Genomic DNA, 60,948 nt, shown 5'->3' on the forward strand with positions numbered 1-60,948 from the left:
AAATGATTATGTGATGATAATGCATGGCATGTAATGCATGATTTGGAAAGCATAGGTCAAAAGAAGAATGATGCAAAAAGAACCACTTAATTTGGACTTTTGGTTTGAAAGTTATGCCCACTTGAAGTTCAAACCACACTTGGCCAAGATTGATCCATATCTCTTCAACCACACATGAGAAATTCATGATCTTGGACCTTTTGGAAATGGGAGAGAAAGATATTCAACTTTCATGTTGGACAAAATTTCATTTGAAGCTTTCTTGATGATGTAATCTTGGGTTGAAAACCTTTCCATTTTTGGCAAATTCAAATTACAGGTCACCTGCTATTTTTGGAAAGTTTTGATCTGACTTCAAATCCTTTAATTTTGGTGTTTGAAATGTCAAATGAGACTTGTTGGCACATGAATGAGGCATCTCTAACCATCTCCCACCTCCAAATCCACAGTTGAACTGACAGTTGACTTCTGTTGACTTTTTAGGGTTTCAAATGATTTGCACATTGACTGATGATCTCTGAGCTTTCAACACTTGGCCACATCACTTCAAAATGATCCTTGAACCATATGAGCTCATTGTACCAACCCTAGGGTTTTGATCTCATGGAGAATGCACTTGTTGCCTTGTACAGTTGAATCTCCTGACCTGCCTGACTGATGACATGCAATGAACTATGTAATGAACAATGCAATGTTAATGACCTAAAAATGAAAATGTATATACAAATGGGAGGTGCAAATTTGAGGTGCTACAGCTGCCCCTATTCAATCAACTGGAACCCGAACGGATGAGAGCAACGGCTATCAGACCTTCAGGGTAAACAGGGATTGAATACCAAAGAACCGTAGAAATTTGCACTCTGCGGGGATCCAAGAAAAGAAAGGTCACCAATGGCAACTTCTACCGGGATTTTGATTTTTGTCACTGAACCAGACAAGATGTCTACCCACGACTCCACTGGGGGATTTTGACTTTTTTTCAGAAAAGGAACCACGACCCGTCATCGAAGGATGATGGATGGGAACAAAGGAATCACAACTAGACGCCAACGGACGACTAGGAAAAACTCAACGTTTACCGAAATCAATGGAGAGGTGACCAGACATTAACGGATGAATGGGAGAAAGGGACACAACCATACGTCAACGGACGAATGGGAAAAACTCAACGTTTATCGAAACCAACGGAGAGGTGACCAGACATCGACGGATGAACTGGGAAAAGAAATGTACAACCAGACGTCAACGGACGAATGGGAAAAACTCAACGTTTACCGACACCAACGGAGAGGTGACCAGACATCAACGGATGACCTGGGAAGAACTCGACCAGACGTCAACGGGCGAATGGGAGAAGCTCGACGTTTATCGACACCAACGGAGAGGGTGACCAGACATCAACGGATGAATGGGAAGACTCGACCAAACGTCAACGGACGAACGGGAGAAGCTCGACGTTTATCGACACCAACGGAGAAGGTGACCAGACATCAACGGATGACCTGGGAAGACTCGACCAGACGTCAACGGACGAACGGGAGAAGCTCGACGTTTATCGACACCAACGGAGAAGGTGACCCTACTGGGGAAAAGCTAATCACACCCAAACGTCAACGGACGATTAAGAAAAACTCAACGTTTATCGAAACCAACGGAGAGGTGACACAGACATCAACGGATGACCTGTGGGAAGGATATCAATATACGTCAACGGACGAATAGGTAAAACTCAACGTTTACCGACACCAACGGAGAGGTGACACAGACATCAACGGATGACCTGTGGAGAGGATACCACTATACGTCAACGGACGAATAAGAAAAACTCAACGTTTACCGACACCAACGGAGAGGTGACACAGACATCAACGGATGACCTGTGGAGAGGATACCACTATACGTCAACGGACAACTAGGAAAAACTCGACGTTTATCGAAACCAACGGAGAGGTGACTCACTGGGGATCAAGGTCACGACAGGGAGCAGACAGGAAGGAACACCAAGGATACCGGGTTGTAGGCATAAAACAGGTGGCCGACCAAAGCGTGAATTGGTTTGTGTTCCAAAACACTCATCATCCTGAAGAGAGCGAAAGCAAACTTGTTAAAGGATGGACATTCGATTCCACAAGGAATACGAATCTTACTCAGTTGGGGAAACAAACAAAGGGTTCAACCAAAGAGCGCATGAGATATATTATCTATAGCCGTCAAAACGTAGATAATACACTCGCATGGAAGATTATCCATAACCGGGTTGTAGGTTGTTAAAGGATAAATCGACCGAAAAGAAAGGCATCGGGATACCAGGACTAGGTATGTAAAGGACAACCAATCAAAAAGGGAAACAACAAACATCACCGGCAAACGGTGAATGAAAGAGGACCCACTGAGGATAAAATGGCTTACTTGGAGCAATTACCCAAAAGGAAGGGGAAGACCCGCTGGGGGATAAGATTGCTTAATCAAAGCAATTATCCAAGAGAAACAAGACTATCAATACTGAAAGCTGGATAATGATAACCGCGAAGAGGGGATTACATCTACCGGTTCGTAGGTAAAAAACCACAGAAAAGTAACCGTCATCGACTAGGATGAGCATAAGGGTTGACTCCACAAAGGGGAGAAAAGAGGGTTCACATCTACCGGTTTGTAGGTAGAAGACCACAAAGATAGGACTTACAACTACCGGTTAATAGGTAGCAGCCAACAAATTCCGCTGAGGATAAGATGAATGAGTGCCGGTTAGTGAGCAACTATTCATTTATACCACAGGGAAGCACAAGAGACAGCCACAAGGAAGCCTGTTTAGGATCGATCCAAAAAGGCAGACTGAATCAAGACTCATCCTAATGAGGACAGAACTCAATAGGGAAAACCCATCCCATTATGTGTATAGGGAGGGAACGGAAACAACCGTCATCCACGAGGATATAACTCAGTGGGGAGTGCAGAAGGAAATGACAGACACTTTCTGCCTAAGGGGTCGACTCTATATGGAGAGATCAGACACACCCATATCTGCTTGTGGAATCGATCCAAGCTTGCAAGATGCTACAAATTTTGTGGGGAGTAACATTGCTGGGGATACCCACTCAACTAAGGAGTCACTTGTTGGGAAAACACCAACCTCTCAACCATGCTGGGGAACCCAATTCTGAAATCAATCCAATGGCGCGATGCTAAACTCTTTCCGACAACCCATTCTCTGATGGTCACCACGGCCTAGGGCTAATGGATATGTTTGCAATGCTGATGCATGAGTTTTTTTTAGCGCAATGCTCCATGATCATGGAAATGCTACGCACTAATGATGCAATATGCTATGCTTATCTAAATGATGAATGCATAAAAACACATCTCCTCCAGAGACAACACCGAGGAGCTCAACGAACTATGCTGAGGATTTCATTACCACGTCGATTTCCACCCTGCTGGGGAAAGACAACCCTTACTGGGGATGACCTCCATCGAACCCGAACTACTTGGGGACTACCCTGCTAAGGGGAGCAAACAATGCTTATCTCTACTGGGGATAATTTCACCAGACCCGATCCGCTTGGGGACCTTGCTGGGGGAAAACCATCAACACAACCTCTACTGGGAAGACAGTAACCTTCAGACTTGCTGAGGAAACACCGATCTCGAATCTTCCAGGGAGATAACACTCTCAAACCCATTGGGGAAATACAGCCTATTGGACACGGACCGCCCGTCGACTCGTCAAATACTGGTGTTCACCATCCCACCACAGTGTTGACTTTCCACTTTTGAGAACTCCCAGACTCATCTGGACTTTTCTGATTCATCACCTTGTATTCCCGACTTCTCCGTACTCCACGGAGATCGAACTCCTGGGATTCATACAAACTTTCCAGTCCTCAGACTTTGAAGAGTCTTCTTGATTACCCTCTAGGATCGTCGTCCTTCTTTCTCCGTCTTTTCACCGTTCTTCTTTCCCTTGCCCCTGATCGGACTCTGCAGGGATCTTTTGTCAAAAGGTTATCCATCACAAACTTCAAGTGAATGAAGATATCTAACAGCACCTGCACAAGAGATCGTTAGATAAAAGCGTGCCCCAAGCGTGCCAACATTTCAACACCTAGGTCACTCAAACTTCCGAATAAGATTTCCAGATTTCAATCTTATAAGCATGCATCGGAAGGGACCTCTATGTTTCAAAATGCAAATATTCTTATCAAAATAAACGGATGTTTTTGCAATCAAAGCGGTAATGAAGACAAAAACAAAATTAGTTGACTGAACACGCATTTTATTAACTGAAAAAAGGTGGCTCAAAACCGAGCAACACACAGGAAGCAATCCCTGAAAAGAGGTGATCGTGCACAAAAGGAAAAATCTATCCTAATGGCAATGTGAAACCGTGATCTCATCGGGTTTCAACTCGGTTACACCCCATATGTCCTCAAGACTTTCCGCACTTTCTGTCTTCTGAATAAGACGCTTCCGATCGATCTCTGTCGGAGATTATCCAAGTCATATCCCAAGCACAAACGATCATGTTGGACGCAGTTGTTCGTTTCAGTCCCTCTTTTGCCTGGACCGCCCTTTCGGGTTTTCGATCCACCGGGATACCCTTTTTTGCCCAAGCCGCCCTTGTGGGGTTTTCGACTTGCCGGGTGTACAGTTTTTTTTCTTTTTTATCCCTAACTTTTTCCCGAACCTTTTTCATTCATTTTTTTTTGGTTCGCCGGGATGCCCTTTTTTGCCTGGACTCTTTTATTCTTTTCGTCCAGCGGGTCTCTTTTTTTTTTTACGAAGTATCTTCTAACTGCGTCCGCATTCACAGGGGATGGAAAATCCTCACCATCCATGGTCGTCGACAACAAGACTATGTCAGAGAAAACCATTTTAACCACGAATGAGATCCATAACTGTATATCCATTGGCCCCACGATCGTCTTGAGGAGGAAGGATCCTTTTTAACAACACGTCTCCCACATGATATGCATGAGGTCGCCCTTTTCGGTCAACAACACGCTTCATTCACTGGGTACAACTGCTCCATGACAAGTAACTGCCAGCCTCTTTTCCTCAGTCGGGCTCGACGTGTCATACCGAGTCCTTATCCACTCAGCCTTCTCTAATTTCTCATCCATCAGGACTCTCCATAATGGGATCTAGTCTTCAATAGGTAATACCACTTCTATCCCATACATGAGCGAGCGCGGCGTTGCCCCAGTAGATGCACGCACTGAGGTTCGATACCCAGGATGCAAGCTTCGTACTCAGCCACCATTGTTGGTGCAACCAAATGCTAACCAGGCAACGAAGGGAATGTGGGATCTTTTCGGCATAACCAAAGCGCCATATTCACCTCCCCCTATCAGACATCAGAATCCGTTCGGATTCAGGGTCAGGCCCCTCCTCCGGGATCGGTTCCTCACAATCTTTCGATTTGAGGACCTCGAGATGTCCTCATCAGGGAACTCAAACTTCCTTGGTTGATAATCCTCAATGGGTTGCGGGGCAATGTAATCGGACAATACACTCCCCTCGATTGCTTTCTGAGAGGTGTACCGTATATCACAAATCAGTCAAACTCACTTTTTTACCATCTCGCAACCCGTCCGGTCCATGCTGACTTCCCAAACATATACTTGATCAGATCCATCTTGGAAATCCACGAAGTGGTATGAACCAGCATATACTGTCTCAGTCGGCGAGCAGCCTATGCCAAAGTACGACAAGTTTTCTCGAGCAGTGAGTGTATTGTTTCACATTCGATAAACTTTTTGCTTAGGTAAATTGCATGCTCTTTTCGACAAGACTCGTCATGCTGACCTAGTACACACCTCATAGACCCCTCGAGGGCTGTCAAGTACCAGATTAAGAGTTGTTCCTTCCACGGGAGGCATCAGAATCAGAGGTTCCTGCAACTTTTTCTTTTATCTTTCAATGCCCCTTGGCAATCATTATCCACCTGACCGTTTGATCTCTCTTTTTTTTCAACAGCTTGGGTGGGTTCACACGTGGCTATTAGATGAGATGTGAACCGTGAAATGCTATTCAATCTATCTAAGAGACCACGAACCTTTTTTTCTCTGTTCTCGGTTCAGGCATTTCTTGCATTGCTTTTTCCTTCTTTTTTCTTTTTCTTTTTTTTTTTGCAGGATCGACCTCGATTCCTCTTATCCGCTCACAATAAACCTCAGCAGTTTACCGGACAGCCCTCCACAAATGCACTGATTCGGACTCAACCTCAGTCTGAGTTGTCTCAACCGGTCAAACAACTTGACCAAATCCACCAGATGCCCCTCTTCTGCTTGAGACTTTGCTATCATGTCATCAACATAGCATTTGATTCCACGATGAATCATATCATGAAACAAAGTCACTCTGATACGTGGCACCGGCGTTCTGCTTCTCTAGAGGACAGTCTTCTCTCCATGGTAGCTCGTGCACAACGACATCGGTATCCGACCCTGGCATATCCTAACACGACCAGGCGAAGCTATCAACCTGTTCTTTCAACAGGGTTACCATCCTGCTCTCGACTCGCCTCTGAAGCGGCCCCAATTTTCACTTCCCTTTTTGACCTCGGCGGTGCCCGGAATATCAATCTTGAATCGCTCCTCGTACGGTTGAATCACCCTCTCCTCTTGTCTTAACAACCTGGCTAATTCCAGCAGATCACAATCTTCTTCGCCTTATTCTTCGGCATGATAGATCGGATTGTCGAAGTCATACAAAGGTGTAACCGAATTGTTATCAATGAGATCAGGAGGATAATCACTTTTGAGGTCGGAACAAGACGAATCAAAAGGAAAGAAAAATGGAAATAAACATTGCCATTTTTATTTTTTTAACTGCAAAAATAAATGAAAAATAGGGAACACCGCTATTAATCACAAAAATATCCATTTATTAATGATGCAAAATGTTGCACAATGAAACACATGAGATGGCCCTTACAATGGACCATTACGCTTCGGGCAAAACGTATGGCTTTCATGCAAACAAATTTGAAAAACAGAAATACTACACTTCAGGATGAGTGACAGTGATGATCTTTGAGGCCTTCCAGTTCCCTGGTACGCACGACTTTATCCACGACTCAAGCTCGCGATCACTGTCGATCTCTTCACCCACTGTACAGGCGTGACCTGGATCCAGCATTCCTGCACTAATGAAGGTGTATGGTGGACGACGTCCTCTGTTTTGCCTAGACGACTCTTGATCTGGCTGATAGCCAATCCCGAACATATCTGCTTTCGCCATAATGTCTATGATCTTTCCCCAGCCTAGGGCTTCTCCGTTCTTCACCACTTCTATGGCCTGTTTGTAAGAAGAAATGGACAGCTTCTTCTCTTTCTCATCAAGAATGGCATTCTCCACCTTGACGGTTTCAACTGCCTAACCTAGTGTTTCAAATTTTCCACCGTCCATTTCTACTTCCATCATTCTCTGGATCGTTTCCCTCATCACTACACACCCATTTGTGGCGACAGCCGCACAACAGTTATCAACACTAGGGAATGCTCCACTCTTCATCGGATGATTTGGGACCACAGACATTGGAATTTTTAACTGATCTCCATCAGTCACCTTTATTCCTCTCTTGTCCTTTGACATCATTTCCACCCCCACAGGACCCTGCATCGGTACGGGGTTAGTATTAACATTCAGTGTTGGTGTCAAACTGATAGCCTTAGAATCCACCATATCCTGGACGACGTGCTTGAAAGCTCTACAACCCTCAATGCTATGTCCTGGTGCCCCAGAATGGAACTCGCACCTGGCATTCTCATCGTAGTTTGGAGGCCTCTGTCGTAGTTCTACAGGAACCAATATCCTTGGCCGAACTAACCCAAGATCCCTCAACCTCTTGAACAGAAGAGCATAACACTTGGCTCTTAGCTTTCTGTGCTTTCTGTTGAGGTAGTGGTTGTTGCTGTGGTATCGATGGACTACCAACAGGAGTGGTTGCAATGGCAGCATAAGGGTGGTAACGATCCTTGCCGCGTTCTTTTTTTGCCTGCACACCACTTGACTCAACCTCCTTCTTGAGCTGACCACTGCCAGAGGACTTCTTTACTATGGATGACGGAGCCTTTCCCTGAACTTTCTCCTTTATCATCCAGCTCTCAATCCTATCCAACCTCTCAGCAATTGCTTTCTGCCCCAAGGCGAGCCCTTGCACGACTTTGAACAACTCCCTCATCATCTCTTTCAATTCGAGAATGTCGGCGTTGGGTGGATCCATCAGTTAGGATATCTGAACGGAAGAGCTATGCGCACCGGTTAGATACTGACACCTACAAAACAGCAAACAAGGTTAATATGACTCACACATGCAATGTCTATCCGTATGAGGCATTGTCCTTTGATTCTAGCTTCATTGAGACGGGTAATATTTCATCAATAACATTCTGACCTCCGGATATCTCTCGACCAGAATCTCAATCAAAAATGGACCCTGAGTACGGATAGACATGGTTTAAATGCAAATGAATGCGAAATGGGACTGATGCAAATGCATGAATGCAGGTCACTGTGCCATCTCCAAGTCGTCTGAAGACCCATTAAGTCTCTGAACCAGTCACAGTCATCTGAGGACCCATGTAACCATAAGTCCAACTTGGAAAGTTCCAAAATAAACGGAACAGGGGATATATCACCCTCATCACAGGACAATCTCTGGACAGGTAGTCACAAGATCCTCTGAACAAGTGCCCTTAAATTCAGCCTAGGGATCCGAAATAAACGGAACCCTCTGATAGATATCACGGATAGAACTCCAACGTGTCAGAGATAGATATCCATAAGTCCATCTGAACCATAGTCACCATCAGTACCTGCAAATGATTCAACCCCTCCCCACTCACGGGTGTCATCTAGGCCAGGGTAAGGTCAAGAGAAACGCAGGATAAACAACCCTTTCATAGAATATCATCATGTACACACCCGAAGTATGTAACGATGATACCCCATCAGAGTCTGAACTGCTCGTGATATCAAGTTCTACTAAGTGGCGCAATATCACCCGCTTCTCATGAATCACTCTACTCCTAGGTGTCCTAGAGTTCACTCGTAGCCTGGGTATTGGGCCTTTTACCTCATGTAACTCCCACCCCAACGGAGAGATAACACAGCACAACCAGATGAACAGATGAATGCAAACATAAATGCAAACAAAAAATACAACCAATAAATAAATGAATGCAATAAATGAAACAGAAAAAGCAACCAAACCCTATCCTAGAGAGCGCTAGGAGAGACTCGCTTAGGGAAGATGGACCAGCAGGAGGTCAACTTCTCTTATATCCCCAGCGGAGTCGCCAGCTGTCGCATTACGCGAAAAACCGGCGGGAAAACGAAACAACAGAGCCGCCACCGTGCGTTATTTATCCCAAAAGAGGGAAAGGAAACGCTCGAAGTAAACCTGGAAAAGACATGGCCTCGCGACCAAAGAGAGATGGGATCGGGAGTCGGTTATACGAAGGGAAGGTATTAGCACCCCTACACATCCGTCGTACTCGACGGGATCCACGCACAAAAGAAAGGATAAGGTTGCTAAAAACTGATCACAAACTGCACACAAGGCTGGAAGGAAACACAGAAAGACAAGAGAAACTAACTCGGCAGGATATCGCATCCTGGGCCTACGTAGTCTGTCAGGCACAGACATCAGAGTCGACGTAGTTCGGGACAGGGGAAAACGTGCTCGCTAGGATGTTGCATCCTATGCATACGTATCTTCTCTAACCAGAGAAGAATCAGAGCACTCGTAGCTCGGCTAACGCACGCCAAACAGAACACAAACACAGGAAACCGACTGCCAATCGTTGGACTTACGTCAGACTCCACACAAACAAGCAAACAAGACACAGGAAACCAACTGCCAATCGTTGGACTTACGTCAGACTCCAAACGCACACAAAAGGGGTTGAAAAAGCAAAAGGGCGCCCGGAGAGATCAGCTCATCTCCTGCCTACGTACCTCATCTGGTATGAGGATCAGGGCGACGTAGTTCCCCTACACAGGGAAAGAACTTCTAACCTAACCAGAGACTGGGAAATGACAAACTAGAAGGGAGTCTGACTCGAGCCTAATAGTTATCATGTAAATTCACCATGGTCCTAGGTTAAGGTTTCTATCTAACTTGCACAGGGAGCAAGCTATCCTAAACAGCACAGGCAAATACATACAAGCACACAAAGCAAGCACACACACTATATGCACACAATTGGGCTCATACAAGGTTAGGCTGTGAAACACAAGCCAATTGGAATCGAGTGTAGTTAGCTCTTAACCCTAACATTGAGAGTTAGGGTGAAGCAGATGAAATGGGAAGTGAGGGTAAGACCTCACAGCTCTTATCCCTGGCCTGGGAGAGCTTCAGACAAATGAAAGTGTAGGAGTTCAGAAAGTAGGAACTCTTCTCCACATATGACTGACACAACATGGATCTTGGGTTAATATCCACAATGCATCAACACATGGTGTGTGAGCAAAGTGGATGACACACTGACTAGCAGGAGATGGATTGCACATCTCTTTTATCTGCCAATTGCCTCATAGAGGTCTTTTCCTGCTTGGCACAAAGATAAACAAACACAAGCATTGCCTCTTAAGGAGGGCTTCAGACAGGTGCCTGCCCAAGTAACAGGACAGGTCTTCCAGACTACATGAAGTCAGAGAGTTATACCTTAGTGGTTAAGCAACCAAGCAAAGCAAAAAGCAAGTTCAAAAGAACTCAAAGCAACTTATGTACCTGAAAAAATCTAACCCAATCAGTATACAATTCAAACAATCAAACAGACAGTCAATCACACAATCAGACAGATAAGCAAGCAATGTGCAAGGCACAAGCCAATGGGCACAACACAAGTAACTTGGCATCAACCTACAAAACAACTCAAAGTTAGTCAATATTAACCACTTAATCAACTCAAGAGAGTGAGCAACTCCAATCATGGCAATGTGCTTCTTAACCTGAAATCCACAACCCAAATGATAAGTCCAAACCACTAGGTCCAAGCCTAGGGTCAAAAGTTGATCAAACATTCAAAACAGAACATGAAATTTAACATGGATCAACTTCATTCAATCAAGAACACAATCCAACAAGTCCCATATCAATATCATCAACCAAATTCATTTCATGAACCAAATATGGCAAGGTATGCAAGTTGTAACCACATTGTGACATCAGAATGAACAAATGCACATTAATTCAAAAATGATTCAAATAATCTCAACAAAATTCATGAGCAAACAGAACATATAACATGATCATCACACAAAAAATTAGAGGCATTGGACCATATTAGGCATGGTAATCAAATCACATAAGTCAAGGCAAGCACAACAAGCTCATATGTGACACAACTTGGCACACCAACTTAGCACAAGCATAAAACAGAGATGAAACATGGTGAAAACCTCAAACCAAAGCCAAAACAACATTCAACCTGTCTAGAATTAGTGTGCAAAGTTTCACATTCATAGGATAAAGAACAAGCATTTCATGATCAAATGAAAATCAAGGCAATTCAAAAGCTCACATATGACCATCCAGAAAGAAAAATCTCAATCAAATCAGAAATCAATCCAAAAATTCCACCAAAAATCATGAGTAAGCAGAACATCTATAACATGCATCATACAGAAAATCAAGGCAATTGGAGATCATTTGGCATAGTAACCATATCAATCAAGTTGAACATCACAAGGTGTGACACAAATTGTCACACCTACCTTAACATGATCATAAAACAGCAATGACACATGATAAAAATACCAAATCAACACCATAATTTTAAGCAAATTGTCTAGTTTCAACATGTAAAATTTCAGATTCATTGGATAAAAGCTCAGCATTTCACAAATGATATGGCAAGGCAAGGTACAAAATGCATACATGTTTACAAACCCTAGCACAAAATAATTTCTAGCCAAGCACAATTTATGGAAAAATGTTCATAAAATACTAGACAGAAAATGGAATGCAATGCAAAAAACCTCATATTTTTTGGAGCATTATTTAATTATTTATGAATTTTGGAAGTTGGAGAAAAATTAAAAAAATGATGAAGCATAGCATATGAATGAATGGAGGGAAATGAAATAATGTGGCATGGCATTTGAATTTTTGACACAAGCCAGAATCGAAGGGGAACACGATTTGAATTATGGCGCCAGGCTGCATGAAACGCAGCCGTTTCATTTATGTGCTGTCCAGGTCAACACAAGTCAACACGCATGGACCAATCACAAACCAGCATGGCAATTACATGCACCAATCAGAATCAAGCTCTGGAAAAACACATGCAAGCGCAGAAAAAAAAAGCTTCTAAAGATCAAACACGGCCTGGAAATGAAATTCATCAATCTTCATCGTGTTCATCATGAACAGTGCCAGGCTCAAGAACAATTTTCTCAGATTTCAACAATAAGCACATCAATAGGTAGATCTTCCAACAAGGAGCACGAATCAATGCATAGCTAAGGTTAAATCAACACATACAAGGAGAATCGAAGCAATCTATTTTCATGCATGAATCTTTAACTTGACCTAACTCACTCAATTCTGCATGGATTTCAATGATCTAAAGCTCAGATTAACCAGCATCAAAAGATGAACAACAATAGCATAATGAAATTGAGAAATAAGAGGATCGATTTGGAACCTATTTGAAATGCAGAACTGAAATTCGATGGATCCAAGGCCTTGTGATGCTTCAATGCTCCTCCAGTATGCTTGTATGATTGATTGGATGAAGAATTGAGGATTAATTGCACGCGATCTCTCAAAAATCTGAATCCACCATTGTTGAGTTCAAGCTTCAAGCTGCTTCAAAACTGCACGAATTCCTTTGGATCTTCCTTCAAACTTGCTCCATAATGCCTCCAGATGATGAATTGCTCAAGAGAAATGGATCTTGTTTGGAAAAAAATTGAAGAAAAATTTGAGAGAAAACTTTGTGATTTTGATCTAGATCTGTGAATTGTGACTGCGGTTAGCTGAAAACAGTTATGCTTAGTGTTATATACCTCTCCCTAATCACTCTCCTAATCATGTTTAAGCCATGGTAATTGGAATTATCAAGAAATGAGGTGCATATGCCAATTTGATATTTCACCTTATGCATGAAAGTTATGGATGAACAGTACACGGGTTTGGGTTCAAATTCACTTAAAAAACCATTTTGGAGCCAATGGTCATGATAGAATGTGTGAACAATGCACCAATTTCAAACTTTAATTTTCCCTCCAAATATCAAGTGAATTTCCAAATGATTATGCGATGATAATGCATGGCATGTAATGCATGATTTGGAAAGCATAGGTCAAAAGAAGAATGATGCAAAAAGAACCACTTAATTTGGACTTTTGGTTTGAAAGTTATGCCCACTTGAAGTTCAAACCACACTTGGCCAAGATTGATCCATATCTCTTCAACCACACATGAGAAATTTATGATCTTGGGCTTTTTGGAAATGGGAGAGAAAGATCTTCAACTTTCATGTTGGACAAAATTTCATTTGAAGCTTTCTTGATGATATAATCTTGGGTTGAAAACCTTTCCATTTTTGGCAAATTCAAATTACAGGTCACCTGTTATTTTTGGAAAGTTTTGATCTGACTTCAAATCCTTCAATGTTGGTGTTTGAAATGTCAAATGAGACTTGTTGTCATATGAATGAGGCATCTCTAACCATCTCCCACCTCCAAATCCACAGTTGAACTGACAGTTGACTTCTGTTGACTTTTTAGGGTTTCAAATTATTTGCACATTGACTGATGATCTCTGAGCTTTCAACACTTGGCCACATCACTTCAAAATGATCCTTGAACCATATGAGCTCATTGTACCAACCCTAGGGTTTTGATCTCATGGAGAATGCACTTGTTGCCTTGTACAGTTTAATCTCCTGACCTGCCTGACTGATGACATGCAATGAACTATGTAATGAACAATGAAATGTTAATGACCTAAAAATGAAAATGTATATACAAATGGGAGGTGCAAATTTGAGGTGCTACACATACCACACACAAAAAATATGCAAAAGGTGTGGCCTAATCTCATCCATACTCATGTCAATTTGTCAATCAACTAGCATTAGGACTTTGAGATGTCATAGGCCAAATGGAAATGAATGAATGAAGAAGAGGAATGAGATGGATTGGGAAGGGGATGAATGAAATCACAAATTGGTCAAAGGAGGACTCTTACCAAATTAATATCATTCATTCATTTTGGGAGATGGAATGTACATTCCATCAATCCCCTAAATTCAATGATATTAACTTGACAAAATCAAATCATCCTTAACCAAGGCCCAACAATAATAAGCAAACTCAACCAAGTTAATACAATTGGTCAACACAATTAAAATGACACTTATTCAATTAAAAATAGTAAAATAATGCATTAAATTTAAATATGTTTTGACCAAATCCTAAAATCTCATCAAAACACCAAATAAATGGCCATGAGATTTATCATAGGTCAAACAAGGTCAAAGGACCTTGGAGAAAAAATTTCATAATTTTTGGACACTTAAAAATATTTTTAACCAATTAAAAACAAATGGAACAATTAATTCATGAAAAATATTAATAATGATCCAAAAAATAATTTTAATTCAGAATATGAAAGAGAAAAATATTTGAAATTTTTTGGTGAAAGTCCCATATTTTTTGGATCAATATTAAATTTATTATGAATTATTGAATAAAATGGAATTAAAATGAAATTCAGAAATTGCTAAAATACGTGGACCATCAGATCTCCCTCATTAATTGAGGTGGCAGATCTAATGATCCAAAACACGCGTTCCACCAATGTCCTAGTCAACCGCGTGGAAAATGAAGTAATCAACATCAACACTCCAGATTATAACGTGGGACTTGGATCAAGTGGTTCAGAGGTGAGACACCTCATCGCCGGAGCCAGAGCTCCGGTCATCTTCCCCGGTGAGCTCCACCGGACTGGTCAAGATGAACCACCACCAAAATAATAAACAGGGATATGATCTTAAAGAAAAAACATAATTGAGCACGAATATCACCTCCAATTCATCCAATTCCAACTATATTGAGAGATATGTGGAATTGAAAAATGAGGTTCATGATCTAAGTTGCTTCGATTTGGCCTCAAAGCAACTCAATCTTCCCTGCCTACATTGGTAGGACTTCAGAAAACTCAAGAATCAATATAATTGAGCAACAACTTAAGAGAATCGAAGAGTTTAAAATTTCTGCAAATTACCTTCAATGGAGGTCTGAACTTGCTAGATCTTTATCTGAATTGTGCTTGGCTTCACTTCACTTGCTTGCAGGAGAGGAATGGAAAGGTTTAGAAGCAATAGACTCCTGGAGAATTGAATTCCAAAACAGTGGAGATTCAAGCTCAAATTCAAATGAATTTATCAGGGTTATCTTCTTAGAGTGAAGGGTTTTCAATGGAGATTTAAAGCTGGCGCAATGTGTGTGTGATTTCTGAGCAAATGCAATTGTATATATAGCCAAATCCATGTGATATTTACACACTCTTTTCAACCTTCCAAATTTGGCAAATGATGATAGCATGGTGCATGGGCGCGCATAGGCCCATGAAATGATGGTTTGAAGTCCAAAATGAATGATCATATATGTTGAAGCAAGCTTGGAATGCAAGGGAATTGAACATTGTTACTTGAAGTTGGATCCATGCCAAATGATATCAGCCTGTTTAAGCCATGCGCAGCCTATGCATTTCTTACCCAAAATGAATGAATTTGAGCACTTTGGAAAGGTGAGATCAAGAGGAACAAGTTTTATGTTGAACACTTTTTCATTTGGAGTTTGGAACTTGGAGAAATTTGAGGTGGAAGTTTGGAAAAATTTGACATATCAAAATTTTTCTAAGTGTCAAGCCATATGTCTCAATATTCCACCTTGCTTAACTTTTTATGGGAGCTTCAAATGAGAAAAGTGTCTACATAAAAGTTGTATATCTCTCAAAGAAATTCAAAATGGTCACCAATTTCATGTCATTTGGATTTGAAATGATAGAGTTATACATTTTTGAAGTTTGGAAAAATCACTTGATCAATGGTATAGGTCAAAAGTGACCTATAATGTAGCCTCATATCACATGTTCAAAGAAGTTGAATTATCTCCCACTCCAAACATCAAAGTTGAATTAGACACATTTAATTTGATTGTTAAAATTGTAAATCTTTCATCTTATATAAATTGAGCAAGTTATGTACTTGGGAAGTTGACTTTCAAATTAGGGTTTAGACAAAATGACCTATAATGTTTCAACATAGAAAATGATTTTCCAAGCAAACCTAGCTCTAGGTCTCAACATGAAAGTTGTTTATAATGTCATTTAGAGTAAGTTTTCTCTTGGAATCATTTTCATATAGTAAAAATTGTAGGAGATGGGGTCTAGGGAGACCCAGTTTTGATCAGATGAATTCATCTGGCCAACCACCATCAACCATCTTGCTAATTTCCAATTCTCTTGAGTTTCTTGGCTCATGGTAGATCATATATTCATAAGATAATGAAATTTGGAGTGTCCCTTGAGAAATTTGATCAATTGGTGAGATAGCTTGTTGGAGAAGTTACTCAAGACACCCAGTCAAACTAGGGTTTCCAAGCTAAATCACCCTCAAACTCTTGAAGCAAACTTGATCAATATAACATGTAGAGAACATTGGGACTCATAAATGATGTTTATAACCATTCTTTAATAAATTCTTGGTTGTACTCTTTGTTCATGAGGGTCTTAAACCCTAGATGTGATCTTGATGAATCAATGAGATCATGCCCTACCTACAAAAGAGTTAGATAGAGACAAAGACATATTTTTGGTATTTTGGTTAGTAAAATGATAATATACAAGTATGATATAATCACAAAGTGCTTGGTGATCTCTCCCAAAACAAACCCAATGAAAAGGGGTAAGGATGATGCCAAGGTATGATCTCAATGCTTATGCTTATGATGGAATTACATGAGGGATTTTAGGGTAAAAATTGGGGTCTTACATGTTGCTTCTTACTGTGCCAAGAAACTAACCAACTTCCGAACAACTGACAATTACCACTAGTGCTTTTCTTGTGCGACATACATCCTGCAAACTTAGAATCGTAAAAACCTACTAAGCTACAGTTGCTACCTTTGGGAAATCAAAGATCGTGATGTGAGGTTCCATTAAGATACCTAAAATTATTTATAAAATCTTAAAGTGAGATTCTCTAGATGACGCCTGAAATTGAGCACACATGCACATACTAAACATAATATCTGGCTTGCTCGTAGTTAAATAGAGTAAATATCCTATTATACCTTTGTAATTGGTAATGTCGATCTCTACGCTTGTTCATCTTTATCTATCAACCCATTTAAAGCCATGAGAGTTGATGTGTTTTTTGAATTCTGCATATCAAATTTCTTTAAAAGCTTCAAGCAATACTTTGTTTGGCTTATGAACTTGCCAACTTTAGTATGTTTTATCTACAATCCAAAGAAGTAGGTAAGGTCTTCCATTAGAGACATTTCAAACTCCCTATGCATCAAACTCACAAATTCCTTGCAAAGAGAATACAAGAATATGAGAATGAGACGATCTAGAGAGGGTGAATAGACCTCCAAAGTAAAATTGACATATTTGAAAAATAGTTTTGAAAAGTTTATCAGAGTTTAAAACAAAAATTGTTTGCACGGAGGAAGCAATGTGTGTATAAATTTATTATGCTTATCAAACTGGATATACACGTAACACCTTAATCGGTACACAATATGATAGATCAAATGGAACAACTAGCAAAAAACAATCAAACGAAGTATTAGATTAAATATTAAGTTTACACGTGGTGTGTAAATGAACAAAGTCGATAGATACGTTATGGATTCTAACACCCGAATTTTCATCCTTAATCAACAATAAAAAAGCTTTGAAGTGTCGATTCAACAAAACCTCCACTTAATCGATAAATCGCTTTCGAGACAAAACCTAACAGCATATAATTATAAGAAAATGATAAAAATAACCTAAATATGAAATTATGAAAAATCAAAATAGACAGTATATGTGTGTGTGAGAGAGAGAGAGAGAGAATTGTATGCCAGATTTATTGTGGTTCGACTATCATCCTTGTCAAGCCTACTTTACTCTCAATTGGTTTCTCATCAAAAAAAATTGTCTTCTAATATAGGTTGTGATAAATTACACGATGTTTATTACAATCGCATGATGTTTATTACAATCACAATATCCAAATAATGCTAAAAATATAAAAATCATATATCTGGATTTCTTGACTTGTACACAATATCCAAACTAAATTCTCACGAAATTTTTACTCGAAATTATATTGAATCTTCCAGTCCAAATGTTTTTTCTCCAATGATTGTGTTCAGTAGTGATGTTTCCTCGATCCTATCGGTATCTTGAGTGTTGATATAACCAAAGATTGAGAAGAACTCACACTTTGTCTGTAGGCTTCCACATAACACTTCGAAAGTAATTGTAGAGAGAAGAACATCTCTCTTTTATGTTGGACTTGTCAAAACCAGTCACAACATCACACACCTTACAAACCTATGAAATCTCAAGAAAATTTTCAAAGAAACGTTAAACACAATAACAAAATATCATTAACAATTACAAATATTCAACAATGTGATTTAGATCCATACAAAAAGTAATACTTATCCCCTTGATATCATACATTTCCCAACCCATTGTTTTCTATTGTATATTCAAAACATGTTAGGTTGCACAATTAAGAATATGATTTTGAAGTTCTTGAGTGATTCAGTTATAAATTCAAATGTGATAGAGAATTGTTTGAATGAAAACAATCCATAAGGGAGTGAATCAGACTCCCATAAAATATAAAACAAAGAGAAAAAGACTTGGAGTGACTCTTGAATGTTCATATATAGGAACACTATTAGGAAGACTTGGATGAACGCCTAACAGTTAGAGTATAACTGCAATGACACTACTCTTAAGTACTACAAAATTTGTTTCTTAAACTTCAAAAATGGGAGACAGACTCTTATTTCCCGAGAAACTATGTCATACATTTGAAAGGAATGATGTGGGGTATTTAGAGAAATTCCAATCAAAAGGAGAAGAAGCTTTGGCAAATCAGTCCCAAGAAGGTATGCCCATGTTTGTGGCCTTCTCATAAGATCTTGATTCTTATGGGCCAGAGTATACAGAAGATGTCCCCAAATAAGCGTTATATATCCATGTATATCTTTAAAGCAAAGTTTGTTCCTCCACTAGCCCTAAAGTGTGATATTTTATTGTTCTATCATTTACACATATTCACATAAAGAGAAAGAATCGGATTGAGAAAAAGTATCTCATTGACCCACCAGTTCACTTAGAGAGAAAATGTTGAACATTATGATTTTCCGACCTTTTATATTCCTTCTAAAGCAACGTCTACACTAGCTTCCCTTTGATAGATTAATAAAGGAAAAAAAGGGAGTAAAATAACTTAGAAAACTAATTTCTCCAGTAAAATAGAGCCACCACCAGAGAAACTATAATCTTGTCACCGCAAGTCAAGAAAGAAGTAAAAGAACAAAAATAAATATCAGAGAAAATAAGAAGAGCATACCAAATAAGAAAGATCATTAATGTATGTTAGGAGAAAGAAGAGAATTTTTTTTCAAAATAACCAATATTTTAAAAATTAATTCCAAAATAACAAGTTTTTCAAAAAAAAATCTGAAATAACCATATTTAAAAGAATATGCGTCACTTGAACTGGCGCATCCATAATGTGCCAAGAGGAGGCGCCGAAGGCTTCAACGCCTACATTGGAAGCCTCGTGAGGAGGCGCCAATGTCCATGGCACCTGCATTGGGCCTCATGAGGAGGCGTCAATGCCCATGGCGCCTAGTTAATGCATGTGGTGTATGCGCCAATTCATCTGGCGCATACACCCTCGTATGTTTTTCTAATTTTTAATTTTTTTTTCTTTTAATTTTAATTTATTTATGAAATAATAAAAAATAATGTAAAAAAAATTTATTCATGCTACAATAAATGTTACATGGGATTGAGAAAAATTTAATGATCGGCCTGATCGAAACGTCCCCCTTTTCCACATCTAGGTGCGTTAGTTTGTCTCTGAGGTCTCCCACGTTTTTCCTGAGGTGTTTGGGGTCTTTATGTGTTGACCTGATCGAGTGATGGCTGGTGTGAAGGTCCAGCGGAAGTCCCAGCGGTATTTGACAGATGTGTTTATTCTCAATATGTGGAGGGGCTCTGGCCAACTGCGCTTCCATAATGGAGTTCGGTTCCCATGTCATCGTAGTTAGGTCGATGGGGTTGGGTGGATTGTGGATGGTATAGTTGCCCAAATTGGGACATTGAATCATTTTGGAAACGAAGCAATGGTTCCTGGGGCGTACTATAGTTAAACAATGGTTATGTGTTTTGGTGTTGAATTGTTTGAGTGGTCATTGGCGGGGGGCTACGATGAAGTGACCCATATGAACTATCTAGGCTATAGACGGTTATGGTTGAATCGTATGGTTGTTGGTGGGTATGGTTTGATTCTTAGTTTTGTGGTTGGATGGGTGGCATGAATGGATTGTGACGTTGGGTGTTTGGTTGTTGGATGAATGACATGAATGGGTTGTGGAGTTGGGTGTTTGGTTGTTGGGTGTATGTGGTAGGTTGATGTTGTGAGGTTGGTTGTTGGGTTTGTGTGGTTTGACATTGGTGTTGGACGGGGACTTGTTGTTGGGCGTACGATGAAAAAGTTGCTAGTTGACGTGGATCCATCAAACACCGCGGCTCAAGCACAAATTGTTGAGTTGTTACCGACCTAAACCATGCCATATATTGTTGAGTTGGTCTTGCACCATGGATGACTGGTTCGTTTAAGATGTGTTGTCGTCGATTCCTCCATTGACGAACTTCTCTTTTGCAAAGTCTCTCCAGTCGGAATAATCCCATTGGGCATCAACTCTTTTTTGATGCCAATTCCCCAAACACGTCGGAGGTTCTGAAATTTGTTGTTGCATGCCGAACTGCAATTTGACCCGGTCACTCTGGTGCATTTCCATAGCAATGAACCGGGTAATTGGTGTCTTTGATGTCCAAACTGCAGCACCGTCATGGTTCACATCATGATCAAGACCCAGATATGACCTCTAGATAAACTGTAAAACAATACGAAACGATTAGATGATAAATAATTTGATAACTATTTTTAAATTAAAATATAGTTGTGTAGAAGTATTACATTGTCTGGTCCAATGTGGTCCAATAGATTGCAATAGACTACTATAGCGTGTTTCAGACACCTATTGTAATTCATCCCCCTTACTGACCACCTTAGATAAAAAAAAATTGAAAAATATTATTTACAGTTAATTATAATATAAAATATATTTAATTAAGTGGTAAAGTGTTACACTTTGTTGCAAACAGGAACATGAATGAGTTTTCGTTTATCGGGGCGAGTGACGACATTCTTGACCAACCCCATGCTTGTAGCAAATACGCACATGAAAAAAAAACGTACAAGTATTCTTTTTTTCATTTTTACACATTGCACTATATAGATGAGTCAACACAGCTGAATCCCAACTATATGTGTTTACCTTATTAATGTTGCGTAACAACGGTAAATACATAATATTGATTGAATTACCTGTACTTTCTAGAAATAAAAAATTACCAAATAAAATCATAATATAATACCGAGCTTTAATTATTTTTTCGTACTCGGTTGATTCTTCGGACAATATTATACTCTCATAATATTGTTTAAGGTATTTTGAATTTATACCTTGCCCCCTTGCTTGACTGGATGACTCTCCCTCAGTTTTGTCGTCACACAAAGGGGCACCCAATAATTCGTTGCAGATAGAGTTGTCCTGGTTTACTCTACCATTCACGACCTTACCATCTATACGGAGACCCAACAACATGTATACGTCCTCAAGTGTGATGGTACACTCACCTAAAGGAAGGTGAAGTCTGTGGATCTCGGCTCTCCATCTCTCCAACAAAGCAAGAATGAACTTGTAGTCCACTGAGTACGAGACAATATTGAGGAGATTTTCAAATCCACATCCTCTAATATATGGTTCTATCAAAGGATTGTGGGGTACATATTCATGTACACGGTATCAAAAACGCTTTGGATCCTAATAGCATATAAGTAAGAAATACAATAAGAAACAATAATATATAATACAAACATAGATAACAAAGGTATACGAATTAAATATGGAATAAGTAAAAAGAGAGTGATAACATACAAATGTCGAGATAAGTAAAAATAGAAGTAATATATAATACAAACATAGATAACAAAGGTATATACATTATCAGAACCTTCTTTCAAACACTACCGCGAAAAAATAAGATTGTCAAACGAAGATGCAATATGGTGGATCGATAGTATTCCATTGGAGAACTGGACTAGGGCATACGACAACGGTCAACGGGGCCACATGACAACAAATCTTGTTGAATCAATGAACTCTGTCTTCAAAGGCATTTGTAACCTACCTATAACTGCTTTGATGCAGACAACATATTTCAAGCTAGGGGCGATGTTTGAAACTAGACGCTCCAAATGGAGTTCAGTGTTGCAATCTGGGCAGTTGTTCAATGATGATTCAATGAAATTCATTAGACATGAAGCTACCAAAGTAAACACACATGGGGTTACGGTGTTTGACTGCACTAAAGGTTGGTATAGTGTTGCCCAGTCCATGGATCACAATGAGGGCATGCCGATGGGACAATACAGAGTCGAACTAGATAGAGGTTGGTGTGACTGCGAAAAATTCCAAGCCTTTCGTACGCCCTGCTCCCATGTCATTGCAGCATGCTCAAAGGTTCGAAGGGGTCCATCTTACTTGCTATCTGAAGTTTACAAAGTCACCAGCCTATCAAATGTTAATAAAATTAGTTTTTCCGTAGTGGGAAAAGAGGATTATTGGCCAGAATATCAAGGGAACATCGTCTGGCACAACGGAGTTATGCGAAGGAAGAAAAAGGGTCCCCCGAACAGCACCCGGATTCGAACCGAAATGGATACAGAGAACAAAATGGTTAGATTATGTAGTTCATGCCGTCAGCCAGATCACAATCGTACTAATTGTCCTAGTGTTGGAATGAGCACAACCAGATAAATTCAAATGTACCTCTGTTGCAATATATGAAAAACTAAATTTATTTCATATTATAAGTTTGTGAGCAAATATCATTACATAAACAACAACACAAACAATTAAAACAACTACAATACAATAACTAGGCGATTATAACCATCAAAACAATTTTGAACATGTAATGCATCATCCTATGAACTTCTTGGTCAGTCTTAATATCTATCCATTCACGCACTTCTCCATTTTGGTTGAACGTGGACACAAGTCATTGGATTCTTCTAATCCTTTCACCATCCTCAATTTCTCCATTTAACCAACTGTTCAACGTCCGATTAAGACGTTCAAACGAATCTATATTCCAGAGTCAAATCTTTATCGGAGACGCAACGACGGAAAATATTAAATCGGCATTTCGCTTATGAATGTATTCAGACATGATTAAAACACAAAAACTTGAAGGAGAGTGGGGTTGAATGAAAGAAAATATGGTAGTAAGGAATGATTTTGTGTGAAAAATATTGCATCCAAGGTGAGGTATTTATACAAAGGAGAGATAAAATGCATGTGCCAAGAGGCTAGACGCCTAAACATGTCAAGACATGCAGGCGCCATAGCCATTGGCGCCTCCTCATGAGGTACAATGCAGGCGCCATGGGCATTGGTGTCTTCTCATGAGGCCTCCAATGCAGGCGCCAAAGCCTTAGGCGCCTCCTCTTTGCCCATTATGGATGTGTCAGTTCAAGTGACGCATCTTCTTTTAAATGTGGTTATTTCGAGAGAAAAAAAATTAAAAAATTGTTATTTTAAAATTATTTTTGAAAATATTGGTTATTTTGAAAAAAAAATCTAATGAAGAGATTTTCAAGATCATATGTTAATTTTTGTAATTATATTTATTTAAGATATTCTCTCAAACTAAAATAATAATTGCAAAATAATTCTCTTAAATTAAACTATATTTTGTATAATTTTTTTTTAAATAACTAGTATATATAAGTTTTAATATAAAAAAAATTAGTTATATTTTTCATTAATAAACTAACATTATTTTTTATATAATACTTTTTCATTAATAAACTAACATTACTTTCAATATAATACTTTTTCATTAATAGACTAACATTTTTTCAATAATTTCTATTTATTTATAATAACTATAAATCAATATATGATGATAAGAGTGTTTTAATATAAATATTATTATTTTTCATTTATATATTTATTAATTTAAGTAAATTAGTCAACTTTAAAAGAGCAAGTAAAATGTAGAATAAATACTTTTTATGTTTAAATATTGGGATATTTTTAAAAAAAGTTACGTAAGAGAAGAAAGTTGAGATGTGAAAAATGTAGGATTATCATATTCATTATCCTAAATATTTAATTAGGTATAGAGTTAAACTTCATTAATAAGATAGTTAAATATTATATTCGTTTTTAAAAATAGTTTTAGATTTTTCACACGTATTAAAAAATAAATAATAAAATTAATAATGAATATATGAAAATAAAAAATTAGAAATATTTTTATAAAATTACCTTTTATTAATAAGATGGAAAAAACAAATTTATATAATTAAAAAAATATAATTATAAATTTATAAAAAAATAATAAACAAATAGTATTAATTATTCATTATAAAATAATTTATATTATAATACAATTTTTTTAAAAAATAATTTATAATAAAAAATTGGAGGGAGTAGTGTTTCGTCCGTGTTTTTCAAAAGAAAAATTAAGGACGTATATATTATTCCTTTTCGTTGACTCAATTCAGATGTTAGTTTTCTAGAAACATCTTTTACAGAAAAGCAAAAGCCTTATTTTCTGTGCGTCAACTTTTATCATTTTTCAATAATTTAAAGGGATTATTTTGCTGGAACTTTAAGATTTCTTTTTTGTTTTTTAAGTATTTGTGAGATTTAAAACTCTACAAAATAGTCTCCCTAAATAATTTGAACAAAAAATTTAATGTCTGACATCTCACATTATGAGAGACCTATCAAATTGACGTATAAGAGACAACACCAATAGCAATTTGGATTTAGAATATCTCAGTCATTCATTTTTGAAAACTAAAATTTAATTTTATATATATATATATATATATATATATATATATGGAGTTGACTGAGTCAAAAAAATTAAACTTACCGTTTTGACCCTAAAAGAGTTGGTCTGGGCAATCTGTCTATCAATTATGGCTGTGTTTGTTTTTTTTCTAGAAATTTGGAAAATGATGCATCAACAACAACAATAAAACAAAAAGATAACTTAACATGGCCAAATTGAATTTCTTAATGCTGTAAAAGTAAATAAAACAAAAAAAAGAAACTTCATACATATTTCAATTAATTAAACTCTAGGAGTAGTAAACTTCAATTAAAAATTAATCATTTAAATGATCTTAATAAAAATATTTTTGGCCAAATTATCTTATGACCGCCGACTCAGAATTATCACGGTCACATTTTCCCTAAAAATTAAAGAGTTAAGTTATTTTTTAAAAGACAATAATAAAAAATAGTTTAATTAATTTAACTTAGAGTATTTAATAAAATTAACTGTTAGTTAACTTATCAATATAAATTAACATTAAAATATGTAATATTTATTTTGATTTATTTTAGAAAAAAAATCAAATAATAAAAAAAAATCATTTGAAATACCTCATTCTTCCGATTCTGAAGCTAATCGAACAAATGAGAAGTAATTTTAGACAATTCTTCGCATTTTTTAAATTAAATAAAAATATACAAAAAATAAGATGAGAGATAGTTAGGTGAGAGAAAGACATCGGACAATTGTGAATATTTTTTTTAAATAATCATTATTTTCAAAAATAATTTTAAAATAATTAATATTTCAAAAAAAAATCAAAATAATAACCATCTTTCAAAACAGATGCGTCAGATGAACTGGCGCATCCATTTTGAAACAAGAGGAGGCATCAGCACCACTGGCGCATGCTTTAGAAGCATTGCATGGTGGCGCCAAGGGAGCTGGCACATATGCTTGGCATTTGGCGCATACACCTTTGTATTATTATTTTTTTTAATTTTTTTTAATAAATAATAAAATATAATATTAAAATAAATATATTTATAATATAATAAAAATTACATGGGATTGACAAAAACTTTAATGATCGGTCCAATCGAAATGTCCCCCTATTCCACATCCAGGTGCCTTAGTTTGTCTTCGAGGTCTCCCACGATTTTCCTGAGGTGTTTGGGGTCTTTGCGTGCTGACCTGATCCAACAATGGCTGATGTGAAGGTTCAGCGGAAGTTCCAGCGATATTTGATAGATGTGTCATCATTTGTTCCTAATAGTCGGGGGGCTCTGGCCAACGGCGCTTCCGCAATGTAGTTCGGCGTCCATGTTGTGGTAGTTGGGTCGATGTGGTTGGGTGAATTATGGATGATATAGTTGTCCGAAATTGAGACATTGAATCGTTTTGGAAACAAAGCAATGGTTCCTGGGGTGTACTATTGTTAAACAATGGTTGGGTGTTTTGGTGATGAGATGTTTGAGTGGTCATTGGTGGGGGGGCTACGTGAAGTAACCCATATGAATCATCTGGGCTATAGACGGTTGTGGTTGATGCGTATGGTTGTTGGTGGGTAGGGTTTGATTCTTGGTTTTGTGGTTGGGTGGGTGGCATGAATGGATTGCGAGGTTGGGTGTTTGGTTGTTGGGTGGGTGTCATGAATGGGTTGCGAAGTTGGGTGTTTGGTTGTTGGGTGTATGTGGTAGGTTGATTGTTGGATTTTGGTGGTTTAACATTGGTGTTGGACGGGGACTTGTTGTTGGGCGTATGATGACGAAGCTAGTTGGCGTGGATCAATCAAATACTGGGGCTCAGACACAAATTGTTGCATTGTAACCGACCTAAACCATGCCATATATTGTTGAGTTGGTCTAGCATTATGTATGTCTGGTTCGTTTAAGATGTGTTGTCGTCGATTCCTCTAATGACGACACATCTCTTTTGCGAAGTCTCTCCAGTCGGAATAATCCCATTGTGCATCGACTCTTTTTTTATGCCAATCTCCCGAACACGTCGGAGCTTCTGGAATCTGTTGCTGCATGCCGAACTGCAGTTTTACCCGGTCACTCTGGTGCATCTCCACAGTAGTGAACCGGATAATTGATGTCTTTACTGTCCAAACTGCATCATCATCATGGTTAACCTGATGATCAAGACCCAGATATGACCTCCAGATAAACTATACAACAATACGACATGATTAGATGATAAATAATTTGATAAGTATCTTTAAATTAAAATAGAGTTGTGTAGGAGTATTACATCGTCTGGTCCAATGTGATCCAATAAATTGCGATAGACTACTATAGCGCCTTTCAGACACCTATTGTAGTTTATCCCTCTAACTGACCACCTAGATCATAAACAATTGATAAATATTATGTATAGTTAATAGTAATATAAAGTCTAATTAATTATATGGTAAAGTTTTAAACTTTCTTTGTTGCAAACAGGAATATGAATGACTTCTCATTTACCGGAGCGAGTGACGACATTCTTGACCAACCCCATGCTTGTAGCAAATATGCACATAAATAAAAAGTACACATATTTTTTTTGGCATTTTTACCCACTGCACTATATAGATAGACCAACACAGCTGAACATCAACTATATGTGTTTACCTTATTAATGTTGCGTAACAACGGTAAATACATAATATTTATTGTATTACCACTACTTTCTGAAAATAAAAAATTACCAAATAAAATCATAATATAACACCGAGCTTTAATTATTTTTTCGTACTCGGTTGATTCTTCGGACAATATTATACTCACATAATATTGCTTAAGATATTTTAAATTTATACCTTGCCCCCTAGCTTGCCCGGATGACTCTCCCTCAGTTTGATCGTCACACAAAGGGGCACCCAATAATTTACTGCAGATAAAGTTGTCCTGGTTAACTCTACCATTCACAACCTTACCATTTATACGTAGACCCAACAACATATATATGTCCTTAAGTGTGACGGTACACTAACCGAAAGGAAGGTGAAATGTGTGGGTCTCGGGTCTCCATCTCTCCAACAAAGCAAGAATAAATTTGTAGTCCATCGAGTACGAGACTATGTTGAGGAGATTTCCAAAACCATGTCCTCTAATATATGGTTCTATCAAAGGATCATGGGGTACATATTCATGTACACGACATCAAAATTGCTTTGGATCCTAATAAAACATAAGTAAGAAATAAAATAAAAATAAGTAATATATAATAAAAACATAGATAAGAAAGATATACAAAATAAATACAAAATAAGTAAAAAGAGATTAATAACATACAAATGTCGAGATATTGTCGAGTATTCCTCTGTGTTCATCACCCATAGTCAACAAAGATATAATGTTGCAGAGGTTGAGTGTTGCAGAGGTTGAATGTCGTAAAGATAGAGTGTTGCAGAGGTTGAATGTTAGTGTTGCAGATGATGAGATGTTGTGAATTGATGCCCTATTTATAGATGAAGAAGTCTTTACTAGATTTGCAACCTACGCAACATGTGATTGGATGCATGCATGGCATAATAGAGGAGACGCCATAGCCTTAGGTGCATGCATGTAGGAGGCACCATAACCTTAGGTGCATGCATGCAATATTCCAATATTCACATGCAAGGTCACATACGCCCACAATAACAAGTGTCTCAGTTCATTGATCAGTCACAAGTGTTTTGTAAAATTGATGACGATGAGCAAGCTGAGGTGAATGTTGTAGATGACGAAGAAGAAGAATCCAAGATTTTGGTTGATTCAATGGTGAACGCTGATGAAGAAATGGAGCCATTACCAGCTAGTCATGTATACTGTCCACCTTAACACATGACAAGGTTGAATTTGGGTTCTAATGAACCTTCATCAGATATATGGTACAATCCTTATCTACAAATGCAAGGATCTTTGAAATAAGGAGACACATTTCGCACAAAAGAAGATTGTGTAAAAGCCATTAAAAAGTTTCACAAGGAACTATCAGTTGATTTTAGAGTTGATAGAACTAATGCATTGAGGTACAAAATTTATTGTCCGAATAAGCACTGCCTTTTCAGGTTGTTAGCTTCGTACCGGAAGAGGAGCGATTCTTGGGAGATTAGATCCATGGGTCCAATTCACACATGCATGTTCACAAACCCAATGCAAGACCATCAGAAACTTAGCTCTCAGCTAATATGCGATGAAATATTGTCTGTCATTGGCAACAATTCATCGTTAAAGGTGAGTACAATAATCTCGCATATTGTAGCACAATACCACTACACTCCATCATATAGGAAGTCTTGGATAGCTAGGACAAAGGCTGTTGAAAAAGTGTATGGAAATTAAGAGGAGTCTTACAAACAACTTTCAAAATACTTGTTGACTCTAAAACAGTATGCTCCAGGGACTATTGTCAAGTTGGAAACGTTGCCCGCGTATACACCAGACGAGATGCGTGCTATTGGAAATGGAATATTCCATCGTCTCTTCTGGGCGTATCAACCATGCATCATAAGTTTTTATTTCTGTAAACCTATTATACAAATTGATGGTACATGGTTGTACGGAAAATACAAAGGAACGTTACTGATGGCAGTGGCACAAGATGGCAACAACAACATTTTTCCAATCACATTTGCCCTTGTTGAAGGGGAAACTGCTGAGGGATGGAGTTTTTTCCTAAAAAATCTCTGATTGCACGTTGCACCTCAACCTAACTTATGTTTGATCTCCGACAGACACCCTTCAATCATCAATGCATATAATAACATTGATAATGAATGACAAGATCCTCCTTCGATACATGTCTTTTATATTAGACATAGTGCTCATAATTTTATGCGGAAGATCAAAGACAAAACGTTGGGGAAGAAGGTTGTCAACGCTCATTATCAGAACCTTCTTTCAAACACTATCGCAAATAAATAAGATTGTCAAACGCATATGCAGTACGGTGGATCGACAATATTCCATTGGAGAAGTGGACTAGGGCATACGACAACGGTCAACGTTAGGGCCACATGACAACAAATCTTGTGGAATCAATGAACTCTGTCTTCAAAGGCATCTGTAACCTACCTATAACCACTTTGGTGCAGGCAACATATTTGAGGCTAGGGGCGTTGTTTTAGACCAGACGTTCCAAATGGAGTTCAATGTTGCAATCTAGGTAGTTGTTCAGTGATGCTTCAATGAAATTCATTAGACATGAAGCTGCCAAAGCAAACACACACGTGGTCACGGTGTTTGACCGTACTAAAGATTGGTATAGTGTTGTCGAGTCCATGGATCACAATAAGGGCATGCCGATGGGACAATATATAGTGGAACTAGATAGAGGTTGGTGCGACTGCGGAAAGTTCCAAGCCTTTTGTACGCCCTGCTCCCATGTCATTGTGGCATGTTCAAAGGTTCGAAGGGATTCATCCTACTTATTATCTGATGTTTACAAAGTCACCAGCCTATCAAATGTTTACAAAATTAGTTTTTCTGTAGTGGCAAAAGAGGATTATTGGCTAGAATATCAAGGGGACATCGTCTGACACAACGAAGTTATGCGAAGGAAGAAAAAGGGTCGCCCAAATAGCACCCGTATTCGAACCAAAATGGATACGGCGAACAAAATGGTTAGATTATGTAGTTCATGTCGTCAGCCAGGTCACAATCGTACTAACTGTCCTAGTGTTGGAACGAGCACAACCAGATAAATTCACATGTACCTCTGTTGTAATGTATGAAAAACTAAATTTATTTCATATTATAAGTTTGTGAGGAAATACCATTACATAAACAACAACACAAACAACTAAAATAATTAAAATGCAATAACTAAGCGATTACAACCATCAAAACAATTTTGAACATATAATGCATCATCCTATGAACGTCTCTGTCATTCTTAATATCCACTCATTCACACACTTCTCCATTTTGGTTGAACATGGACATAAGTCATTGGATTCTTCTAATCCTTTCATCAACTTCAATTTCTCCATCTAACCAATTGTTCAACGTCTGATTAAGACGTTCAAACGAATCTATATTCCAAAGTCGAATCTTTATTAGAGACACAACGGCGGAAAAGATTAAATCGGCATTTCGCTTGTGAATGTATTCAGACATGGTTAAAACTCAAAAACTTGAAGGAGAGTGAAGTTGAATGAAAGAAAATATGGTTGTAGGGTAAAAGTTGTGTGAAAAATATGGCTGAAGGGCGAGGTATTTATAGAAGGAGTAAGAAAATGTATTCACCAGAGGACTAGGCGCCACACATATCAACACATGTAGGCGCCAGAAGCATTAGCGCAAGCACATGCAACTACATGCATGCGCCAGCTTCCTTGGCGCCACCATGCAATGCTTCTAAAGCATGCGTCGGTGGTGCTAACGTCTCCTCTTGTTTCAAAATGCGCATCTGTATTGAAATATTATTATTTTGAAGGGAAAAATTTGAAATATTAGTTATTTTAGATTTTTTTTAAATTGTGGTTATTTTAGAAAAAAATCGACAATTGATTGATTTAAAAATACTACTACTTTCTTTATAAATTTTAAAAAGTTTTGAGCATTTCACATAAATTATAAAACTTAATTATTACTTTATAGAAAAAGATAAAATTATGTGAGACTTTGCAGTAATATCCCTCATAAAAAAAATATTTAACGTTATATTAAATAAGAATAAAATTATAAATATTGTATTGGAATTGAATTTTTCTTTTAAATTACAAATCATTTTATAATTTGAAACAGTGTAAATTCTTACCCAAAATATATTGTTACACTTTTTTGGTTAAGCAAAGTTAGAATTATCCGATTACAAAAGAAACACCGACAGAAATTCAGGAATGGAAAAATTCCACATCAATTTCTATTATTCTTATTTTACTCATCTAAATTTATAGTACCTTATAAGCTATTAATTATAAAATAGCTTTTGTATAAAAAAAATACCACAATATTTAACAAAACTCCCTGTTTTCGGGCTGGCAAAAATATTGAATTAATATGCCAACATGTTATGAATTAAATGATGGACGGGGTAGTTGTATCAACTAACCTCTCTCCTCCAACTTTCACCCTTTAAAATCACTTTTCTCATCTTCCAAATTTTTCACAACTCAATGATCTTTTCCTTCTCTTCTTTCTTTTCTCATCATCTTTTCCAAACTCCATTTTTTTACCTTCAACTTTTCCCATATTAACTTTTTATTTCTTTCATGGAAGAACAACAGAATCATTCTTCTAGAACCTTTTCTTTCGAAAGAAGAAAACTTCCCAACTTTTTAATATCTGTGAAGCTTAAATATGTGAAACTTGGTTACCACTATTTAATTTCCAATGCTATGTACTTAATTTTAATACCTCTCTTAGGAGTAACTTCAGCTCATTTATCAACTATTTCGATCAAAGATTTAATCCAACTCTATGAAACTCTCAAGTTCAACTTTCTTTCAATGACACTATGTTCAAGTTTAGTAGTATTTCTCGCAACGCTTTACTTCATGTCACGTCCAAGAGGCGTATACTTGGTTGATTTTGCATGTTATAAACCGCAACAAGATTTAACTTGCACACGAGAAGTTTTTGTCGAGAAATCGAATTTAACAAAAGCTTTTACAGAAGAGAATCTTTTGTTTCAGAAGAAGATACTTGAGAGATCAGGTTTAGGGCAAAAGACATATTTGCCAAAAGCAATATTGAGGGTCCCACCAAATCCTTGTATGGCTGAAGCAAGGAAAGAAGCTGAAGAGGTTATGTTTGGTGCTATTGATGAAGTGCTTGAGAAAACTGGTGTGAAGGCTAAGGATATCGGAATTTTGGTTGTGAATTGTAGCTTGTTTAATCCAACACCTTCTTTGTCTGCTATGATTGTGAATCATTATAATTTGAGAGGGAATGTTCTAAGCTATAATCTCGGTGGTATGGGCTGTAGTGCCGGACTTATCTCTATCGATCTTGCCAAACAACTTCTTCAGGTTCGCAGACTAATTTAAAAAGTAAATTTTTTCTTATAAATATGATCAGAGAAAGTCTAAATTTTTACAGAGAAAATTTTTATTTTTATTTTTGCAAATAATTAAATGAGAGTAAATTGATAGTACGTGCATGTGAATTTGAAGGTAGCTTACATGGGTGGATATAGTTTATTTATGCCATTAAATGGCTAAAAGTCAATTTTTTAGTAAAATCTTTTATTGCATACTATTAGAAATTTAATTGGACAAGTGATCCAATTCATACTACATGTTGTAAAGTTGTTGGCAGTTTTTTGTTGGCTCTGCCAACCTAATTAATACCCTCTTAACTTGCATGAACCCAAATACCCCATAGTTTTGGACCCTTTAATGATGTTGTCCCAATATATATATATATAATATATATATATATATATATATATATATATATATATATATATATATATATATATATATATATATATATATATATATATATATATATATATATATATATATATATATATATATATATATATATATATATATATATATATATATATATATATATATATATATATATATATATATATATATATATATATATATATATATATATATATATATATATATATATATATATATATATATATATATATATGATTTCATTACCTTAAAATTCAATTACTAACTATATGATAAATAACTATATAGGTACATCCAAACTCATATGCCTTAGTAGTGAGCATGGAGAACATAACCCTAAACTGGTATTTCGGCAACAACAGATCAATGTTAGTCTCAAACTGTCTCTTCAGAATGGGAGGAGCAGCAATCCTCCTCTCCAACAAACCCTCTGACCGCGGTCGAGCGAAATACCAACTAGTCCACACGGTCCGAACGCACAAAGGCGCGGACGACAAATCCTACGGCTGCGTCTTTCAAGAAGAAGACGAAACGAAAAGAGTCGGTGTCGCACTCTCAAAAGACCTAATGGCTGTCGCCGGAGAAGCACTCAAAACAAACATCACAACATTGGGACCATTAGTCCTTCCCATGTCAGAACAGCTCTTATTTTTCGTGACGCTGGTTGCGCGGAAAATCTTCAAGATGAAAATAAAACCCTACATTCCCGATTTTAAACTAGCTTTTGAGCATTTTTGTATTCATGCTGGAGGAAGGGCGGTTTTGGATGAACTTGAAAAGAATCTTGACCTAAGTGATTGGCATATGGAACCATCAAGGATGACACTTTATAGATTTGGCAACACTTCTAGTAGTTCTTTATGGTATGAATTGGCTTATACAGAAGCTAAAGGGAGGATCAGAAAAGGTGATAGAACATGGCAAATTGCATTTGGTTCTGGATTTAAGTGTAACAGTGCTGTTTGGAAAGCTTTGAAGACTATTAATCCTGCTAAGGAAAAGAGTCCTTGGATTGATGAGATTCATGAGTTTCCTGTTCATGTGCCTAAAGTGTCAAAAGTTATTGAGTCTTAAGTATCAATATTTTCATGTTTTTTATTTATTTAATCTATGTTAAGGAATGTGTTTGTTTAAATGAAGTACTAGTAACATGTTTATGGTACTTTTGTTATTTCTTAGTAGATGTTGCAAGAGTAGAAAAGAATAACTTTGCAAATTTAATTTGTATTTTGTTTTTTCTTTGAATGTAGATTCAATATTTGGACATGTTGGTCATGTTTTGTTTGTATCAAATAACTTGTTAAATGTATGCCAATTAATTTTCAAAGTTACTTGTCAAGCTTGTATATGTGTATTCCTTCTAACCTTCATTATAAATAAATAAATAAAATATTTATTGTTTTAATTCAAACTAAAAATAATTTTTAACTAACTTCGCTGTATTTTATGATGTTATATCATAAATATCATTCATTCGATTAAACTTTCAATGCTCTCTTAGACAGGCTTAGTTCTAAGAGTGGTAGGTTTGTTAGCCTTATAGATCTATACAGTGTTATTCTTCTTAATTATGCTCTATATAGCATTCATTTCTTCTATCTATCTTTTAAAGGTTATTCATCAATGCCTGAAATGCCATTATTCATTTATAAAGAGTTCCTACGTGGGGGATCCGTGTGTGTGTCTGTCAGAAAATAATGTCGGTCAGGTTAGGTGGTCATAAGTTACTTCCCCAAAGAAAATATGAGGCATTGGGTCCGATATTTATTGGTCTTCAATTTGGCTCTGTTGGAGAAATGGAGATGATTGTCTCATGTGTTAAATTGCAGTTAGTAATCGCATTTGTGACCATAAGTTGTTGATGAGGTTTCCAATGTAATGACATTAGACCACAATTGTGGTGTGAATTAAAATCATGTATGCAGCTGTGTTAAAATTCATATTTGATAACTTCATTTATCTTTATTTATTTTCTGTTGTTTTATGATTTTGAAAATTTGTTATTGAATAAATTATCGGGTCGAGTCGCGGATTAGGTTGCTCTCTTTAAAATATTTTGCGAGTTCAAAACTGTGCAAAACAGCCGATCAACCACGATGCCTCTAAAACACAAATACCACTCATTGATGGTATAAATACTAATCGTAGCATTTAGTGAATATCAGTTGAAAAGAAAAGAACAAAAGAACATAAAAGAAAATTATATATATATATATATATATATATATATATATATATATATATATATATATATAGAGAGAGAGAGAGAGAGAGAGAGAGAGAGAGAGAGAGAGAGAGAGAGAGAGAGAGAGAGAGAGAGAGAGAGAGAGAGAGAGAGAGAGAGAGAAGAGAGAGAGAGAGAGAGAGAGAGAGAGAGAGAGAGAGAGAGAGAGAGAGAGAGAGAGAGAGAGAGAGAAGAGAGAGAGAGAGAGAGAGAGAGAGAGAGAGAGAGAGAGAGAGAGAGAGAGAGAGAGAGAGAGAGAGGAGAGAGAGAGAGAGAGAGAGAGAGAGAGAGAGAGAGAGAAGAGAGAGAGAGAGAGAGAGCACTACGCCAAAAACTGGAATAGACAGCGCACCTTAGAGGGCGCTTTATTACAAAAGTGCACTCTAAAGTGAAGAGAAAAAATAAGGAGCGAACAACTGGAATAGACAGCGCACTTTAGAGGGCGCTTTTGTAACAAAGCGCCCTCTAAAGTGAAGCGAAAAAATAATGAGAAAATGGAGGGACACCAATAGAGGGCGCATTTATGAAAGCGCCCTCTAAGGGTACCCTTAGAGGGCGCTTTTAAAAAAGCGCTCTCTAAGTCCATGTACATTTCCATTTTATAAGGCGCTTTTGGAAAGCCTTAGAGAGCGCTTTTAGAAGCGCCCTCTTAGGCCCCCTTTAGAGGACGCTTTTTTTACACAAGCGCCCTCTAAGGTCCCCTTTAGTAAACATTAAAATTATAACATATACTGCATGTCTCTTTATTTTCCCTCGCTATATGCTATTTCGTTTACATAACTGGGTTTTCTCTCTACTGCGATTACTCTCGTCCTCCGTTCGTTCTCCCTCCCTCACCGTCGTCGTCGTCGTCGCCTTTTTCTGCTGCTGCGTTCACGTTCACTGAGTTATCTGCGTCCACCGTCGCTGTTCACTTTCTTCTCCATCGTTACCGTCACCTTGAAGGTATTTCTCTCAATAGTTTGTACTTTCAGGTGTTTGATTAGGGCATTTTCTAAACTGAGTTTTACATTTTGTGCATTATGTTGATTAATGTTGTTTAGGGCAAACGAGCACTATATGGTGTTCATGAGCACCTTGTTGAAAATCATTTTTTGTTATTTTTTTGTGTATGGTTTTGACCACTGAATGTTGTATGTTATATGGTTATGTAAGGTTTTTTTATTTCTGATTGAAAACTGATGTCATTTGGAGTGTGTTTGAGCTTGTGCTTGGAAGTTTGATGATTATGGATGCAAGTTTGTTCATGTTCCAAACACCATAAATTTGCATTGGTCTTTTGTATGCAGTAGGTGTGTGTGAGTTTGTATTCAATAATGATGAAAAAAAAAGAGAGTTTAGATTGTTGTAACATGAGAGAAATGGAAGGTATATGAATGTGTTTTTTGTGTAGCTTCACGAATATGGTCATTGTCTTACTTGGGTCTTATTGAATCATTTCTATATTACAGATAAAATGGCTAGTAACCAAGACGATACCCATGACGCGAGTGGATCACGTAACAATGTTGAAAATGAAATCAAACGAGGATTGACTGTTATGAAGTCAATCATTCGTGCAAGAGACAAGGGTGAAAAATTCGAAGTACATTGGAGTGCTGAAGACCAACTAATTGAGCCTAACGGTTCAATGTTGGCAAGTTACATTGGTTTCCTTGTTCGACAACATATTCCGATTACATGTGATAATTGGAGAAGTCCGGAATTGAAGGTTGGCAAAGAAAAAATATGGTCCGAGATACAGGTACTTACCATATATTGTTATATGTTTTTTTTGTTGACTATTTGTTGACCATATATTGTTATAATATTACGTATAATAACACACTCCATGTGTATGTTTTTTAGAGATCCTTTCACATCGATGAAAGCCGGCAAAAATATTGTATTCAATTGGCCGGAAAAAGACTCTGAGGATTTCGATCCTTTTTGTCCAACAAATTTCTCAAGGATGAGGAAGGAAAATTTGTTGAAGCAGAACGGCCAATGAAGTATGCGGAGATTATTTCAGCCGAAGAATGGGATAACTTTGTCGCCAAACGAAGAAACGAAAAATTCCATGTAATGTCTATTAATTATGGTATTATACAATTGTTAAGTTACTTGGTTCTAATATGCCTTAAACTTTTTTATCCAGGAAGTAAGCGACAAAAATCGGAAAAGGGCATCAAAACCCGCGTATCCGTACAAAAAAGGGCGTACGGGATATGCACGGTTACAACAAAGAATTGTGAGTATATTCAAATGCTATGAGCTTATACATTGTCACAATATGTTATAATTGATGATCTTATAATCTGATTCAATGTGTAGCTAGACGAGGAGAAAAGTGACGCAACATCTCTTCCGGAGCACATATTGTGGAAGGTTGCTCGGGTTGGGAAGGATGGGGCTGTCGTTGAAGCGGTTCAAAATGTTTATGACGAATGTGTAAGTATATATAACATTATTTCTTTAATTATATCGAAAATTTTGTTAGACATATAATTCATTTTTAATCTCCTCTAATAATATTTCAGGAGACTTTATCCCAAACCTTACCTTCAACCGAGGTCCAGGATTGCAGGAGCCTACTTAGTCGAGTACTAAATGTTCCTGAGTATTCCGGTCATGTGAGGGGTAAGGGTTTTGGTGTGACTCCGTCGTCATTTTATAAAAAACCAAAAACAAAAATCCTACCAACAAAGAGGTGATGGAGACCTTGGCAGAGTTAAGGGCACAAGTACTCGAACTGCAAAAGGAGAATGCAAGGTATAGAGAGGAAAGGCGCGGTTCCGAGGCAAAAGATACTAGTGACCGAGCTAGTATCAATTGTCAACCGAAATTTCCCGAGGTAATTATATATGTTATTATGAAATTAAAATAGCACTTTTTTACTTGACACATATACACGTTAACAATAACATATTTATTATTGGTTTAGGGCATTACACCTTGTCAGCTGTATCTATCGTCACCAACTTATCGCATAGTTGGCAAGGGAAAAGTGCACAACACTTCGGGTGAATTACTTCACCATAATCCCCTCCCGGTGAGATATATGAAAGTTTCGGTTGACCTTGTATTAGTTACGGACGCGCTTCTACCATTACCTGACGTTGTTTCAGAGACAACGTTGATGCGAGATGCAGTCGGATCCTTTGTTGGATGGCCGTCAGATCTAATTTTCCCAGATGCCGAGGTATATATGTTCTAAATGATTATGAATATTTAGTATTCACATTTCAATTCAGCTACAATTATGATATTTAATCAATCCTTATTACATGGTAATGTTAGACTCCTACAAGACCCACACATAAAGTTGGTAAAGGGATTTCAAGACGCATCGAGTCGGTTGCATCTCAAAAAGAGGTACAAATATATATACCCATTGAATTATATACGCAACGATTCTGTTGCATCACAAAAAGTTATGATTTAATTTATATGAATTTTTAGGTTCCCGGTCGAATGTTGAAAAAAGCTGGTAAGGATATTCCAACAAAGTCCGGGACAAAAACAAATCCTAAATCTCAAAAAGAGGTACAAATATATATACCCATTGAATTATATACACAACGATTCTGTTGCATCACAAAAAGTCATGATTTAATTTATATGAATTTTTAGGTTCCCAGTCGAATGTTGAAAAAAGCTGGTAAGGATATTCCAACGAAGTCCGGGACAAAAACAAATCCTAAATCTCAAAAAGAGGTACAAATATATATACCCATTGAATTATATACACAATGATTCTGTTGCATCACAAAAAGTCATGATTTAATTTATATGAATTTTTAGGTTCCCGGTCGAGTGTTGAAAAAAGCTGGTAAGGATATTCCAACGAAGTCCGGGACAAAAACAAATCCTAAATCTCAAAAAAGAGGTACAAATATATATACCCATTGAATTATATACACAAGATTCTGTTGCATCACAAAAAGTCATGATTTAATTTATATTTTTAGGTTCCCGGTCAAATGTTGGACAAAGCTAGTAAGGAAATTCCAACGACGTCCGGGACAAAATCTCAAATTATGATGCGTCTTGAGAAAATGGTGGAAGAGTCAGATATTATGCACGGCGCCATCCGTAGTGTAGATATGGATGAAGGTGTTTTCGGAATTGCTCATTCCGAATTAATTGCAAAGGAGGACATGCAACAACTTTTTGAACACGAAGAATTGGGCATCGCTGTCATTCATACATACATATGGTACTCCGATCAATCTATTATTTACTTAGTTGAACAATTTATTTACACATTTCAATGAGTAGTCTAATATTTATTATGTTTCTATTTAAGGTATATGTATGACACATTGATGCGGGGAACTGAATTGTGTAACCGATTCAATTTTATTGCTGCTTCCCGTATCAACACAACGTTTATAACGAAAAATCCAACATCCGTAATGAATGAACTAGTCGATAGATTCATGGTGGCCGGCGATAATACTACACCCAGTTTGTATTTTTTACCGTTTAATTCTGGCAACGGGTTAGATTTTCTTTCTAATAATTTCATTCTAATCTATGTATATCTTTTACGTAGAAAATTTTCATGCATCTAAATTTTTGTTTTATTTTACAGTGGTCACTGGGTGTTGGTTGCTATGGATCTTTCGAGACTAATGGTGTATTATCTCGATTCGTTACCGGGTGATTGGAGTAAATATCCGAGTATGAAGAAGACGGTTGACGCGTAAGTGAAATTCCCCTAAATATTCGTGTGTATTTGTATATTTAATTATGTCTGTCAGATTGATCTCAATATACGTTTTTATTTTGTTAGGGCAATACTAAAATTTAGATCGAAAAAGAATTATCGTAATAGGAAGGACATTACCTGGGTCAGAGTTCAGGTATATATTAAGTTTCTTATTTTTGCTTATAATAGTGTTTGTAAGAAATTAACTATATATATATATATATATATATATATATATATATATATATATATATATATATATATATATATATATATATATATATATATATATATTATTTGTTTTTCTATGTAGTGTCCTCAGCAAAACAATTCGATCGATTGCGGATTTTTTGTATTGAGATTTATGAGAGATATCATTGCGTTGAATCATATAGACATCCCAAAAATGGTATGGAATAATAACTTAGGGTTTATTTTAATATTATCGGATATTTCATCTAATTTGTTACTAAATCATGAATATGTTTTATTCTCTTAATTGTAGTACTTTGACGAATACAAATCTTACTCAAAAGCTCATTTGGATGAAATGAAGGATGAATTGTGTCAATTCATTATTGATCATAGAATCATATAGGTTGTAGTTGTTGTACATATATGTATGGAATGTTGTTGTACATGCATGAATATCAATATATTAATGTTGTATATATGGAGGATTAATGTTGTATATAAATGGATTCATGTTGTATATATCAATGGATTAATGGTGTATAACATTGGATTAAAGGATGAAATCAATATGAATTTTACACTTTTGCAGCATGCGAACAGGTTCCCAATTAAATACCCACTGTTTTTCAAACAATTTTTTTTAAAATAACTAACACTTTAGAGGGCGCTTTCTGTAGGAAGCGCCCTCTAAACACTTTACATTGACAACTTTAGAGGGCGCTTTGTCCAGAAAGCGCCCTCTAAGGTGGCCCTTTATGGACCACTCCAGAGGGCGCTTTTTTCTGAAAGCGCACTATAATGTGGCCCTTAAAGGGCCACTTTAGAGAGCGCTTTCTCCAGGAAAACAAAGCGTTGTCTTTACCTATGCCAGCGCCACTTTAGAGGGCGCTTAAAAGCGCTGTTATAGGCCAAAATAAGCGCCCTCTTTTCCCTTATTTGGCGTAGTGGAGAGAGAGAGAGAGAGAGAGAGAGAGAGAGAGAGAGAGAGAGAGAGAGAGAGAGAGAGAGAGCGTGCGTTTGCGTGTGCGTGTGTACGTGTGCGCGTGTGTGTGGTGTGTGTGTGTGTGTGTGTGTGTGTGTGAGAGAGAGAGAGAGAGAGAGAGAGAGAGAGATTCTGAAATTCAAAAATCTGGAATGAAGAAATTTGGAGTAAATAAATCTAGATTGGACTGAATCTGACCCATAACTAGTCGTTATAAAACTTGGTCAGCAAGGCAATCGTGAAAACATGGAAAGCAAGTAGATCGTGAAAACTTGGTCCAAAAAATTAGGGTTACCGTTAAGGGTCAGCACATCAATAATTAGATTAATCAATATTGATTAATTTTCATCATTTTGAACTCTAAAAAATAATGGATCACCCCAGCCAAAGCCTTAGCCTAGCCCAAAGCGAGCCAAGCAGGCCGAACTAACAATAAGAGTAGCAGGCGCAAACGTGTAATGGTGTATAATGGTACATCCTCATCTTTTCACAAAATTTTGTACGCCTTTGGGCACACCTCAAGAGATCAACCTACGATATATATGTACTACTCAAGTATGGTATCCATGTGGGAATTTAATGAACTTTTTTCAAATTCACCTCTTCACGCACTAGCTCATACTTGTGCTTATTTCTTACCAACAAAAAGCCAACAAGTCCTTCTAGTTCCCCATTAATCCTTTGATTTTCAACAGTCTCCCACTTGAATTTAAAAAAGTAATTTTAGAAGTAACGTAAAGCGTTTCTAATATTATGCATAAATAGAGGTGTCTGCGACTTAAACCTTTGCCTAGCAAGTAGGATTCTGATTCAACAAGAATGATATAATTGTCTTGAAATCTATCTCAGACATCAAACTCGCATACAACTTTTTCTTAAGATGTATTATAAAAGTTTGGGCAATGTAAATAACTTTTAAAGTAACTTTACAAAGAAAGTAAATAACAAAATTATAAATGATTTGATACAAAAGTAGAATTAATGATCACATGTACATTGTACTCAAGAACTCGTTTCTCAACAACACGGATATTTTGAGTAACATAGAAGTTTTTGCACAAAATGGAACACCCCAATCCTAATCACTAAGACCCCTATTTATAATAAATCAAAAATAACAGTAACGAACGATCTCTTCTCCAAAAGATGACATGTTCTTGCTTGCATGGATTTCGTCACTTACTGCATTCCATGCGTCTCTTCAAGAAACAGATAAGGCCAAAAAATGGTTAAAAGCTTTAATCTAAATCGCCTTATTCGAATGCGACTTCAAACGGACTCCGTTGTCGAAAAGTAAATTTGAATTCTAAAATATTTCTAAGTCCCAGACCAAACTTTCTTCGACAAAACCTTCTTTGACCACGCCTTCTTACCTTCTTCGCCGAAAACAAATATACTTTTCCAACATCAAAATTCCATCTAACAAATTGCACCCCAAAAATGTCGTTTTCGACTATATATGGAGAAAAGGGCATTTTTTGAAATATTTCGGCATAACAGTATCTTTACTGTTGTAACGTCATGGTCATCATGACCATTGATCGGTCACCATTTACACTCAGTTTTCATCATCTATCCAGGATTGAATCTTCATGACTCGGTAACATTTTGCTCTTTATTTTAGTGATTTCTTTAGTTTATTGCATTTTATGAATTTCCGCTTGTTTTATGTTGCATTAGTAGCTTTTCTCCTTTTGTCGCATTTTATGCGTTTCTGTGTAGACTGTTTGGTTTCCAGGTCAGATAACAAGTCCGAAAGTGGCGTACCGGAAGAATGGAGGTCAAAGACTTAATGAAAAGCGGAAAATAGACAAAACAGGGGGCTGACACGGGTGCCCGTGTCAGCTGACACGGCCCGTGTCAGCATGGAATGCTGGATGGACTTACAGTGGAGCCAACACGGGCAGCAATGTCACCTGACACGACCCGTGTTGGCCATTTCGCCCCATTTGCTGATTTTTCATGTTTTAACCCCTTTAGATGTCCGGAGGGTAGTTTGGGCATTTCACAATGTTTTTAGTTGTTTGGAAGCTATTTAGTTTGAATTTGGGCACAGAGAAAAGGACTTTTTGATCGTGGAAGAAAGGAGACAGAAAGAAGAAGCGATTGTGCAAAGTGTTTAGAGGAGAAGAGATCTTCAAGATCGGAAGAATTGAAGATCAACCTTCATCAACAACAACTTGTAATGTCTTTAATTTATAATCTATTGTCTTTGAATATTATGAGAGGCTAAACCCCCCAATGCTAGGGGGGTGTCCCTGAATTGCTACTGTATGAATATTTTATCCATGTTCTTATAATCATTGATGTATTCTTAATTCAAGTTATTATACAACGCGCTTAATGCTTAATTTTATAGGACAAATGAAATTCTGATCTCTGGTTAAGGTTTAGGTCGGACAAACCGCCTTATCACTTGTTGTATAATAAAACCCACGTTTAATCACTTAGAAATGAGGATCAAATTGTGGTTACTGTTAATTCTTAATAAACTACGTATTTCATAACAGCAATTTGAATAACTAAGGAATTAGGATTGAAATTGCATGTTAATGGTTTTTGGCTAAGGAATTAGAGAAAACAACTCTTGAGAAACGGTTTTGAATTATGATAACATAGATGTTATATGATATGGAAGAAGTGTAATACAAAGCAATTCATACATCTGGCCCTAGCATTCTCTCTCATATCGGTTAAACTGTTTTTATACGCTTTATATTTTTATTTCTTACTATCTGTGAAACCAAACATCAAACCCCATATGCTCTTTTGTTCAATTGAATTATTATAAGTATTGATACTTACTACGCAGTCCTCGAGATCGATACTCGGGATAACTCCCTTTTTATTACTAAATTGGTGCAAATAGTACACTTGCTATTTTACCGATCAACCATCTTTCTTCAAACGTCTCATCGAGACGCATAAAAATATCAGTTAATCATTACACTTCTATTTCCTAGGAGATCCTGGGTCATGCCAACTGCTACAGTCCGATCATCTTTCCTCTGATCAACACGCATCCCATGATCTTCAACAGTTACCAACATTTTGAGATGAAACGTTTTTTACCCTACTATAAGTACCTCACTTCACCTTCTTCCTTACATTCTTCTGAACTTTTCTCCATTATCACACACAAAAAACTTTTCCTCTTCTCTTAATAAAACTCTAAACACAATAGATTTCCTCCAAATTTTCTACCATCAATGGCGTCAAAAACCAAGAACTCCAAAGATTCCAAGAAACAAACAAACATTCCTCTTGTTCACAAGATCTTAGGTCCCAAAGTCATGGGAAATCAATAATACATCCCGGAGCCCCCTCTTGAGGAAGAAAAATGACGCATTTATTAGTCATAGGTATTAATTCCTATCTCACTCTCTGGTAAAACTCATGCAATCATAGGCCCTTTACCAAATATTAATGTCAATCCTGAAAAACTCAGAGTACTTTCCAACTTATCATCGAACCAAACCAATAGCTAGTAGGAAGAAATCTAAAACTAGTGGTGAGACTGTGAGCGTTGAGCCAAATACTGTAGTCGATACCCAGGCAAAGTCTTCGACTGAGCCTATAGAAAAACATATCAACTTATTTATGATGTGTTATAATTATAAGTGCTAATGATATGGTCCATCAAGATATTACTCTGAATGAGTGAAGACTGAGTGTAGAAACTAATCAAAATATAGAGAGAGTTATTGATTTGATTGATGAGAATGGTGATTGTAAAAGGGAGTGGATAAATCAGACTTTCCCTTAGCACATTATAGAACATATCCCGACAACTAATCCTCCAAGACCTGATCATGGCACCTAATATGTGTATGTGGAAAGATATAACAAAAGGTAATTTCACTGTGTCAAGTGCCTACAACTTCCTCAATTTGAATGAGAATGACCAACAGGAACCTGAGGAGTGGGATAAAAAAATTGGTGTTTATCCATAGTCGGAATAATGCCTAAAAAGAAGAAAAAAACATAGCAAATAAAATTGCCAGTGAGTCAAACAATAAAACATTTAGTGTTTGAAATTTTTTCCCATGCTTTAATATAGCTACAACAATTTTAGACATAGTTAAAAAATATTAGACACGGTTTTACCTTGGTAAAACGATGTATGAAAATTCCCAACCTTTTTAGTTATTCCAGTGTTCAAATGTGGCTAAAATTTGTGCATATAAGTGTTGAATTATGATTCCTTGTGTCGAAGCAGATTGCTCGACATAACAAGGAAGTGTCGAATCACCTAGTGTCTCAAGTTGTATTAGTGTGCCAAAGTGTCGAAGCATGTTGCTTCAAACATGATTTCGACTTAGGCCTATTTTTAGTAGTGTTAACTATTTTGGGCTTTTATGGTTTTGGCATTTGACTTGGGGTGCAAGCTAACCTAAATATATAAATAGAGGGAGTAACTTTTATTCTTGTAATGTTGTATTCATAGAATTTTGCAGTTGCAAAGTGAATAAGAAGTTTTCCACAGGTTGTGGGCAGAGAGAAACTCTGCAGAATATTCTTCTTCTCCTTCATCGTTCTTTCTTTTCTTTCTCCATTGTTCTTCTCTTTAATTGTTATTCTGTGGGTGATAACAATCTTGTTCATCAAGATTGATTGAAATTCTCCATAGATTTTGGTGGATTTCCAACAATAAGTTCCCACATTTTTTTGCAACGGCCATAATGCAAGCTTGGCCAAAATCAAAACATTATTAATTTTCAAGTATTAGAGAATGATCAGGTATCAGTGCCATGATCATGTATTGGAGGATGAATTGCCAAGATATGTTATTTAATGTGTTGAGGGAAAGTCTGATTTATCCACTCCCTTTTCCAATCAACATTCCCATCAATCAAATCAATAACTCTCTATATTTTTATTACTAGTTTCTACATTTAATCTCCACTCATTCATAGTAAAATCTGAATGGACCCAAGCATCAGTCCAAACATTGGTGTGTTCACCATTACCAATAGTCAAGTGGCTCCTTTCTTTTATACATGACCAGTCTTTGACTAAATTTTTCCATAAGTTTGACTCATATCCTTTACCATCAACATTTTCAAAATCATCATTACTCCTGTCATATTTACCTTTCATAACTTTGCACCATAAGGAGCCATCACAATATTTTAACTTCCAACCCAGCTTTAGAAGGCAAGCCTTATTCATGTGTTCAAGGTTTCTCAAACCTAATCCTCCTAACTTTTTAGATTTTGTTATAGTACTTGAATTGACAGAGTGAATATTTTTACCTTCTTATGTATCTCCCCATATGAAGCCTCTCTGTATTTTCTGAATCTCCTTAATACAAGCTTTAGGAATAGCACATATCATCATTGAAAAGTGGGAATAACTTCAATAACTGACTTTGCTAATATAGTTCTCGCTGCAGAGGAAAGTTGCCTCCCTTTCAAATTTGTGAGCTTCACCTTGACTTGATTTATAAGGTGTTGGTGGTCCTTTTGTTTAGGGCCTATACCTATAAAAGGTATTCTTAAATACTTTCCCAATTCACTTGCTAATATCTGGTTTGAATTTTATTTGAAGTCTGTCTTCTTTTCTTCTCTATATAAGAGAATGCAGTTTGTGATGAAGGGCATTCGAAAATTGAGAGATTCAATCTAGAAACCCTGAGCTTGCCATCAACTTTTGTAATCACCTCTTGTAAGTGTTTTTCAATAAAATTATGTCTTCAAATACATTCATCCTTACTTATGCATTTACTTCCGTATTTATTTTAATTCTGATTATTCAATCTATTTTAATAATTATCTTCATTCTGATTATATTCTTTTACAATTAAATATTATAAAAATCATAGATTTATACTATTAGTTTTGACATTTTTTGGTTAATATTAAAATTTTGTTATTAATTGGATTAAAAATAATAAATTTTATATTTATTTTATTATGTTTATAAGAATGTGTGAAGAGGATGGGGGATAAAATCCCCTTTGTGACAGGATAAGGAACGGAGATGCGGAATAAATTTGAGGACAACAATAAAAATGATAATGCATCCTCCATCCGTGTCCCGTTTTATAGACATTCATATTGGTAGGTGGATGGTGGATCTTGGAACAATCTATGGAGCTTAAACTACATTCTTTGCAGGTTTGAATTTGCATTAGGAATATGAGTTAATTTTTACAAAATAAGTTGTACGGAATCAATATAGAGCGTGACTTTATTTTTCATACAACCTCTACTTCTTTATCTTATGAGTTAATGATTTGGGTTTTAGTTTGTTTAACATTTACACTAATTATTTAGAAACTTGAATTACACATAAATTGAAGACAAGTGGGCTATAATTTTAACATTTTAAAGGTATTGTAATCCTTTGATTTGTATTAAAAATTGTTGTGAAACAATGCCCAAGATAATAGAGTATGATCGGTTTCTTGATTAACAAGAAAATCACAAAGTAAAAGAAAAGATAGAAGAGAAGAGAAATACAATTCAAAGTGGTTAAAAATTGGATTCTTGATTCAGTTACACATTAGAAAACAATGTTTACAATTGAATCTCAACAACACAATTTTCTCCCTTCGATTATGATTATCAGGGATTCTTAGGAGAAGTGGGAACTAATATGCTATTTACAAAAAAACTAAACCTTAGCTTTCAACTAACATAATAAACAATTGACCCAACAGACTGACCCAATTCAACATGTTAACTTAAGAGGATTTTTTAATGCACCTTATATGTTACTTATGCACCATGAAAAAATACTAAAATTCCCCTTAAGTTTCGGAGATGCATCTCCGGGCGTACTCAATACACACACACACATAGGTCATTCTGAGTGACGCTCTATTATTTATTTTTTTAAATACCTGAGAGATGCATTTCTGTAACGTATGCATAACACTAGCAAAGGCAGAAACAAAAAACGTGTATTATGATAAAATAAAATTAACATTCATAATATAACATAAGCATTACATAGATGATTTCAACAAAAATTATAACATTACACTTCAATATCCAGGTGGAGGTTTCAACATTTTCACAATATCTTCGACCGATCTTGAAATCATCGCTTCCAACTCGAAAGGAACTTTTGTTTTGAAATAGAAATATGTATTCCACATAACCCTTACATCTGCATCCATCTTGAGCTCAAAGTTGCTGAACTCAACCTTCCCTCTATTTTCAATCGGCGGTGAACGGTACTCATGCTTGACAATTTTTCGATTGTCTCAGTATGATGGGAGATTATGGACTTCTTATTTTAGATATACATGAGAGGTTTACTCGGTGAGCTTAAGCTTATGTCTGGGTGTCGCACTGTAGAATGAGACATTTGTGACATACCAGATGATGTTTATTTGTGATATTTGAGACATTTTCAGTTTGTGTGAAATAAAAAAACAAGAGCACCTTAATTTATAGAACCTATAGATAAATTTCGACCATTCAAAATCGGGCATGCTGAATCCAGAGATATATCTCTAGTTCCGCACTCTATTATCTTGTTCCGGAGATACATCTCTGGAACCTCTCCTAGACCAGGCAGAAAATAGAACCTTTGAAAACATGACATATTTGAAGACTTTGTTTGACAAATGAACAAATGTTATGGGAAAGATCAAAAAATGTATTAAAATATTAAGAAATTGAATATATCACACTTCATTAATATTGAGACATAATTATATACACTTATTTGTCCGGCTAAACAGGAAATTAAAGTGAATCAAAACATTTGTCGCCGGATAAATTTATGGGTGGCACCCCCTTTGACTTTTGAGCACTTGACTCTCTTTCAATGTTGCTCAATTTCTCGAACTCTTGTATCATTTCCATAAAATGGTCCAGCCAAGTTTTGGCTTTTGTTGTTGAATGAGTCGTCCACTCCGCTAATGTAAGTGGTATAGAGCATTCCAGTTTCGAGTAAACTTGAACAAAATATCGTGATTTTGCAAGCCACACAATACACATAATACGAACATTTGGATTTTGAGGTAGGGCAGTGTGCAGTAGGAAAAAGATTTCCGAAAAACCGTATCGTGTAAGATCAACACATACTCTCATACACACATGTTATAAGGTGGCCCATTTCAGGGAAGCGCATCCATTTTCCCCCCGGTGTCGGTCCACTAAGGCAAGAAACAAGAGACTCATAAACTTCATTCAATCGTTCTTTCTTTCTGTACAACCGTGTGTATGATTCTTTATGAGTCCTCAACTCTTGGATAAGTTGATAGAGTAAAAGTGTATGATTATCTTCTCCTTTACCAAGTAAAGCCAAAAAAACTCGATAATCGTAATTATCATCCCCCAAACTAGCTCGATAACCGCTCAATGTATTTGTGCATAAAAACTGGCATCTCGTCAATGAATGGAATCTTTGGCGGAGGAGGCAAAAGAGGTGGTTTGCTAATGCGAGCTCCTTTAATGACAATATTTAAAGATTTTTGAGTTGGTGAGTCGGGAAAAACTTTGTCAACATGTTCAAAATATGAAGGAGGTTGTGTCGTCGAAGAGTCATTCGGTGTATGCTTGAGCTTCTTCGAAGCACCTTTTATTTTCACCGATTGAGACAGTTGTTTCAAGTCGGTGGTTTCCAGATAATCAATCTTCCTCAATTTTTCTTTGATGTGGAGTTTCATGTTGTTACCGGCTTTCAAAAACATCTCTTGTATCACTTCCCATTCGGTCAAGATAGAGATATTCGATTTACCATCTTTCATGACACCATCATCATCAAACTGAAGCCTCTTCCAGTGAGTGCAAAACTCATCCATTCTTATTAGGCTACCAAGTTTCACCTTTTTTGCAATAAAACAAGCACGTGTGAGATCATATGTTTTCATAATTGTGCATCCACACTTTATGATATTGGGGCCTACATTATCAGCTCGTTTAGCCTCGTGAAAAATATAATTCAAACCCGCTCGAAATATGTTGTCGACCAACTGAGAATAAAGATTGTTGTCTTTAAATCTGTGTTCCAAAGCTGTGATGGTCCAACCAAATGATGTTTGTATCTCATTATGCTGGTTCTGAATCATTTGGTTCATGGAGTCTTAATCCCTACACAAGCCGCCCTTACTATTTCCCAACCAATTCTTTAATGTAGCATGGGCAGATTAAACTTGGTTAGTTGTTGTATTTTCAATCTGTCTAACCTAATCAGCTTGAGCATAAACAATTTTCTCCTTCACCTAGTCAAGAATTGTACTTTTAACATATTTCAACAAATCAGGATATTTTTCGCACACTTTCCTGAAATGCATAATGGAATCGGCATATAATTTTTTAGTGGAAGAATTTACTATACGATTCCATGCATCCATTATTTTTCCACAACCACACCCTCCTTCACCATTTTTTCATCTTCGGACTTTATCTATTTTGTCCCTACCGTGGGTTTAACCCAACTTCTCACATTATTTGTTATGTGATACCTACAAAGTAATGCGTAAGAAGTAGGAAATACCTTTGCAACCGAATTCATCAAGGTGGTATCGCGGTAGGTAACAATCACTTTAGGCATCTTGTCTGGGTCCTTTGACATTTCCTGACACACCTCTAAGGCCCAAGTAACATTCTCCTATTTTTCTCTCTCTAGAAATGCAAACCCGACATAATAGGTTTTCTCAATAGAGGTAACCCTAACCATCTCCAATAATGGAAGTCTATACTTGTGGGTCTTGTACGTGGAATCAAGTATGAGCACAAGAGAAAACGTGTTGAACAACTTGGTGGAATTCGGATGAGTCCAAACTATATCTCTAACGGTAACTCCATCCTCACACGTTCGGTACCTAGACATATAACTGTTATCATCCAACAATTTCAAGAGTTGTTGCATTTCAGTTCTATCCCCCCTAAGCGCTTTGTTTGTTTGGTACCGAATATTGTGCACTTGCTTGATATTTGAGATATTTTCCGGTCATTTACGTTTCAAAGTTGCAAGTATATTTTTCAATTGAACCAAAGTCAATGTCATGTCAGCAACGCATTCCTTCTCTTCCGGCATGAGCCGACAAACAATTGGATGGACGACTAACTTTTCACACAAATCATGGTTATGCAAACCATATATGACATTAAATCTCCAGCTTTTGTTTGCCAACATATAACCATATACCTTAAAGGGACACTCACATTTTCTTGATTCAGTGTCGTCTCGTTTAAAGTTCCGGAGAGGAGGTAGATATTTCCCACTTCTTTCGTACGTCATTGTCACAAAAGCACATCTTCTATCTGAATCATTATCGGACCTTCTGATAACCACACCAAATCCTAGTTTGGATGCCTTCGTACAAATCCATTGAAACATGTGATCACGAGATTCAAACTCTTGCTCATTTTTAAATTGGTTGCCAACATCTACCGCCTTCACATCAACACCTTTAATAGTGGGAGACACAACTTGTTTTGGGAAAACATCAGAGTGCACCATATCTAATAAAAACAATTACCATAAAACAGTAAATAAGCGATAATGTTGTAAACGGAGCTGAAAAAATGAACACAAATAGATATGGGAAATGCATTTTCTGATGATTTCATACTCGTTCCGAAAATGTATCTCCGGAATAAACACTTGTTTTCCATAACGAAAACAAGCTTAATGTGAGCAATGAGGCTTGAAATAAATTATCTTTACCTGGAATTTCAACTTCTTTTGTTCCTTTGATGTGATGAAACATAAGATTGAAGATTTGGAGTGAAAATGTGGATTGAGAATGGAATGATTTTTGGTGAGGATTTTGAGTGAGGAGAAAAAGTATGGTTGTGTGATCATGCAGCTCTGTATTTTATCAAATTATTTCGGAGATGCATCTTCGAAAATATTTGACATGCAAAGGTGACAGCAAATTTCAAAATCTTACCTCTAACTTCTGAAGATGCATATCCGAAATAACCATCGAGCTTATTAAATTTCATTATATTTGTTGAAAATATCAAGAGATGCATTTCTGGAAAAAAATTTAGTATTCATCTAAGATGGCACTCATTTGGTGTGCTATAGCGTTGGTGCATGGTACGTCCGGAGATGCACTTCCGGAATCTGAGAGACATTTTAGTATTTTTGCGTGGTGCGTAATTAACATATATAGTGCATTAAGAAATTTCCTAACTTAACCAACAAGCTAACATAATTCGACAAGCTAACTAAGACATGTACATGCAAGAACAAACTTCGACTACGGCATGCATATCTTTAACTTTGATAGAATTTACGACAACACTAACTTATAATCCATAAACTACAAAAAAATGATTAACACTCTCTGAATACCTCTTATACTTTCACTTGTTTATAAAAAATCAGACATAATAATCAATTTTAATATGTAAATAGTGTTTTTTATTATAATATAAAGTAGTTTAATATATCACTATATTTGTATCAACACTAAAACCTAAATCACTATTATATTACTTTACCTTTTCAAAATCAGCACACATTTTATTTTAGCAAAAATTAATGTAATAAATATTTTACTTATATTATTAGAAAAATGGATAATATAAATTAATTTTATACAGTTAATCATTGATATCATCTATTACATTTAGTTGTATGATGTAATAAATAATATATTTTTATCAAATAATATTATACAAAAAGTTTAAACTTTCAGTGCATCTTCATAAAACTGATATTATTATATATTTTTATTCTTTACATTTTACCTCCTTATGAAAATTGAGCTATACTTCTTCTTCTTCTGTCTCACAACAACAGGTATCTTTTTTCTTATTTTTATATGTCTCAAATTATTTGTTCATTTAAAATAAATCAATATGATATTTATTATTTTTTATCATTAACTTACTCTTATTTATTATATTTTAAATCACATAATTATTTTACTATCTATTATTAATAAAATTATTTTAATAAATAATATTTATTTTATCATTGAAATCAATTCAATTAATTATTATCTTAAAAAATTTAAAGAAAATATTTATTGTGAGACAGAAGAAATAACATATAAATTTGACTTCTATATATCATCAAAAGTTGGTCTACATTAAATCACGAATCAATATTTAAATTTGGACATTTAATAATTAATGTTGGAAACACAAGAACTGATAAAAAAAAATTGAATCATAAAACAGTCACAAAGAAAGTTTGGACCCTAGAACAAGATGTTATATATGGAAATTTTACTCTTTAATGTGTTACCTAAGTTCTTTTAATGTTTGGACAATCCAAAGCGCTAAATTAGGTTTGGATGACAAAAAGTATAGTACAATAAAAGTACTAACTAAGTATTTTCTATTAAATGAGTTTGGTTAAATGGCTATGGTTAAAGAGGACAAATTTCATATGAGGTGAAATATGAACCCTCCTTCTACTGAAGTTTCACCAATATTTTAAAATGACAAATCAACCCTTCATAAACATGGTCGATGGTTGTGATTTGGGAGGATGAGAGTGAAATAGGTGGAACACTATCGGTGAGAGATGCTTAATGTTACAATCAGAGTACCAACAGAAACATTGGCCTGGTATTCAACCATGTTATTTTATAAATATCAAACATGATCCTAATAAAATGTCCGTGACATATTCACACAAATAAATAAAAAATTATAGGTTATATCTATGAATCACGGACTCCGACACAGATGTCAGGATACGACATAAATAATATAAAAAATATAGAACATCGGCACGATTATATAATAGTATTTGAGTTTTATTTTTCTATCTATTATATAAAAAGTTAAAAATAGATTAATCAAAAGTTACTATAATAAAATTAGGTATGATTCGACAATTGTTTCATATGATCCTCTTGTTAGTGAGGAAATCGATAACATAAACCAGTGAAGGGATCTCAACACCGAAAATTAAAAGAATCCAACAATAAAATGTATGGACCTGTTTCTAAGGGTCACATAACACAAGCAAAAGGATTTATATCGCTTCTAAAATTTCCGATACTGGTATTAACATTACCGATTATCAACTATCAATTATCAATCTTGTTGCATCAAAGATTAGGCCATGTATGTTTTAGCTCTTTGAAAATTCTTATAAATGTAGGCACATAAACAATTATTTACGTACTCATACTTGTGACATATGCCTCATTAAAAAACGCTTACAAAGAAAGTTTTCCATTAGTGAAAATAAAGCAATAGTTATGTTTCATTTAATTCATCGTAATTTATGAGAATCTTGACGCTCCATTATTTTTTGTGATTTTTGTTAAATATGTAATTCTTTATATTAAATATGTTTGTAAATGTAGGATTCGACATAGTCGAAGTTGCATGTATTTGATAGAGTCGAATAAAATTTGTAATAGTTGAATTTGCATGTATTCGATAGGGTTGAATACAACTTGTATTAGTCTAAATTATACGTATTCAACAGAGTTGAATACAATATGTCGAAATTAGTTAATGAGTTTGAGATTGTTTGATATTCAAATAGTCTCGTCATAAATAGGAAGACACTTTATATTTTTAAAAGTGTAGATCAGTAAGATCAAGAAAAGATCAAAACATTCTTCCTTTCATCTCTATCATACTCCAATTTTATTCTGATATTTTAAATTCATCTAATACATGTCCATTTGTGAAGTTTTATATTTTTTAGCCATATGTATTTTATCATCAAATAAAGTCACTATAATCATGCATATATGCATTATAGTAAAAAAAAGTCAACATAAAGTCAACATTTTACATTTTGAAGAAATTGACTAAAATTGCATTTTTTTTCATTATGTATTTTGAAAAGAAAAAAAATCATGATCATTTGATTTATTAATGCATCATAAAATAAAAATAAATGTTTCATCAAAATATTCATTTGAATTTTATTAATCATTTTCATACATCATAAAATAAAAATCAATTTTTTAAGAAGGTCCAAAATATCTCTCATTTATTACATCATTATTTCAATCATATATTACATAATTATTTCATACATATATTACATCATTATTCACTATTTAATTAAATAAGTTTCTAGAACGCACTCACACTCTTTGCATAATTCCTAAACTATCATTTCTAGAAGCTTTAAATAAATTATATTTCATTCACAAATGACACCACCAATCATTCACAAAAACTAAGTCAAAACTCTCTTCATTTTTCTCTTCATTTTCTTTCAAGACATTTCTTTCTTTTTATTGAATAAGTAGACTCTTATGCTTTTTCTTTATTTAATTTTATTGCATTTTTACTCTTGCTTTATTTATTTAGTACCTTAATCATCATCATTTTGCATGGAAACTCAATTGATTTTAAATCAAGAGTTGAAAAGTGTTCTTGAACCTCCATGAGCAAAAGTGATTTGTTGTTGTTTAAATAGATCTTATACTTGTTCTTTATTTAATTCAATTGTATTTTTACTTTTGCTTTATTTATTTAGTATCTTAATAATCACCATTTTTTATGGAAACTCAATTGATTTTAAAATCAAGAGTTTAAAGTGTTTTTGAACCTCCATGAACAAAAAGGGTCAAATAAAAATTGATGGTTGTTTTACATAAATAATATATTCAATAACTTCTCAACATCACCCCGAGCATGAATTTATAGTTCGTTTGTCATGAGGGTGAACAAAATGGTCAAATCAAGCAAATATATGTTGCTGCATTTTTGTTGATTTTTGAAATTTTTTGTTGTTTATTTTCTGACTTTGAATGTACCATTATGTTCGTGAGATCGATTAGATAAACTTTCATTATTTATTTGCTTAATTCCATGAAAATTTGATAAAATTATGGTGTTTTTACGTTTTCGTTGAAACTCATTTTCTTCCATTTTTGTTGCTACGGAAATAGTAATCAAATATGAGATTTGGGAAGATGAAGTCTCTCCCACACTCCCTAATTGCTCAATGCACCTTGTGAGGCTCCCTTCTTTGGGTCTAGAGCATTTTCCTAGCTACACCCCCAATTTTCAGCATATTTTTGTCTTTTGTGTATATTTTTTATTTTTTATTTTCTTATTATTGTTTTATTTTCTTTCTTTTATTTCCTTTAGTTTTTTTAATTCTTTTACCTCTTGCATTGATAGTGTGCCCCCTCCTTTTTATTATTTCTTTTACCTTTTTTTTGCTTTAGTTTTTAGTTTATTTTTTTGTATTTTTAGTTGATGCATAATTGTTAATCTAAAAAGACAAAATGACCATTAAAATTAACCTTTCAAAAATACTAAGATAAAAGGTGTTTGACCAACATCAAGTACATTTTTCAAAATTCCACTAAGCTTTTTTTCTTTAATAAGCACCTCATATCATTTCACAAATCATTTTCCCTAATGCGATAAAACACTCGATCAACATCGAGTTTCTCTTCCGCTTTCTCAACTCGTTAAACTTTTTTCCTAACAAATACGAAAGAAATGGGTCCTTGGAATCTCGCATTTCTTGAATCTTCGAATGAATGTTCTCGAGGCACGCATCTTGAGTTAACCATTCATTCACTCTTTCGCTTTTAAAACACTTAACCTAATTACTTGGACAAAAGAGGGATGATTGGAGTCTAGCATTCTGGTGGAACCTTTGAACAATCTTTTGAATGTTCATTGTCCATCAAATAATTTTATGATGACATTGAATGAAAAAGATACTGTTGGAGTCTAGCATTCCGACAATACCCTGATTCATTGGTTCTAAGGCTCACGTCTTGTTTTTACCGAATATTCGTCATTCACCTAAAAATCATACAGCACATCAACTTTAACTTATTCTCTCGCCCCTGTGCGATCGAAAACCTTTCATAATATGACATTTGTCTAATCCCTTTTAACACGTACAAATTTGCGCTTAAGCCTCCACCGAGAGTAGACTGGCCAATGTTTTTAAAATGCAACCTAAACACTCGTCTTCTAAAAACAATCAACCAACACCCTTGGCTACCCCGAACTACGAATTCTCTGACTTCCTTATTGCACTATAAGGATACGTAGGCATGAGATTGCAAGATCTTGGCGAGCATACTAATAAAAAACATCCATTTTCCCCTTTTGAGGTTTTCTTTCATTTCTCTTTTCAATATTTTATTCACTCGAAGAAAATAAATAACATTTAGCTAACATTTAAATCGCAAGTTTTAACTAAAAGGTTCTCGTTGAGTACAACAGACATGAGGGGTGTTAATACCTTCCCCTTGCGTAATCGACTCCTGAATCCGAATATGGCTATGACGACCATTATTCTATTTTTAAAAGGTTTTATCGATATTCACTTATTCCTTCATTGGAATAAATAAAGTTCGGTGACAACTCAGTTCGAATCATTGAGGGGTCGTATTTTTCGAGATGCGACAACCTCCATAACCAATACTCTCTCAATTCTACCTTCTCTCTCAAAAACTTAAATTTATTTTCTTTACAAATCATTGTGCGAATGAATCATCTTACAATTAGGTGTGGTTGAATCACTCGAGTGAATAGCAAAAAACGAGAATTTTTAATCAATCAAATGGTTGAATCTTGTTCTATCAAGGTTGATTCCAATATCTGGTATCTAGAGCACTGGTTGTGATTCTTAGGAAGCATATAGAAATGTCTTCTCATACAAATGGGTATTTTTTAGAAAATATTTCCATATTGAATTGCAAGAATTATGATAATTGGTGTAAGAAGATGAAGGTTGTCTTCTGCTATCAATATGTTTGGGATCTTGTGAAGAATGGACTAACACCAATTAGCGATAATTCCATGGATGAACAAAATGTTGCACATGAAAATTTGAAGAAGAAATATTATAAAGCCCTCTTTATATCCATCAATGCGTTGATCCAAACAACTTTGAGAAATTTGGTGATGCAGATTCATCGAATGAGGCTTGGGACATCTTGGAAAAGTTTTTGGAGATGTTGAGAAGGTGAAAGAGGTGAGGTTACAAACTCACAAAAGAACGCATGAGTTGGTTTAAATGGAAAAAAGTGAAAGTGTGGTTGATTTCTTCACTAGGGTAACAAGACTGGTGAATTAAATCAAGATGTGTGGAGAAGTATTGACATCCAGATCGATAGTTGCAAAGATCTTGAGGTAATTGCTTCCAAAATTTGATCATGTGGTTGTAGCCACAGAAGAGTAGAAGGACCTATCAAGCATGAAAAAAGAAGAGCTTCAAGGGATTAATGAATCTCATGAACAAAGAATGACTGAAAGATCTGCAAGCAAGACGAAAGTCGATGTATCTCTGTAAGCACAATCAGTAAAAGAAAAGAAAGATAGAGGAAGATGGAACGAAAATAAAGGTAGAGGAGGTTACAAAAACTCAAATGGTAGGAGTCACAAAGAAGAAGGAAATTCTTAAAATCAGAGACAATTCACAAACCAAAGTAACCACATAGGTGGTATTGTAGGTAGAGGAAGAAGTGGTGGAAGGAAACCTGATAAGAGCCATATTCAGTGCTAGAGTTTCAGAAGTGTGATTGTTATGCTAGTGATTGCCCTGAAAACAACAGAAATAACCAAGAGAATGATGCAAGGCATGCAAAACAAGAAGAAGAAGTGTTGTATATGGTTACAACAAAGAAAGAAGAAAAATATGAATATCAATGGTACCTAGACTCAAGGTGCTTATCACACATGACTAGAAGGAGAGATTGATTTGTCAACATTAATCCCTCCATGAAGAACAAGGTGAAATTTGAAAATGACAATACCATAGTTGCTGGAGGTATTGATGATGTCTTGATAACGAGGATAGATAGCAAACAATAAGTGATTTCCAATGTGTTGTATATTCCAGGCATGAAAAGAAACTTGCTCAACATAGTGAAACTAATTGAAAAGAATTACTAAGTGTTGATAGAAGACAAGATAATGAGGGTACTTGACTCAAGTGGCAAGGTAATCTTGGAGGAACCTATGTCTCAAAATAGAACATTCAAGATTGAGCTCCAATTGATGGAACACAAGTACCTAGCAATTGCAGCTAGCATGGATGAATGGCTATGGCACTATAGACTTGACAATCTCAACTCCAAAGACATCAACAACTTGAAGAGAAGAAACATGGTCTTAGATCTACCATAAAACCACATTACAAGTGAAGTGTCTGAAGAATATGTTCAGGAAAAGAAACACAAGAACAACTTCAGCAAAGATGAAAGAAGTAATTCTAAAGTCGTCATTGAGGTCATATACTCATATGTGTGTCGTCTTCTTTAGGTAGATTCAATTGGAGGTAACAAGTACTTTATTACATTCATAGATGACTATAGTAGAAAACTATGGACTTACATAATCAATAAGAAAAGGGGTGCGATCGAGGTATTCACCAAGTTCAAAGTTATGGTGGAGAGACAAAGTGGCCACAAGATCAAGACCTTGAGGACTGATGGTGGTGGAGAATATGTGTCAAAATATTTTGATGAACTATGTGAAAGAGAATGGATCATGTATGAAGTGGTACCACCATGCACTCATCAACAAAGTGGAACTACTGAAATTAAAAACAGGACCATCATGAAAATGGTGAGGTGTATGTTAAAGAGAAAACATATACCAAATGAGTTGAGGTTGTGTCGACTGCAACATACATTTTGAATAGATGTCTAACGAAGAAGCTAAAAGGAATCACACCATAAGAATGTTGGTCTGATGCCAAGCCTAGCTTAAGTCATTTGAAGGTGTTTGGATCCATAGCATATAAACATGTTTCAATTCAGTTGACAAGAAAACTTGATGACAAGTAAAGCCAGATGATCCTAATAGTATATCACTCAACTGGTGGATACAAGTTGTTTGACCCTGCAAACAAGCAAGTTGTGATCAGAAGAGATGTGATCATAGATGAGCTAGAAGAATGGGATTGCAATGACAATGTCAACAAGGATTTAGTAAGAGTCTTATGTGATGAACCAACTAGTGAAGCTGGCAAGGAAATTTGACCAGAAGTAGGCAGGGTTCAAACAGGCATAAGAAGACCTCAAAGGACAAGAAACATGCCATCAAGACTGCAAGAATGTGTGATCACATCAGATGATATGTTCAATGATGAAGGTGAGCTGGTACACTATGTTTTATATGTAGATAGTGAGTCAGTCAATGTAGACGAAGTATTGAAGGACTCAAAGTGGATGCAAGTCATGATGGAGGATCTATAAAGGTCAACAAAACCTGGTCAATAGTCAAATTTCCACAAGGTAAGAAGGAAATGGATGTGAAGTGTGTGCACAATGTGAAGCTGGATCCAAGAGGAGAAGTGACCAAAAATAAAGCAAGATTTGTAGCCAAAGCATTTCATCAGAGAAAAGGAACTGACTTTGATAAAGTTTTTGCACCAGTTGCTAGTATTGAAACAATTAGGTTAGTTATTGGCCTATCAAACATAAACAACT

At 36.0% G+C, this 60,948-nt stretch overlaps 3 protein-coding genes across 3 annotated transcripts; 2 read left to right on the forward strand and 1 right to left on the reverse strand.

Moving 5' to 3' along the window:
- Positions 1–32,217: 32,217 nt before the first annotated feature.
- On the forward strand, positions 32,218–34,869 carry LOC127093602 (3-ketoacyl-CoA synthase 20). Its single transcript, XM_051032546.1, has 2 exons — positions 32,218–33,137; positions 33,831–34,869. Exons 1-2 carry the CDS (start codon positions 32,379–32,381, stop codon positions 34,614–34,616), a joined length of 1,545 nt encoding a protein of 514 aa, XP_050888503.1. The 5' UTR covers positions 32,218–32,378; the 3' UTR covers positions 34,617–34,869.
- Positions 34,870–39,382: 4,513 nt separating this feature from the next.
- LOC127093603 (uncharacterized) lies at positions 39,383–40,386 on the forward strand. The gene is made up of 3 exons (XM_051032547.1): positions 39,383–39,462; positions 39,717–39,964; positions 40,055–40,386. Exons 1-3 carry the CDS (start codon positions 39,391–39,393, stop codon positions 40,320–40,322), a joined length of 588 nt encoding a protein of 195 aa, XP_050888504.1. The 5' UTR covers positions 39,383–39,390; the 3' UTR covers positions 40,323–40,386.
- An 11,162-nt stretch (positions 40,387–51,548) lies between these two features.
- LOC127095132 (uncharacterized) lies at positions 51,549–52,549 on the reverse strand. The gene is made up of 2 exons (XM_051033865.1): positions 52,495–52,549; positions 51,549–52,063 (listed from the first exon to the last, which is right to left on the reverse strand). The coding sequence occupies exons 1-2, from the start codon at positions 52,547–52,549 to the stop codon at positions 51,549–51,551; spliced, it is 570 nt and encodes a 189-aa protein (XP_050889822.1).
- Positions 52,550–60,948: the final 8,399 nt, after the last annotated feature.

This window comes from Lathyrus oleraceus, chromosome 6 (genome assembly GCF_024323335.1).
Source record: "Lathyrus oleraceus cultivar Zhongwan6 chromosome 6, CAAS_Psat_ZW6_1.0, whole genome shotgun sequence".
In the NCBI taxonomy this organism is placed as follows: domain Eukaryota; kingdom Viridiplantae; phylum Streptophyta; class Magnoliopsida; order Fabales; family Fabaceae; genus Lathyrus; species Lathyrus oleraceus.

Coding starts and splice junctions, on each gene's coding strand:
- LOC127095132 (XM_051033865.1), bottom strand. CDS start 52,549: ATGAAATTTAATAAGCTCGATGGTTATTTCGGATATGCATCTTCAGAA. Junction 52,064..52,494: donor TGCATCTTCAGAAGTTAGAG/GTAAGATTTTGA, acceptor TGTTTTTATTAG/ATATGGTGCACTCTGATGTT.
- LOC127093602 (XM_051032546.1), top strand. CDS start 32,379: ATGGAAGAACAACAGAATCATTCTTCTAGAACCTTTTCTTTCGAAAGA. Junction 33,138..33,830: donor TTGCCAAACAACTTCTTCAG/GTTCGCAGACTA, acceptor ATAACTATATAG/GTACATCCAAACTCATATGC.
- LOC127093603 (XM_051032547.1), top strand. CDS start 39,391: ATGTTGAAAAAAGCTGGTAAGGATATTCCAACGAAGTCCGGGACAAAA. Junction 39,463..39,716: donor ATCCTAAATCTCAAAAAGAG/GTACAAATATAT, acceptor TTATATTTTTAG/GTTCCCGGTCAAATGTTGGA. Junction 39,965..40,054: donor GTCATTCATACATACATATG/GTACTCCGATCA, acceptor TTTCTATTTAAG/GTATATGTATGACACATTGA.